The following is a 72,089-nucleotide window of genomic DNA, read 5'->3' as shown; positions in this document are numbered from 1 at the left end:
AGTAAAGGACCTGTTCAATTACAAACAGGAACGAACCACTCCTTCCTAGGGTTCGAATCAAAACTAGGTTGGACTCATCCGAAGGATGGGCTTATAATCAAGCATATGTTATCCTCCTCAAGCTTGTTAAAAATAAAGAGGTACTTGCCAGAAATGGTGGGGAAAAAGAGAGAAGAATGAGCCTATTTGTTATCCTTTGTCTCAGAAGAAACCTTATTACCACTCTTGAACACGACATTTTTCATTCACCTGGGTTGGGAAATCCTTTACCTCACAGTTGATCAAACCACATTGAAAGTCTTCAGCCGGGTTCTGGGGATTAACTTTGAGTCGTTTATCACCAAGCCATCTATTGTGTCGTTATGTGTTCAAGAGGTCTGCAAGCAAAACTTTCATCTGCAAAATACTTGTCATCCATTTGACCATCCCTGAGTCAGTCCTTACAGCAACATTTCTTCAACTTGAACAATGATTTCGTGTTGTGGGCTTGCCTGCAACGGGTCGCTTTCTATCGACATCAGCCATTATCTAGAGAGATGACTTAGAAATCGTCAGTACCTTGAAGTCTGCATGCATCAATGGCAGGTTTCTCGCCTTTGACGTCAGTTTACATCATTGACTTTCGATCGAAGGATTCCGTGAAATGTTCGACATCAACTCATTCATTCACATCTCATGGATTGTGCTGGGTACTTTGAGAACCATTGACATTACTGGTGGTCTCTCTCACACTTGTTAACAGTTTTCATCATCGACTGGTAATCAAGTGGTTTCTACCATGTTCGACATCAACTCATTTATTCGCATGGCTAGAATCGTACCAATTCGGGAAGTAGAGATGAAGACCCTGGATCTAGTTTCCACCATCCAGGCTGCGAGGAGTTTTGTATTCATTATCTAAGTAGACTAATCATAAACAGAAAGCTGCGCCCATACTGTGTCTACAAAAGTCTACGATTATGATGTACTGCAAGATCATTCCTGTATCAGAGTAGTTAGTCTGTTAGTTAAAGTTTTGATCTGAGTATGGGAATGCCTACCTCAGCGATGATATAATCTTATACATGTATTTTGTGTTGAAAATTGCAGGTTCTGACCAGGCTCTCCACGAGATAATCCTTGAAATGGTAAAGCGCTTCACCCTTCCTAGATAATATAAAACCCTAATCTAATACAGGCTTTGCACTTTAGGGGGCAATCTGTTACACTAAAAAATGTCACCATGACTATTCACAGTTAGCGTGGCTCTATCAACAGTCATGCTATCCTCCTAGGCAAGTCTTATGCCTCTGCTCTCCATGTCAAACTCCAAAAAGAGAGAAAGTCTTTATAAATGTATTTATCTCTGGGTACGCAAGTTCTCTCAACCTTACCTGCGGATACGCACCTAATGTTCACAAAAGCTGCGTACTTGTACGCTCTGTATGTAAAGGGGTAGGTGCGTACCCCTGTAAAGGTCAAAATGCGCAAGTTTCATCTTTAAAACGTTACTTGTGGTCATTTCTAGAGCATTCTAGAAGGTTGTTCGACGTGTATTGAGCGCCTCCAGATGGTTCATGTACCCCTACCAAAGAGGAACTTACCCCATCAATAAGGGAGCTATCCCATCCAAAGAGGGGATTATCCCATTGATGGTGGACCTGATTAACTTCCTCTTGAGCACTATAAATACAGGCATTGGACCAGAAGGAGGAGAGGTTGGAAGCTAAACATTTCTAAGGGTAGATGCTGCTGGAATTAGGACTCCCATTTAGAAGCTTGTGAGGAGAGATTTCCATCTTTGCTTTTTCTATTTGGAAGTGGGTGAGCTTTGTCAAAGTAAAGGAGAACTCTTGATGGACCCTGGGAGGGACTTGCACAACACCAAGGCTCAGGTTGTAATTGTTCCTTTTGTTTCCTATTAATGCAAATGAGTCCATTCTTCTCAATAACTTGTTATTTATGAGTTGTTTCATGTACTCCTTGGTCTATGTGTTAAATATGTTTTATTTTATGAGATTATCAAGTGCTATTTAATCGTTTGATTGTTAGTGAATGCAGGTTTCGAAGTGAAGGAGGAGCTCATCCGGATCAGCGAGGCTGGACTGCTACAACAGCGTTGGACTACAGGTAGGATCTAAACACTTGATTTCTTATATAGTAAATGCATGTTTAGAGAAGGATTTCTCTTATTTGTCTTGTTTGTCACTAGAGAGTCTTAGGCTCCTAGGGAGGTTGGTTGTGTCCGCACTATCGACTCTTTCCGCCTGACACATCATCTAGCAAAAATCCACATACTGCACCATCCAAACCTAAATCTCCATGTGTCATCTACAAAGGGGACCACTATCATCGAGATTGTCCTTGCATCCCATGGATCTTAAGGGATTGGTCTCCCCGCTTGCAAAATCCGGTGTCGTCAACCTTTGACGATCATGTTGAGAGTACACCATCAACTAGTGAAAATGAAGTCACTGGACAAAAAGGAAAATATAAATTTCCCTGCAGACTGTGTGAAGGCGATCATGCCCTCCACCGTTGTCCCTTCCTGGATGAAGCTAAAAGAGTCTTGGATAATCGTCCTGCATCACCACAGCGACTCCCTCTTGGATACAAGAAACTCTTGCCGAATCCATTGCTAGTTGAAAATCTAATTAACCCGCCTTTTTTGTCAGTCGAAGCACCTATCATTGAAGATAAACCCTCCGAGTCCACATTAGACCAAAGTCAATAGGTCGAGACGGCAGTCAACCCCATCTTGGCTTCAGAAGACTTACCTTCAGATGATACAGTCACCAAAGAGAATGAGGATGACACCGTTCAAATTCTTTTCATAAAAACGGACTCCGATGAACATGGGGGAAATCTGCCCATTCCTTTATTGCAGGAAGGAAGTTCATCAGAGTTGTATTCGACCGTTTATTCGGTCCCACCTCCAAGCAACCTAGTCGTTTCCTTTGATTGGAACCTACTAGGTAGACCCCGTTTATCGTCTAATGTACCATTCCGAATCATAGTGCAAACTTACAAAATGGTCATGGTCAGTACCATCATAGATGAAGGGGCTTCTGTGAGTATCCTTTCCTTGACTGCTTGGAAAGCACTTGGTTTGCCATCGCTTTTGCCTGAGATGTGAAATCTGATATGCTTCGATAAAGGAACCAGTCGACCGTTAGGGATCCTTCAAAGTTTACCTATAACTTTAAGAAGAAAAACCATTTATCTGAACGTAATGGTAGTCCAAGGACCTTTAGATTACAATATACTACTTGGCGTGACTACATTTATAGCATGGGAGATATTGTTTCCTCACTCTTTCGAGTAATGTGTTTTCCGCATGACGGCAGAGTGGTCCAACTCGTAGACCAACTTTCATTCCCCAGTTCACACATAGCTAATAGTCAAATGCCATCCCTAACAAGTCTTTTTGCGCAAGGAATGTCTCATCAATCTCCAGTCCATCCACTTGATGAACGCAAGTGATTTGGTGGTTGTGATTGAAACCCATGGGGCATGCACCCTGGTCTGCTTCGGCAGGAAAACTTCAGGTATAGGGTAGGTTTCCGCAGAGGATATATGACTGGTCTGACACACCCATCCATTTAGGAAAATGGGATTAGACCGGAATAAGATACCTCTGTTAGAAGGTAGGCCTTTCTCGATAGAACAAATTTTTTGTCTGCAAGTTGAAGGGTAACCTAGAAAAAATAGGCCTTTCCCTATGAAACAAATGTTTTCTCTGCAAATTGAGGGGTAACCTGGGAAACTCTACTTCGCTATACCTGGGGGCATGCAAACCTTTTTGCATGAAAGTGAAAAGCGACCATTTATTTTCCTAGTTTATAGATTCTTAACCCTTTAAACTCGTAGGATTGGTCGTTCCTAGCTTACATAATAAAAGGAGTCGGAGCAAAATTTCGAATGGTGCAAGCTCCCTAAAAAATGAACCTATCAATGAGACATCCTTATTATACGACTGGCACGAGCAGTTTTACGCGAAGTTCAAGCTCGTTAAAAAATAAACCTAGAAATGAGCATATGTTCCACCAGAGTTTAAGCTCATTAAAAAATGAACCCACCTCCGGTAAATAACCATTGAGATCGAATTATTATCAGCTCTTGAGCCTTGGTCGTGTTCTTACCATCACCTCCACTCTTTTTTAGCCGATCATATGCCTCCATTTGATTGTTTACCCCTTTTGAGGAACAACTATGATGAGTGATCCTATTAGCCACCTTCTTTACACTGCCATGATTGAAAAGTTCCAAACATTACCTGGAACTAGCTGCTATCTGAAAACATCACTCGTTCCTCAAAAAACGAGTCTCCTTTAAGCTCTTTTAATCTAACTCATAAAATACGAAAAGATTGCCGAGCAATTGGCCTCTCTAACTCATTAAAGTGATTGGAAGTGCCATCCCTCCTCTAGAATTTAATCTTTTTGGACTTGAGGGATTATTACACAAAAAGATCGAGCGTTTTTCTTGTTCGGCTCGTTAAAACTATCAAAAAGTCATCCCTTTCGCATTGTTTTATACTTTTTTGGACTTAAGGGATTATATTACGAAAAAGGAATATTGGAGTCTCCTTTCCGTCTCTTTTTAGACTCTCTAAAATTGAAAAGAACTGAGTTATCCTTGTCGTTAAACTCATTAAAACAATAGCGACAAACTTGTCCATTCAAACAAGAGCGAGTTTCACTGTCGCTAGGCTCGTTAAAACATAGCGACGGGTTTGCCCGAAGGGAAAATTATAGAACAAGCATATGTTATCCTCCTCAAGCTTGACAAAAATAAAGAGGTACTGGTCAGAAATGACTGGGGAAAATTGGGAAGAAAACTTGAAGAAATCTTATTGGTAGCAGGTCACTCTTGAACATGACACTTTCACTCCATCACCATGATTGAGTCAGGTTGGGTTATTCCGTTCACCGGTCACATCACCATTGGTCCACCATACCATCCACTTTTGGGGTTAATGCTACCAATCCATTTCAGTGTCGCCAATATGTTCAAGAGAAGTCGCTCAGAGAATTCACCTACCCAGCTTGTGTCTCATCCACTGCAATACCTTCATGCTTCATTCTTTCATGACCGCCACCCTGAACCTTGTATCATCAGATCGTTTTCACCTCTACAAAATGATTTGCTTCGTTCCGTGTTGTAGATGTGGGATCCATTAATGCCCTCCTATGATGGGTCACTTCTTGTCGACATCAGCTCATTATCCAAGAAGCTGACCTAGGAACAACCCTTTCAGTACTTTGAAGCTTGCATGCCTCAATGGCAAGTTTCTCACTTCCAGCGACAAGTTTACATTAATGGCCTTTGACCGAAAGATTTTGCGTGGTGTTTGACATCAACTCATGTATTCACACCACGTGAATTGTACTACAGTACCTTGAGGGTCATCATCATCATCGGTGATTCCTCTCGCACCTGTTAACAGCTTACATCATTGGCTGGTAATCAGGCGATGTCCTTCCATGTTCGACATCAGAACATCTTTTCACATGGATCGACTTGTACTTCGGGCAAAGATTGAATGAGTTTCGAAGACCCCGGATCTATTTTCATCCATCTGGGCTACGATATATTCAGGAAAATGAAGACATCAAATGTACATCATTGCTGCACAGATAATCATCCAAACTAAGGGATGATGGCTCTACCAGGATCATCAGTCTGCACACAGACGATTGTCTGTCCTATGTACATGAAAATGAATTTATCAAAGATGAGCATGGAAATGCCCGCCTCAACTAGATCATGAAAAATATTATGAAGATAATATATTGTATTCTATCTTATTACAGGTCACCTTCAAGTTCGAAAAACCTCAGATCCTCATTATAAAGCATTTCACCCGACATCAAAAAGGATTAACGACCTCATACTTTAGGGGGCAACTGTTATAGACATATTTGGGCACTGCAACCCTAATCATACATTTCCATAAACCAAGGGATTCTAAGTCCCTAAAAGTGTTGTTTCATATCCTAAAGGAGCAAGGTCAGCTGATTACATCATCTCCCAGAAGTTCTCCATGAAAAACTACTCAGAACTGGTCAAAGCAGGTCCATACAGACTACCCAGTGCTAAAGGTGTGATGCATCTCACCTACCACATGCAAAAAGTGCGATGCATACTAGAAAGCCCTTCTATAGGGTGCGATGAGTGAGAGTAGACAAATGGCACAAGTAGTTTGCTAGGTGGAAACCCAGAGAATCTTCTAGAAACTGCTCATTTGACACTTGCCTCTCTGAGTTCGCCCAGGGATGAGTAAGACATCTAAAATCTCCATGTGGAACTAAGAACTATCAGTGAAATGACACTAATCAAAATCCCAGAAGCTGAATCACTCTCCTGTAAGCATCTATATATGGATCCCTCATCCAAGAGATCCAGAGGCTGGAATTTTGTAATTTGCAAGGAAGTGTTGTTGGTTTCTCTTTGAAGACATTGTTGGGTGATCTTGCTTTGTATGAGGTGAAGAGGGCTTTCATGCTGGGAGGATGGTGCTGGGTCAGACCAAGTGGTTGTAATTCTCTCTTCTACTACTTTTATCAATAAAGCTATTTGAGTTTTCCTCCATATTCTTGTATATCTCTGAATATTGTGTTGTTATATGCATTTGTATGGTCAATATATATCTGATCCTATGTTGTTTACAGTGATAGATCTCTATGATTTGATGGTATTATGCTGCTTTGACTCTACAGGTTCTCTTTGAAGCGGGACAAGTAAGGAAGGAGTGGCGAGATTCTGTCAAAGGGGAAAGGAAACAAGCAAGGAGCCCAGCGAAAGACTGAGGTTGGTACTCTCTGCTTCTTTCTCATCTATCTCTCGTAAAGGAAAACACAAGTAACTTTAGTTTGCTTATTTCTAATATAGCTACCCGTCTTAGTGGGACTAGCAGTTCTAAATAGACACTAGTATTCCCGATAACACCCATGATGAATCTTTAGCGGGTAAGTTCTTCCACTTGATGAGATAATCCGAAATTGATTGATTTCGTAGTTGTCGAGTTCTTATTTCTGTGATTGGTTTAGGTTCCAATATGATTTTTCCTTCCTCATCAAGTTCTGGCAATATTGTTTGGACTGGGAGTTTTTCACCTATAACCTTCTTTAAGCATGAAACATGGAAAATTGGGTGCACTTGGGAAGCTGCAGGAAGCTCCAATTTGTATGCCATAGTACCAAGATTTTGCAACACCTTGTATAGACCATAATACTTTGGTGATAATTTATTATCCTTCTCAGCTTGCTTGAGGAACATTTGTTTATATGGTTGTAGTCATAGGAATATCCAGTCCCCTACATCAAAACTTCTTTCGCTGCAATGTTGATCTGCCTATTGTTTCATTCTATTCTGCGCCAAAGTGAGGTTATCCTTTAAGATTTGGAGAAATTGTTGTTGATTCTCGACCTGATCTTCCACTACTTGAACCTTAGAAGTTTCTCTTAAATATGATGTGATGGATGGTGGATGATATCCATTAAGTGCCATAAATGGGGTCATTTTTTTGCAGTATGGAAGGAAGTGTTATACCAACATTCAACTAGAGGCATCCATTTGACTCATTGTGTCTGTTTATCAAATACAAAGCAATGAAGTTATCCTTCCAAAAAATTTCTTACTATCTCAATTTTCCCATCAGATTGAGGATGATAAGATGAGCTATGAGCTAGCTCAGTACCAAGACAACAAAATAATTATGTCCAAAAATTTCCAGTAAAAATGGGATCTCTATCGCTTACAATAATCTTTGGGTTTCCATGTAGCTTTTGAATTGTTTCCATAAATGCAGTAGGAACTGTATTGGCTTTAAATGGATGCGATAATGAACAAAATTGTGCATACTTTGTAAGTATATCAATTACCACCATGATGACACTCTTTCCTTCGGACTTGGGTAAGCCTGTGATAAAATCCATAGAAACGTCCTACCAACGTTAGCTTGGAATGGATAAAGGTTGTAATAGACATGGGGTCTTAATTGTTTCAACTTTATTTTGTTGGAAAACCAAACAATCTGCCACAAAATTTTGAATATCCGATTTAAGACCATCCCAAAAAAATTCCTTCTTAAACCTGTGGTAAGTTTTTAAAAATACTGAGTGCCCTCCTAAGGGAGAGGTGTGCAATTCCATAAGAATCTTTTGTTTAGGTTGGGAATTCTTACATAAGTATAAGTGATATTTGTACCAATATAACGAATCATTTTTCCAGCTAAATGTATCATACGTACTAGGATCTTGCTATAACTTTTGAATGAGTTCCCATACTTCTTCATCATTCTTCCATTCATCCCTTGCTTTGTTTAACCAATCTGGTTGGATAATAGAATGGGGCAAAGAAATGCTTCCACATCCTCATCCTTTCTTGAGACTACATCTGCCACAACATTTTGCCTCCCTTTTTTGTAGATGATTTCAAAGTCATAACCCAACATCTTTGTGACCTATTTTTGTTGCTCTTCTGAAGATAATATTTGTTCTAAAAAGTATTTAAGACTATCATGATCTGTTTTTACCTTGAAGTGTCTTCCCGTTAGGTAGGGTCTCCATTTCTTAAGTGCATGTAATATTGCCAACATTTCCTTCTCATAAATATCTTTGTGTAAATACTTTCCTTTGATTGGATGACTTTTGAAAGAAATGGGACTTTCTTCTTGCATTCAAACAACACCAATTCCATTTCCTATTGTATCACATTCCACAATAAAGGTTTTTGTGAAGTCTGGCATAGCTAAGACTGGTGCTTGGCACATTACCTATTTAAGATGTTCAAAGGCCTTCATTGCTTCTAGAGTCCATGAAAATGCATCTTTCTTCAATAATGTTGTTAGAGGTGTTGTTATTCACCCATATTTCTTAACAAACTTGCGATAATACCTTGTCAACCTAAGAAATCCTCGCAGATGCTTTATGAATGTAGGCATTTTCCATTCCTTAATGACTTTAATTTTGCTAGGGTCTACCTTCACACATTCATGAGATACAATATGACCCAGATATTTCACCTCTTATACTCCAAAGAAATATTTGGAGCTTTTTTCATATAATTGTTTCTCCTCCAATAGTTTAAGCACCTTCCCAACATGTTGAACATGATCCTTCCAAGACTTGTTGTAGGTTATTATATCATCAAAAAATACTAACACAAATTTTCTAAGGAAGGGTTTGAAAATGGAATTCATCAAACCTGGAAATGTAGAAGGTGCATTGGTAAGGCAAAAAGGCATGACCAAAAATTCATAATGACCCTCATGAGTTCTAAATGCCATTTTTAGAATGTCTTTAGTCTTCACTCTAATTTTATGATACCCTGAACGAAGATCCAACTTGGTGAAGTAAATTGATCCATGCAATTCATCCAATAATTCATCAATGACATGAATGGGAAATTTATCTTTAATAGTGAGCTTGTTGAGATCCCTATAATCTGAACACATGTGCCATGACCCATCCTTCTTGTGTGCCAATACTACTGGAGTAGAGAAAGAACTCTGACTAGGTTGAATTATACCAACCTTTAGCATTTCTGCAACCATACATTCAATTTCACTCTTTTGGGCATAGGGATATCTATAAGGCCTGATGTTTGGAGGAACAATTCTTGTAATAAAATGAATAGCATGATGATGATCAAGAATAGGTGGGAGGCCTTTGGGAGTCTCAAATAACTTGGAATGATTGTCCAATACTTTTTGGAGATATGGAGAAATAGAGGATTTCGATGCGGGAAACTCTATCGAACATAATTGTGCAATTACACCTCATTTTTCTTTATTTAGAAGCTTTATCATTCCGTTAGAGATTATTATCTTTCCCAGTTTCACTGTGATACCCCTTAATTCAACTTCCTTTCGTTCCGAAGAAAATTTCATGAAAATTTCTTGAAAATTAAAAGCTATTGTACCCAAGGATTGTAGCCATTCAACTCCTAGTACAACATGAGCACCAACCATTGGAATGGAAAGAATTGGGCTATTCAATACATATTCTCCCATGGATAGCTCGATATTATGGCACTTTCCAGAGTTATTTATGGTTCCTCCACTTACAACCATCACTTGAAACTCTAGTGCTGGGTATAGGAAGCAATTCAATTCCTTGGCTATCTTAAAATGAATAAAATTATGGGTACTGCCTGAATCAAACAACACTATTACTCTTGATACGTCCTTCTATCTTGGTAGTTTGAGGATTTGTAATTCCGTCCAATGCATTACAAGATATGGCTAGATTCATTTCTTCCTTCTCTAGGGTTTTTTCCTGGTGTATATCCTCTTCTTTTGACGTTTCTTGTTCCTTTTCTTCCTCCTCTTCACAATCTATGTAAAATAATTTCTTCTCAGCATACTTATGACCTTTAGTGTAATTTCTATCACAACTGTAACAAAGCCCTTTTTATCTTTTTCTTCCAATTGTTTTGTTGTCAACCTTGTAGGTTGTGGAAGGCTAGGGGCAACAACACTTCAATCTTTATAGTTGTGAGTGGTAGGCTTCCTTGTTGCCATAATTTTGCTTTCCATTTTTCTTTCCAACCTGAGTGCCTTCTCCAATGAATCAGATTCCCAAAGGAAAACCTCTTTTTGGATGTTATCCTTTAAAGTTCCTATGAACACATCAATCCCATGCTCCTCTGGAATATCTTTTACCCTTATATTCAATTTTTGGAATTCCTCAATGTGCTCCATCATTGAACCCTTTTGTTTGAGATTTATCAATTGGCTAAAAATAGTGTTGCTTTTTGTATCATCATAATTGTTGGCCGGATAAATCGATCTTGCGGACAAGACCGATCTCCCTAGTATCAGAAGATAGTCTAGCAACAAACAGACAAACAAATCTATCTTTCTCTAGACATATGCGATTTATAAACAAATACTATAGAGGTGTTAAGACCCTACCTTAGATCCAATGCTTGTTTGTAGTAGCCATCCTTCAATCGTTTGAAAGAGTTACCCTTGAGAACTTGTACTCACAAACAAGCAAACATAAAATAGCACCTGCATAGCAAATATCATAAATCATGTCTATTATGGTGATCAAGGAATCCATAAAATAAACCATGAACCAACAACGTATTGAGAAAAAAAAACTTATTTTTATTAACTTTGAAGTAGAAGAACCTTACAACCTTTTCAGCCTTGATGTTGAACAAGCTCTTCCTGGGGTTCAAAACAGGAATTTCCTTTACTTTGACAAGCCTTGCACTCTTCCAAATGAGATCATAGAGGTATGTAATCTATCCTCATAAAAACTCAACTAAGAAGACTAAGTTCCAATAGCATTTCACCTAAAAAATATTCAGCTTCTAACCTCCCAAGTAACCAGCCCAATGCTTCATTTTATAGTGCAGGGGAGGAGGTTACAGGTCCACCTATGAAGGGATAGAATCCTCCTTCAAAGGGATAAGCTCCTCACATCAAGGGGTTAGCTCCTTAAGGTATGGGATGCATGAACCTTAAGAGAGCGAACTTGCCACCTCAAGATTCCTTCCAGAAGCTTCTAGAAATGACTGAAAGTGAGTTTTTAGAATGTACTCGTACCTTTTTAACTTTTACAGGGGTCCACACCCATAACACAGAGACAGAGCAGTCAGGTGCGTAGGAGACATGACCTTTAGGTGCGGGACCGCGGGTAATGCAAAGAGAAAGTGCGGAACCAAAGATTTAGAGACTTTTGAGGGCTTTCTCTTATTTTCAAGGTTTGATATGAGGAACTGAGGCTTAAGACTTGCAAAGGAGGAAAGTATGAGAGGTAATGGACTCACACAGATAATAGATGAAGATAGAGTCTGTCATTTATGAAGAGTGAAGTACTTTATCATTTCAAGGATCATCCTGTGGACACCCCAGTCGGAACCTGTAAAAAAATTCAATGCAAAATATATATATGTAGACATATCATCACTGAGGTAGGCATTCCCATACTCAGATCAAAACTGACTAGAAAACTAACTAAACTGTTCTGATACAAGAATGATTTTGTAATACATCAATAGTATAGACATGTGTAGACACAGTATTGGTGCAGCCATCTGTTTATGAATATTCCACTGTATAATGAATAACAAAATTCCTCGCAGCCTGGATGGTAGAAACTAGATCCAGGGTCTTGATTTCTACTTCCCAAGCTAGTACGATTCTATCCATGTGAATGAATGTGTCGAAGTCGAACATGGTAGAAACCACTTGATTACCAGTCAATGATGTGAACTGTTAACAAGTGTGAGAGAAACCACTAGTAAAGTCAATGGCTCTCAAAGTAGTCAGTACAATCCATGAAATGTGAATAAATGAGTCGAAGTCGAACATGTCATAGAATCCTTTGATCGAAGGTCAATGATGCAACTTATCGTCGAAGGCGAGAAATCTGCCATTAGGGCATGCAGATTTCAAGGTACTGACAATTTCTAGTTCAAATTCCTAGATAATGACCTGATGTCGATAGAAAGCGATCTGTCATAGGCAAGCCTACAACACGAAATCATAGATCAAGTTTTGAAGAAATATATCTGCAAGGACTGACTCAGGGATGGTCAAAATGGATGACAAATATTTTGTAGATGAATGGTTTGTTTGAATTGATCTCTTGAACACATAACGACACTGCAAATGGCTTGGTGACAATTGACCCAAAGTTAATACCTAGAAACCAGCTGAAGACTTTCAATATGGTTTGATTAATTTTTAGGCAAAGGATTTCCCAACCCAGGTGAACAAAAAGTGTCATGTTCAAGAGTGGTTAACGGCTTTTCCAAAAAACAAAGTGTAACAAATAGGTTCATTTTTCTCTCTTTCCCCCCACCATTTCTGGCAAGTACCTCTTTATTTTTGACAAGCTTGAGGAGGATAACATTTTCTTGTTTATAAGCTCATCCTTCAGATGAGTCCAACTTAGTTTAAAATTCGAACCCTAAGAAGGAGTGGTTCGTTCCTGTTTAAAATTGAACAGGTCCTTTACTGTTAAATTTTAACGAGTCCAGTATAGAAAAACTCCGTGTTTTTCAATTTTAGGGAGTTAGAAGAAAAACTTAAGAAAACTCCATAAGGGTCCTTTTTTGTAAATTTGTGTCCCTCGAGCCTAAAAAAGTATAAAATAATACTCGAGAGAACTGCTTGACCATTACGATCAAGGATTACTTTTCATAATTAGTGGCCCCGATCCGAAAAAGTAAAAATGTGATCGAAGACACATCGTTTTATAACAAGTATTGAATTTGAAACAACAAAAGTCGAGTGATCATTTCATGTTTATACGATCAGAAATGAGTTGTAAGTGGACCGTTCTTTTAATTCTGTTTAACAAGTTAAAAAAAGGAAAAACTCAGCAATATTTTCATATTTTACGAGTCAGAAAAGAGCTTAAAGAGGACTCCAATGTTTTGATTTTTTGTAAATTTTGAAAGAGTTCGAAAAAATGATAAAAGTATGCTCTTTGTTGAAAAATGATCAATTTTCCCAAAAATTCCAATATTCTGCACAAAAACTCAGAACATTACTCATACATGTTTAAGATAAATAAAAATGTATTCAAAAATTTACCTTTTTAAAGTGAATAATAAATAAATTAAAAATTCGTTTATTCGAAAAAAACTTATAAAAAGGGTTTTTCTAACTTCATTTTTACCATTTGAGTTCAGAGTGAGAAGTGAGAGCCTTTGGGTAAGAAAGTTCCTGTGAAGATTCTGGAAAATATGTCCGTTGGAATCGAAAACCGTTAGCTCCAAGGAATCCACATCCTCCTTATCTTGCATTTCATCCATTTACATTTCATTTTTAGGCTTTAGATTTGATTTTTAGAGGAGAAGTTGGTTTAGAAAATCGCTCGCGGGGGTCCGCAGGTGCATCATGCGGCCCCTACGGACACCAACTTTTTATACAAAGAAAAAAGTCGTGGGTCCACACCTATTGCTTACAACGTGTGTGGACCTACACACTGTTTCTAAGCAGTGGGTGCGGACCTCACGAAATGTATTTTAAAAACTTAAATTTCTCCATTTTTTGCCCAAAATTTTTCGAACTAAATTGTTCTAATATGTCTTTTTTTCATTATAGGACACTCAAAATGCTTATTTGGCGAGAACGCAAGCATGAGGATGTGGATCTTGCCGCAATAAATCATCCGCCCACAATACAGGCATTGAGAGCATGCAGACTGTTTAAGTTCTAGGCCATACCGGGCGTGAGGGCCCAAGTACATCTCTTGCAATGGCTGGTAGATAGATGGAACATACAGGACCAGTGTTTCGTGATTGGTGGCCACTGGCTCGAAATCGAGCTAGAGGACATATATTTTTTGACTAGTTTTCCCAAGACAGGCAAATAATTATCACTTTTCGGGACTAGGCCAGGTGGCCAGTCTGTTGCTAGTCTTCGATTGGAGTTTTGTAATGATCAAACAAAGGACAAATGGATTGATATTAAAACTAACGACCATCTTGAACTTAAGGTTATTGCATTCATTGTTACCAGGCTATGCGGGAGTGCAACATTGCATGTGGCTACTGGATCCCAAATGCAGATGGCTGTAGACTGTTATCGAGGCACCATATTCAATTGGTGTGAGGTTGTGTTGGCAAATGTGAGAGGCCAACTAACCAGAGCAAAGAATGGATAGTTGAAAGACTTTGGATATGGTTTTATCGTTGTCAGCTTTTCTCTAGAGAGGATCCCCATATTAGCCCCGTAGCATATTCTTGTTGCTACTGATCTTCCTCAAGAGCCTAGGATAATGCATTGGATTGCTTTGATGGCTCGTCACCCTGATGAGGGCTCAGAGGTTGTTCGATTTCCACCTGAGTATTTTCATTGGTTGAACAACCAACTTTTTGTGATTCAGGATTTTCCATATGCCGGGATGGATTATCGTGGTGACCCAGACATGACTCTTCCACCAAGAGAGCAATGGGATGATTCAGGTAAAAATCATTTTCGACACTTTCTAAGTTTTAATTAATTTTTTTATTTTAAATTATCCAAAACTGACAATCAAAAGTTTTAAACGCAGATGTGGGTCCACGACGACTAGTGCTCTCCAGCCTTATGAGAGGAGACACCCAGCTGCGGCAGTACCGACCCCACAGGACCAATCAGCAGAGATCCTAACTAACTTGGAGCATCATCTAGAGCACTTGATAGTAGATATTCTAGAGGCGGGCATAGATGATATTCCACTTAGGTTACAGAGATATGTGATTTGGGTCCCAGGACCTTTTAGGAGGTTCCTATGTAGGGTGGCCCGAGCAATGGTTTCTTATTGTGATCATCACCAAGGATAGGATGATCGATTTTGTAGACTCACATGACATTTTTGTCCTTTTTGTATTATCATTTTTGCCGATCATAAAGTGTTTTTCAACCTATGATCGAAGATTATGTATATTTTGACACACTTCTTTTATGCTATGATATATCATTATTACCGGCTATCTCGTGTAACGTGTTATTGAAAGTTTTTAAATTTACTGTTTTGATTATTGCAAGTGTCTATTTATCATACGAGAAGAAACTGCATCTACTAATGTATTTAAATGTCTTGGAATATGCTGATATTCAATATAATCAAATTCATGTTCCAAGAGACGAACTCTCAAAAATAATCTTAATAACACTGGATTTCTAATGGCATAAACCTTGTTAAGCTGTAATACAACAAGCTCAAAATCCAACCTAGCAATCAAACTCCGAATCCCAAATGAGATGGATCCAAATAATAACTCGATCACTGCACTATACTCTACAATGTTATTCGTTGTTTGATTGAGGCTTACCCCATGCATAGATACTAACTCATCAGAGGGTGAATAGATAACCCAAGCTGCCGAAGAAATGTTCCGTGTATTACGACAAGCACCATCAGAAAAACCAATCTATGTTTGAAGAGACGTCGACATCTGCAATATCAAGAGTAAAATCAAGATAAGCAGGAATAATGATAAGAGCACTCTCTAAACTAGGCACACTTTTCTAATCTAAAACACACCAGCTGTAAAGAAACTAATCTAACAAAAATCTCCACCTAGAATTTAAGCATAATATCTTTTTAGATAAAGTCCATTTCTGGGTTTACCCAAAGAGACACCGTCAAAATCTATCAATTCATAAGCCCCTTTTGCTAGCTTTCGCTTAACAATATAAGGACCATACCACATAGGTACAAATTTTCTAGCCCCTAGCTTATCGTTTGCTTGATCATATAGTAAAACTAGGTCTCCTTCTAAAAAATTACGAGGTGTAACATTTCGGTCGTACTGAGATTTTATTCGTTTCGCATGAGTCTCGTTTGCTATTGCAGCAGTGCGTCGATTCTCATCTAGCTAAGCTAAGTACAAAAAACATTTCTCCTCTTCAGAAGTAACAGGGAGTAATTCTATGGCTAATTGTAATGACGGAATTTCACATTCAATAGGTAGTACTGCTTCCAAACCATAGACCAGTTGAAAAGGAGTGAAACCCGTTGATGTTTTTACTGAGGTTTGATATGCCCAAAGTGCTGAAAATAGCATGGTATGCCAATTCGACTTATGAATACCAATGATTCGTTGGATCACGGTGACTAAAACTTTATTGATAGCTTCAACCAGACCATTAGCTTGCCGGTAATATGGAGTAGAACTATCATGGCACAAGCCAAGTTGATCTGTCAGTTCAGTCATCATGATATTTTGAAAGTGACTTCCATGACCAGTAATAATAGCCTGAGGAAAACCGAATCTAGCAATTATATGATTGAATACGAAAGTTGCAGCAATTTTATTGTCTACCAAAAATGTAGGCATTGCCTCGGCCCACTTAGTAAAATAATCTACTGCTAGTATAATATACGCATGCCTCCCGGCCAAGTGAGGGTTACATGGAATAAATTCAATACCCCACTTTGAGAAAGGATCGACAGCAATTATAGGGTGGAGCAAGAATTTTACAATAAAAAATTTGACAATTGTGGCATTTCCGGATTGCATAGATACAATATTTAAATAAGGGTTGCCAGAAATACCCAGCGCACAATATCTTTTGGGCTGTGGCATACCCAGACATATGACCACCACATGCTCCAGAGTGACAGTCATTCAGAACCTTTTCAGCTTCTTCATGAGTTAGACAACATTAGAAAATAGAATCCACCCCACGACGATAGAGTGTATCACCAATAATATTGTATTGTTGGGATTGGAAATGTATTTTCTGTCGCTGAGATCGTGAGATTTCAGGCTGAAAAGATTGGGTTTAGAGATAAACAATAATATCTCCATATTGAGGGTCAAGATTACTGATAAGAAACAAGGATTCATCTGTAATGGGCTACTCCGCCATAGTTTCCGTATCAGTATGTGGGAAATCACACATCAGTTCAGCAAAAGCTAAATATTTTTTACCTTGGATTTTTCAAATTCCAAGTCAAATTCCTGCAGGATAACTATCCATTTGGAATACTTGCCCCCTAGCAATTGTTTGGTCAAGATATACATCATAGGGTTACAGTCAGAAATTATCGTGGTTTTGCATAATAAGATGTACTGACAAAATCTTTGGATAGCTTGAATAGCTACCAAGGCCAATTTCTCCACATGCGAATATTTAAGCTCAGTTGGATGTAGAGTGTGACTAAGATAGTAAATCACATGTTCATTGTTGAATTCATCTTCCTGAACTAAAACCATCCCAATGGTGGAATGAGAAGCAACGATTTACAAAAAGTAATCCTGGTTGTAGTTGGGAGGATGCAATAATGGTGCATGGGTTAACGCGTGTTTAAGTGTATCAAAAGATTTATCAGTGATCTCATCCCAAAAGAATGGAGTATTCTGTTTCAACAACGTGGTAAAACCTTCCGTTATCTCAGTGTAGTTAGGAATGAAACAACATAAAAGGTTTGCTTTCCCTTGCAAACTTTGGAGTTGGCGAAGAGTCGAAGGAGGAGGTAATTTGACGATAGCTTCAACCTTCGAGGGATCGACATGAATACCGGATTTTGAAACGACAAATCCCAGTAAGCGACCCATTTCTACGCAGAATACACATTTGTGTGGATTCAACCTAATTCGATAATGCCTACATCTCATAAATATAGCTCATAAATGAGTGAGATGATCAGCTCTACGTAATGAATGGGCAAGTAAATCATCGAGATAAGGCTGCACAATGTGCTTGATGTCATGAAATGCGTAAGACATAGCCCTTTGAAAAGTTGCTCCAGTGTTCTTCAATCCAAAGGGTAATTTGCAATAAGGAAATGTCACCCATGGACAAATGAAAGCTATTTTAGGTTGATCAGTAGGGATTATGTTGATTTGATTGTAACTGGAAAAACCATCCATAAAGGAGAACATTTCACTACCGGCACAGTCATCAATAATTTGATCGATATAGGGGGTTGGAAAATTGTCTTTAGGACAAGCTTGATTAATATCCCTATAGTCGATACATATTCTTATCGTTCCTTGTTTTTTATTAACAAGAACAATATTTGATACCCAATCTGTTAAAGGAATTGGATAAATGAAACCTACATGAAGTAATTTCTCAACTTTAGCTTTGATAGCAACAACTTTTCTTGGATGTATCTGATGCAAATGTTGTCGGATAGGTTTAGCATCCGGGCAGGTTTTAATTTCATGGACAACAATTGATGGATCGTTTCCTGGCATTTCTTCATATGACCAAGCAAACACATCACAGAATTCTTGAAATAGGGCGTTATAAGTTTGGATTTCATCGTCCATATAGGAAGCACCTATATGAATGTTTTCAATAGTTCCAGGCTTAACTGAAATGTCAATAGGAACCATTCGAGATATATTTCCCAAATTTAACTCAGAATCAACATGTTGCAATGGATTTTGTGGTTCTTTGACATAGTTAGTAGTAAAAATAGATGAAAAATCATTTTCAAAATGATCAAGCTCAGGTAAAAATGAAGATCAATGATGAAGATCTTCCCATGGTAACTCATCAACAGACAAAAGTTCATGAATCTGCTCATTAGTATGAATAGGAATAGAAAATGTTGTTGAAGCTGAGGTTGATATCGAAAGTGATTCCCCATGGACCACATTCATTGGATCAGTTTTGGTCGAACAAGAGTCAGAAAACGACTGTATATCCTAATATGCAATTTCAAAGGGACTCAAAGGCATCGCGCCATCAAATGAATCCACCTCATAATTGGAAGGTACAATCCAAGGATCATCAAAAGAAATAGTGCTCAATGAAATCATATGAATAGTTGCAATAGAAGGCGATACGTTAGGAGGAGGGAAGGAAAAAGTTCCTAGTAAACCAGAATCTTTAATCAAACCTACTCCAACATCCTTGTAAGGGATAATTGTTTTATCGACATGTTGAATACTATCTGAAGAGGCTAGGTCAGATGAGAAGTAAGTCAGCTGGTCTATCATAATGATCTTTCTGTTATGAGGAAACTTGATAAGCTAAAAGACCGATGAAACAATAGCAGTCATAACATAAGACCAACTGCGGCCCAGGAGAAGGTTGTAACCTAGAGGGGCATCAACCACTTCCACATCTAAATTTATGGTTTTGCCTTCAACCCCTATAGGTAAATCCTGCAAAATACCAAAAGGATGGAACCCTCGTCCATCAAAAGCCTTTAGAACCGTCAGAGACTGATTGAGTGTGGGAGAACCAAGCAATCTCCAACACTGGATTGACATAATACACGTAGAAGCTCCTTCGTCAATCACAGTCCGAAAGCAAGGTATATTTTTGACTAACATTGGAATCTGGAAAGCCATTTGATGAGGTAGGCAGGGTGTACTATTCTCTAAATCGAAGATTATTAGGTTCGAATCCTGAATATCAACAGCTCCTATAGCAGACAATAGTAATTTACGCTGTGCTGGGCACGATTGCAACACTTCCAAAGCCAACATTGCTGAAGGGGAAATAGCTAAATCTTCAACAATGTTATAATTCTGAGCGGCTCTCGCATGTGGATTGAAAGTTGATTTATGAAGTATACCTTTATCAGGCGGTTTGATTACTAAGTCAAGGTTGGGTTTCTCGATCTGTAGCAGATCAGAACCAGGAGGAGTTCTAGTTGATGTGTTTGAATTAGAAGATTCTGCTTCTTTACCACCAATAGGATTTTTACTACCACAATCTTGCGATCGCGTTGCAATCCTGACATGTGACATCATCATAATGGGTTCTTCTAAGGCATTTGAGGAAGAACCAATCATCTTACTATTTTGATTAGGAAAAGGATCCTTCAAGATAGTAGGCATTTGAGAACCTTTAATGATTTTCGTTACCTTTGATCAATGTGGGCAGTCTTTGGTAAAATGATCCTTGTCGCAAATGAAACAAGGATAGCGAGGTTTACATTTTTCGTTAGCAGATTCATTTTTATCTGTTTTCTCTTTTGATTTTTGATTGTTTTTCTTCTTCCCCTTCTTTTTACCACTGGATTTTGATTTGGCCGTAGATGATTCTACGATGTGGATGTCGGCAGAAATTTCAGCGGAAGAATCTCCTTTAGGGGAATCAGGTAAAGTTATTATAGGAGAATAATTCTTTGAAGATTTCTTCTTGCTTTTAGTACTAACTGAACCAATCATACCGTCAGTGGCATGAGACCTTGAAGGAGCTGCAACTATTTGACCGTGTTTTGGAAGATCGGGGATTTTTTTGTGTAAAGTACTTGACTATGTATAAACGAGGTCAAGGTACTGAGCCTGAGCAATGACTTGCTCTTCAGTGACAACTCCTACCTTAGCTACATCTTTAGTGATTTTAGGTAACAATGATTTAATGAACCATTTCGCTAAAATTTGATCCGGAATGAAAACTTTCACTAAACACCTTCTACATTGCCATTCATGAATATGATCAGAAATATATGTGGACGTGGATTGTTTTAGTGAAATTAACAGTACCGTGCCATTGTTGCATCTGACAAGCAAATGAAAATGAGTTAAGAAAGAAGTGGCTAACTGACTGAAATTATAAAAAGAGCCTTGTAGTAACTCAATGTACCAGTTGGCGGCAAGACCAATAAGAGTTCGTTGAAAAAGATGTAATCGAATTGAATCATCAATGATGTAATTAGATGCACACCAGAGGTGATAAGTCATAACATGATTTGACAGATCCTCTCCTGACTTACCCTCGAATTTTGGGATATCACTGGGCAACTTACTAGGCATTGGTGGCCAATACAGAAGATAGTAAATCGGATCATTTGTAAGGCATGACAAATCAGGTAAATCCAAAGTTACAATAAATGGTAACTGACGGTTAGTCGCGAAAACCTTGAGTAACAAGATCAGCCCCAAGAGGAGGATATCTAGGATAACCTGGAATTGGATTTGCATTAGGAATGTTATAACCTCTCGGGAAACCAAGATTAACCAGACCAAACTGGAGTTGTTGAGGCTATTGGTAAGTATAGCCAGGATACGATTGATACTGATAAACTGGGTTTTGTACAGTAGGACTGAATTGATATTGTGCCTAGTACGGTTGATAAGTGAGTTGCGGTTGACTTGTGACAACCGTACTTGGACCAACTTGTCCTGCAGGCATCTGGACTGAAGTGTGAACTGTAGTTCTTGACTATGGTACAGAGACTTGAGGAGTTTGTACTGATGCAGGGATAGTAGAAATCGGAGTTACAGATACTCTAGAAACAAGTGTGGTAGGTTGAACAGAAGTTGCATCAATTACAGTAGGAGTTTGAGGTGGAGTCTGAGGTGAGCTAGGCCTAGGCTACTGAACTAAACTAGGTGCATAGGTTTGAATAGTAGGTTGGACAGGTCGCTGGGTTGGACCAGAAACCAAAGGTTATCGAAGTTGACTTGATAACTGCACATTAAGTTGCATAGTCTATTGAGTTTGAGATGGATCCCACACCATATTGATTCCGGGGTATGGCACCATAAAAGGTTGTGCATATGGAGGACCATAACCTAGTTGAATGTAGGGCTGATAATTAAGCAGTGTATTTCCAGCTCCTTGTAAAAAAGATTTACTAGAAGGTGGTTGGAAACCTTGAGTTGGGTACTGACCTTGAGGTTGATAACCCTGAGGCACGTACTAAAACTGGGGATGACCTTGAGGTATGTATTGAAACTGGGGTTGACCTTGAGGTATGTATTGAAACTGGGGTTTACCTTGAGGTATGTACTGAGTCTGGGGTTGACCTTGAGGTATGTATTGAAAGTGGGGTTGACCTTGAGGTATGTACTGAGTCTGGGGTTGACCTTGAGGTATGTATTGAAATTGGGGTTGACCTTGAGGTATGTACTGACCTTGAGGTTTCCCCCTAGGTGGTAACTGACTACCTTGGCGTTGCCCCCCAGGCGGTAATTGACTACCTTGAGGTCACCCCCAGGTGGTAACTGACTACCTTGAGGTTGAGGATTTGGAATACTACCAGATATCATAAGGATTTCTTCTGCATTCAATGCGTGAGTTCCATTATTACCAGTTGATAACTGATGTTTAATTAGTTGAGGAGATGCTCCTGAAAAAGTAACATTGAGTGACTGGTACCCCGAAGGAACAGAAGGACTGCCATATAAAAATATTTCCGGTGTTTGGGGAAACATAGATGACTGTCTTGTCATAATCGATGGAGGATAATAACCTCTTGGTGTAGGATGAAAAGGAATTCGAGGTGGTGAAAAACTAAGACCCAAGTTTTCCAAAAAAATTGTCAATGATACGTACCAAGGGTCACTCCTAAAAGGACCGTAGAATATTGATTCACACTCCCTAAGATTTAAAGTTGGTTGGTTTTCGGGAAGAGTTACATCTTCATCTAGACTAACAAGTTCTTCAATAGAAATGAGGCCAGAAGGAAGATTTGAGTAATGATATTTTCTACTCTGGGTGAACCAGGACCACTAGAAGTTGGAGAAGCAAATCCTGAAGTTGGAGTAGCAGCAGGTTCAGTTTCAGGCTCAAAAATTTCAGATTCTTCAGCTAATTCACTGGAAGGAGAAATACTACCAGTAACTTTGGAAAATGAAATTGGGTCTTGAATATACTCTGTTGTTTGTATTTGATAATCAAGATGAATAATTAAAGATGACTCTTCGGCTTCTGCTGATCCAACTCTACTGTCACTAGGTGATACAAGAGCTGGTAGCCCTTCAAGCTGACTTGGTCTGTACTCAGGAGGTTTCCCCTAAAGTCTACAAGATTGTCTCGGCAGTTCAGCCATGATTAAATAAACAATTAATCACACGCAAACAAAAAGAATTTCAATAAAACCACCTAAAGTCTCTAAAGAAACAAACAATTGAATCACACACCTAAAAAATCTAAGAGTTCAAACCACACACAAATAGTAACTTCCCATACTAAAAACACTAGCTGGTGATGAAATCCAATGTCGTAGAATTTTAATACAGAAAGGGTTGTTGGAACAGTTACCCCGACAACCTACTTAATGAAACAGACTGGAACAAGTTTCTTCACAAAACCATCTCGAGTGAAGAGAACCCCCAGAGAGTCCAAGTGAGTCTAGTCGACGTCTGCTCCAGGTATAGTGAGACCCGTCCTTCACCGTCACCTTAGAAAATAATCTTAAGTTTATGGACACTAAGGTTACCAACAGCAACAAATACAACTGGGGGAACAGTCTACGATCCAATCTACATGTAAGGGAAGAGTAACAAAGCTCAATCCCCTTGAAGGCTCCTCAACATGATCAATCCAAGGTTTACCAACAAGTGATCCTAGGATCCTCGACAATGGTTAATGTAAGGTTTACCATTTATAATACGCACAAATCTTCTATCTTTCCCAATGAAACAGACTTGATTGTCTCAAAGGTTCGGACATGATATCGTGATTGACTCCTTTAAGAGAATCTTCCCAAAATGTATCAATTACAATTGGATTTATTTTCTACCGCAAGATGTAGCTAATTGTTTGTTTTAACTATCTTGGAGAGTTAATTACTCCCTAATCCAAGATACTAGCCTAAGCTATATTGGTGATAAGAGCCCTAGAAAAAGAAAAGATTGCTAGATCAATTTTAATTAAGCGTTTATTTTATGGGTTGTTCTTTAAGTCAATAGGTATGGAAATGAAACTTTGATGGTGTGAAGACTCGACTCCAAAAACACTAAAAAAAATGCACCTAAAATGATAAGCAATTCTTTTTTCTTTCAATGAAATTCTAGCTAAAAGAAAGAGTTCGAGAATGCAATTCTTTAAGAAACAATTCTTTCTTTCAACATGGAAATGGAAAGAATTTTTTTTTGTCTTTTTCAATAAGAATTCAAAACGAGACTACTAATTAATGCTCACAAAAAATCCTTTTCTCTTTTCAAAACTCGAAACTACAAAAAACAATTTGCTTCAAAAGAGATCTACAAGTTCTAGAAAACACTCAAAACTACAAAAACTAATCTTGAGATCTAAAAACTTTTAAAAACCTAAATTGAATAAAAAGCTTCAATTCTTTTTGAGGACGTTTTACTTAGTTGTTCAGTAAAATAAGGATTCATTTGTTCAAAATAAAAAATCAACCAAAAACATCCAGATATGTTTTCTTTTTTAAAAATGAAATTCAAAACTTATAACAAAGCTTGTTCAAAGATTTGCAAGGAGAAAACTAAATCTATTTCTCACAAAGGACAGATTTCACAACCAAGTCAGACTCATCAAGAAGACAAAAAGACACCAGGGTGATCTAAGGTTTCTCAAGCTTCTGATCTTTGAGTCACTACAGAGACCAAGTGAAAACCATTCCAGGCATGCAAAACTTCTAGAAAATCATCTAAAACAAAAATACCATTGGAACTCACTCACAAGAGGTTTTTGACAGGAAAAATGTAGATCTAGGTAGACATTAAAAACCCTAAATGAAACCTAAACTTAACTGGAAGAAAATATTTTAAGTTTTTCAAAAAAAAAATTACAGGGTCTGAAGGCTTCTAGAAGAACCAGGTGCGGTCCCGCTCTGTTGACTAAAGGAAAAGTGCAGATATGCCCGCACTGTTTGTAAAGAGAAAGTGCAGTCCCCTGAAAACTTCGAAAAAACAAAAAATAATCCAAATGCTAAAAACTACCCAAGCCAACATACATCAATCAAAAACTAGAAACAAAAAAAAATTTCTCAAATCAAAGACAAAGAAAAGCCAAAAATCAAATTTAGTTCCCCAGTGGAGTCGCCAATTTGTTAGCCAGATAAATCGATCTTGCGAACAAGACCGATCTCCCTAGTATTAGAAGATAGTCTAGCTGTCACACGGAATCTGTCAAGGGTGCGGACACGACTGACCTTCCTAGAAGTCTAAGACATTCTAATGACAAACAAGACAAAATGGAGTGATCTTTCTCTAAATACACCTTTTACAACATGAAAACTACAAGTGTTTAGGCTTACCTTATTCCAAAACGCTGTTGTTGAAGTCCGTTCTTGACGATCCGGATGAGCTCCTCCTTCAAGTCAATTCCTGCAACCACAAACAATCAAACAATTACCAAGCACTTGCATTTCATATAATAAAACATATATTCAACATGCAGACCAAGGAACACATGAAATAACTCATTAACACAAGCTATTGAGAAAAATAAACCAGTTTGTATTAATAACGAAACAAAGAAACTCTTACAACCTGGCCTTGGTGTTGTGCAAATTCCTCCCAGGGTCCATCAAGGGTTTTCCTCTACTTTGACAAAGCTCACCCTCTCCCAAGTAGAATCAAGTGAAGACAATCTCTCCTCACAAAGGCTCTAATGGAAGACCTAAATCCTGCAGCATTTACCCAAAGAAAATGTATAGCTCCAACCTCCTCTCCTTCTGGCTCAATGCCTTTATTTATAGTGCTGTAAAGAGGTTATTCAGGTCCACTATCAATGGGATCATCCCCCTCTATGGGTGGGATAGCTCCCTTATTGATGGGATAAGTTCCCTCTTAATAGAGATACATGAACCAACTGGAGGCGCATCCATTTCATCAAACCGACCTCTAGAATGTTCTAGAAGTAACCACAAGTAACTTTTTCAAGATAAAACTCGCGCATTTTGCCTTTTACAGAGGGACGCACCTGTCCTTTAACATACAGAGCGTCCATGGACGCAGATTTTGTGAACATGGTCAGCGTCCCCGCAGGTAAGGCTAGAGAGAACCTGCGACCCCAGAGATAAACATGATTTTTACAAGACTTTCTCTCTTCTTTGAGTTTGAGATGGATAACAGAGGCATGAGACTTGCCTAAGAGGGTAGCATGACTTGTTGATTGGAGCCATACTAACTGTAAGTAGTCAAGGTGACATTTTTTAGTGTAACAGATTGCCCCCTAAAGTGCGAAGCCTGGAATAGAATAGGGTTTTGTAATTCTAGGAAGGGTGAAGCGCTTTATCATTTCAAGGATTGCCTTGTGGATGGCCTGGTTGGAACCTGCAATTTTCAACACAAAATACATGGATAAGATTATATCATCACTGAGGTAGGCATTCCCATACTCAGATTCAAAACTTTAACTAATGGACTAACTATTCTGATACAGGAATGATCTTGCAGTACATCATTTTTATAGACTTTTGTAGACACAGTATGGACGCAGCCATCTGTTTATGATTAGTCTACATAGATAATGAATACAAAACTCCTCGCAGCCTGGATGGTAGAAACTAGATCCAGGGTCTTCACTTCTACTTCCCGAATTGGTACGATTCTAGCCATGTGATTAAATGATTCGATGTCGAACATGGTAGAAACCACTTGATTACCAGTCAATGATGTAAACTGTTAACAAGCGTGAGAGAAACCACCAGTAATGTCAATGGTTCTCAAAGTACCAAGCACAACCCGTGAAATGTGAATAGATGTTTTGATGTCGAACACTTCACGGAATCCTCTGATCGAAAGTCAATGATGTAAACTGACGTCAAAGGCGAGAAACCTGCCATTGATGCATGCAGACTTCAAGGTACTGTCGATTCCTAAGTCATCTTTCTAGATAATGTGTCGATGTCGATAGAAAGCGACCCGTTGCAGGCAAGCCTGCAACACGAAATCATTGTTCAAGTTGAAGAAATGTTGCTGTAAGGACTGACTCAGGGATGGTCAATGGATGACAAGTATTTTGCAGATGAAAGTTTTGCTTGCAGACCTCTTGAACACATAACGACACAACAGATGGTTTGGTGACGAATAACTCAAAGTTGATCCCTGAACCCGGTTAAAGATTTTCAAAGTGATTTAGTCAACTGTGAGGTAAAAGATTTCCCAACCCAGGTGAATGAAAAGTGTCGTGTTCAAGAGCGGTAATAAAGTTTCTTCTGAGGCAAAAGGTGACAAATAGGTTCATTCTTCTCTTTTTTCCCCCACCATTTCTGGCAAGTACCTCTTTATTTTTAACAAGCTTGAGGAGGATAACATATGCTTGATTATAAGCTCATCCTTCGGACGAGTCCAACCTAGTTTAAATGCGAACCCTAGGAAGGAGTGGTTCGTTCCTGTTTGTAATTGAACAGGTCCTTTACTGTAAAAGTTTAACGAGCCCAGTATAGGAGAAACTCGGCGTTTTTCAATTTTAGAGAGTCTGAAAAACTTAAGGAAACTCCACGTTGAACTTTTTCGTATATTTGTGTCCCTCAAGCCCGAAAAAGTATAAAATAATACCTGGGGGAACCGCTTGATCTTGCGACCAAGGAGTACTTTCATAATAGTATCGTTGACCTGAAAAGTAAAAAGCGATCAAAGACACGTCGTTTTATTTCCTTATCGAGTTTGAAACGACAAAAACCCGGCAATCTTTTCCTGATTTTACGGTCAGAAAAGAGCTAAAAGGGGACCGTCTTTTAATTCCGTTTTAACGAGTGAAAAAGAAACACTCGGCGATCTTTTCATGTTTTAGGAGTCAGAAAAGGGCTTAAAAGATGACTCTGAAATTTTGTTTGTGAAAAATTACAATTTCCCTTGAAATCCCTTCGTCCTGCACAAAAGCGACACATTACTCATACCTGTTTAAAATAGGCAAAAATACATTTGAAAACATCTTTTCATGGTAAAAAATGAACTAATTCATCCAAAAAACCTATAAAAAGACCTTTTACCATGTCATTTTTACCGTTTCACTGTTGAGGTTGAAAAAGGAGCTTTTGACAAGAAACTTCCCGTGGTTGCTGCGGAAAATCTGACCGTCGGAATCGAACGCCGCTTCACCGAGGTATTTTACACATCCCACTCTTCATTTTTATCCGTTTAGTTTTTTGTTTTTGGTCTCTGTTTCATTTTTTGGGGGGGTTTTGGGTTCAAAATGCGCCCCTCGGCGGACGCAGGTGCCCTTCGGGTGAGCCGCGTCCCCCGACTTTTTCTCACACGGGAAAAAGGTCTTGGGACGCAGTCCGCCTTCAGGCGAGCTGCGTCCGGACGCCCTGTGCTAAAAAGCCGGGGTGCGTCTTCCGCAAAGGGCGCATTTCAAAACCCTAACTCTCTCAAAAAACCACCAAATTTTCTCAAATTAATTTCTAATTGACTCTTTTGATGTGCAGGGCCCAAAACATGTTAGACTGGAGAGAGAGAGAGCACGTAGAAGACGATGAAGCTGCGATTAACCACCAACCCTCTCTGGATGCCTTAAGAACATGTGGATTGTACAAATATTGGACCATACCGGGCATGAGGGGCCAGGTAAGATTTTTGGAATGGCTAGTTGAGCGATGGAACGTTCAAGATCAATGCTTTTACATTGGAGGGCACCAGCTCGAGATAGAGCCCTCGGATGTATACTTTCTCACTGGCTTGCCAAACAGAGGTGAGCAACTCAACCTTGCGGGGACCAGGCCGGGTGGCCAATCCCTTGATGATCTCCGCGAGGAGTGGTGCAGACCAGGGACTCGCCATAAAAAGGGCGTGGAGATAAAGCACATCGCTCTGGCGGAACTTAGAGTTATTGCATTTACGGTCACTAGGATTTGTGGCGCGGCCGCCTTGCACATTGCTTCCGGATCCCAAATGCGGATGGCAGTTGACTGTTACCAAGGCACCATCTTCAACTGGTGCGAAGCTGTGTCGGCTCATATGAAGAGCCAACTAACCAAGGCAAAGAACGGACGACTAAAGACTTTTGGATATGGGCCTCTAGTCGTGAGCTTTGCCTTGGAGAGAGTTCCTATGCTGATCCCTCAGCAACTCACTGTTGATGACTTGGGTCCTCGGGAGCCAAAGCTTGTTCGATGGGTTGCGGTGATGGCCCGGCATCCTGACGAGGGTGCTGCAGTGGTTCGATTCTCTGACAGTTACTTCGACTGGCTAGAGGGCCAGCTTTTTGTGATACAAGACTTTCCATATGCCGGAATGGATTTCAGAGGTGATCCGGACATGGTTCTTCCACAGGGAGAACAATGGGATGACAGAGGTACTTTCATTTTCACAAGTTTTCTAATTATGTATTTTTTTATTTTTCATATATATCGTCTCAAAGTAACAGTAAAATTTTAAAAATGCAGATGTTGGACCACAGCGTCCAGCCAATCTCCGGCCTTACGACAGACGACATCCAGCTGCACCGGCACCGGCCTTACAGGATGCGACAGCAGAAGTACTAGCCGATTTGGAGCATGATCTAGAGCGTCTCACGGCAGATATACCTGAGACTACTATGGATGACATTCCAATGAGGCTTCAGCGCTTCGTGGTTGCAGTCCCTGGACCGTTTAGGAGATTTCTGCGCAAGATAGCCCGCGCAGTGGTGTCGTACAGAGAGCACCACCAGTGATTGACTAGTCACTTTTGTAGTCACATGTGACATTTTTGACTTTTTGCACTATCATTTTGCCGATCATAAGGTGTGTTAAACCTATGATCGAAGACGATGTATATATTTTTGGACACACTTCTATCTATATATCACTATTACCGGCTTATCTTGTTTAACATGTATGATGAAATGTCTTTTAAATTTACTTGCATGATTATTATAAATGTCTGTCCAACACTTGAGAAGCAATTGCATCTGCTAATGTATTCAAAGACCTTGGAATATGTTGATATTCAATGTAATCAAATTCACGTTCCAAGAGACGCACTCTCAAAAACAACCTTAATAACACAGGATTTCTAATGGCATAAACTCTATTAAGCTGTAATACAACAAGTTCAGAATCTAACCTCACTATCAAACGTCGAATTCCAAATGAAATAGATTCGGATAATAATTCAACCACTGCACTGTATTCTGCAATGTTATTCGTTGTTTGACCGAGGCTTACCCCATGCATAGAAACTAACTCGTCAGAGGGCGAATAGATAACCCAAGCTGCGGAAGAGATATTCCGTGTACTACGACAAGCACCATCAGCAAATCCAATGTATGTTTGGAGAGGCGTCGACATCTACAATATCAAGAGTAAAACCAAGATGAGCCAAAATAATGACGAAAAACCACACTTGCTAAGCTAAGCACACTGACTAAACTAACACACTTGCTAGCTAGAAAGGAAATCTAACCTATCTAAAAATTTCTCCATCCATCATTTTAAGCATAATACCTCTTTAGGTAAAGTCCATTTCTGGGTTTGCCCAAAGAGTCCCCATCAAAATCAACTAACTCATAAGCCCCTTTTGCTAGCTTTCGCTTTACAATGTAGGGCCCATGCCACATGGGAACGAATTTTCCAGCACCTAGCTTATCGTTTGCTTGATCATATAATAGTACTAGGTCTCCTTCCGAAAAACTTCGAGGGGTTACATTTTTATCGTACTGAGCTTTCATTCGTTTCGCGTGAGTCTCGATAGCTAAAGTAGCGTCACGTCGAGTCTCATCTAATTTAGCTAAGTATAACAACCGTTTCTCCTCTTCGGAAGTAGCTGGAAGTAATTCGACAGCCATTTGAAGTGATGGGATTTCGCACTCAATAGGTAACACAGCTTCTAAGCCATAAACTAGCTGAAAAGGGGTGAAACCTGTTGAATTTTTCACTGAAGTTCGATATGCCCATAGCGCCGAAAATAACATGTTATGCCAATTCGTTCGATGGATACCAATGATCCGTCGAATCATGACGACTAGAACTTTGTTGATTGACTCAACCAAACCGTTGGCTTGCGGATAATAAGGTGTAGAGCTATCGTGGCGCAAACCAAGCTGGCTTGTAAGTTCAGTCATCATGACATTTCGAAAATGGCTTCCATGGTCCGTAATGATTGCTTGTGGGACACCAAACCTAGTTATGATATGATTGAATACGAAAAGTGCAGCTGTCTTGCCGCTTGCGTCGAATGTAGGCATCGCCTCGGCCCACTTAGTAAAATAATCAACCGCAAGGATGATATACGCATGCCCCCCGGCCGAGTGAGGGTTACAAGTAATAAAGTCAATGCCCCATTTGGCGAATGGACCAGCGGCAATTATAGGGTGGAGAGGAGCAGGTGGAGCGCGCATCTTGCGATCAAACACTTGACAGTTGTGGCATTTTCTGACGGCAAGGATACAATCTTTAAACATAGACGGCCAGAAATAGCCAGCGCGCAACACCTTCTGAGCTGTGGCATACCCAGACATATGACCGCCACATGCTCCAGAGTGACAATCATTCAAAACTCTCTCAGCCTCATCGTGAGTTAAACAACGTCGAAAAACTAAGTCTGCCCCCAGGCGATAAAGTGTATCTCCAATAATTCTGTATTGCTGGGATTGAAACCGAATTTTTCGACGGTTTTCCTTGGAAGCTTCAGGCCGAAAGGTTTGGGTTTGGAGATAGATGATTATATCCCCATACCACGGATCTACAGTGCTAATAAGAAACAAAGATTCGTCCGCAATGGACTCCTCTGCCACAGTCTCTGTGTCAGCACTCGGGAAATCACACATCAATTCCGCGAAGACTAAAGATTTCTTAGACTTGGACTTCTCAAACTCCAAGTCGAACTCTTGCAGGATGACGATCCATTTAGAGTACTTGCCCCCTAGCAGTTGTTTTGTCAAGATATAAATCATAGGGTTGCAATCCGAAATAACAGTAGTTTTGCGGAGAAGAATGTAGTGACGAAAACGCTGGACAGCTTGAACGGCTGCCAGGGCCAATTTCTCCACATGCGAATATTTTAACTCAGTTGGATTTAAGGTTCTGCTAAGGTAATATATCACATGCTCTGCCTTGAATTCATCTTCTTGAACTAACACCATTCCAATGGTGGAATGCGAAGCTGCGAGGTATAAGAAGTAGTCCTGGTTGTAGTTGGGAGGATGCAATAACGGTGCATGGGTCAACGCGTGTTTCAGTGCATCAAAAGATTGTTGAGCAATCTCGTCCCAAAAGAATTGTACGTTCTGTTTCAACAACCGTGTAAAACCTTTAGTGACCTCGGCGTAGTTAGGGATGAATCGGCGTAAAAAGTTTGCTTTCCCTTGCAAACTTTGGAGTTGGCGCAAACTCGAAGGAGGAGGCAATTGGATGATAGCCTCGACTTTCGAGGGATCGACGCGAATGCCGGTTTTGGAAACAACAAATCCCAGCAATCGACCTGTTTCTATACAGAAAACACACTTGTGGGGATTCAACCGAATTCGATAATGCCTACACCTCATAAAGATTGCTCGTAGGTGGACAAGGTGATCAGCTCGTTGTAAAGAATGAGCAGGCAAATCATCGAGATAGGGTTGCACAATGTGCTTGATGTCATGAAATGCATAAGACATGGCCCGTTGAAAAGTAGCACCGGCATTCTTAAGGCCAAAAGGTAATTTGCAATAAGCAAATGTCCCCCATGGACAAATGAATGCCGTTTTTGGTTGATCGGCAGGTAGAATATTGATTTGATTATAACCTGAGAAACCATCCATGAAGGAAAACATCTCACTTCCGGCACAATCATCAATAATTTGATCGATATAAGGCGTAGGATAGTTGTCTTTTGGACAAGCTCGATTGATATCCCTATAATCGATACAGATTCTTATTGTTCCTTGTTTTTTATTGACGGGAACAATATTCGATACCCAATCCGTTAACGGGATCGGATAAATGAAACCTGCTTTCAACAGCTTTTCGACTTCGGCTTTGATTGCAGCTGCTTTTCGAGGGTGAATCTGACGCAACCGTTGCCGAATGGGTTTAGCATCCGGGTAGGTTTTGATTTCATGAACAACAATGGCAGGATCGATTCCTGGCATTTCTTCGTAGGACCAGGCAAACACGTCGCGGAATTCTTGGAATAGGGCCTTGTAAGTTTCAATTTCTTCGTCAGTACATGCGGCACCTATATGAATGTTCTCCTTGATTCCGGGCTTCACTGAAATATCAATGGGAATAGTACGAGAAATATTCCCTAAATTCAGCTCTGAATCAGAATGTTTCGTTGGATCCTGAGCGTCTTTGACATATTCAGCGGTAAAGATAGATGAAAAATCATTTTCAAAGGCATCATCCTTAGGTAAAAACGAAGATCTGTGATGGAGATCGTCCCATGGTAGATCATCTACACTTAGGATTTCGCGAAGTTGTTCGTCAGATGACACTTCTTCGGGAAACGTTATCCGTTCTAAGGGTGAGGTGAAAAGTGACTCTTCACTGACCACATTCATTTGGTCGGTTGAATGAAAGTCGGTAAAAGACATAAGAGCTTCATAAGCAATCTCATACGGACTCAACGGCATAACATCACCGAGTGAGTCTAGCTCAGAGTCAGAGGGAACATACCAAGGATCATCATAAATAATGTTTTCTGACGTGATCATATGAATTGTTGCGAACGAAGGGTCTGCATTGAGTGGAGGGAGAGGAAAAGTTCCCAGTAAACCGGAATCCTTAACTAAACCTACACCAATGTCCCTATAAGGGATTGTCGTTTTACCAACATGCTGGATAGTTTCTAAAGAGGTTGGGTCGGATGAAAAGTATGTCAGCTGATCAATAGTCACGATCTTACCGTTATGTGGAAACTTAATGACTCTGAAGACCGATGAAACGACCGCTGTCATAGCATATGACCAACTTCGACCCAAAAGAAGGTTGTAGTCTAGAGGGGCATCAACCACTTCCACATCCAGACTAACGGTTTTACCTTCGACCCCTATAGGCAATTCTTGTAGAATACCAAACGGACGGAACCCACGGCCATCAAAGGCCTTAAGGATGGTGGGGGATTGGTTCAACGAAGGAGAACCAAGCGATCTCCAACATTGAATCGACATAATACACGTAGAAGCTCCCTCATCAATCACAGTCCGATGAATAGGCCTGTTTTTGACTATCACTGGAATTTGGAAAGCCATTTGATGGGGGAGACGCGGTGTACTACTTTCTAGATCAAAGATCATTAGGTTCGGGTCCTGAACATCGACAGCTCCAATAGCCGACAAAAGCAATTTTCGTTGCGCTGGACATGATTGCAGCACTTCGAGTGCCGACATTGCTGAAGGTGAAACAGCTAAGTCTTCAACAATGTTGTAATTCTGGGCTGCTCTCGCATGTGGATTGAAAGCAGACCTTCGAAGTACACCCTTGGCGGGCGGCTTAATCACTAAGTCTGGGTTAGGTTTTTCGATCTGTAGTGGATCGGAACCAGGAGCTGAGGTTGATGGGTTAGAGTTAGAAGATTCTGCTTCTTTACCATCAACAGGAGCCTTACTACCATAATCTTGCGATCGAGTCGCAATCCTGACATGAGACATCATCAAAATGGGTTCTTCACTGGCATTCGAAGAAGAACCTATCATCTTATTTTCCTGCTCGGGGAATGGATTCTTTAACACAGCAGGAGTCGGAGAACCTTTAACTATTTTCACTACCTCGGCCCGATGAGGGCAGTCTCTCGTAAAATGATCTTCTTCACAAATGAGACAAGGATAACGAGGTTTGCGCTTTTCGTCATTAGTTTCCGACTTTTCCGTTTTCTCCTTTGGAGCCTTGTCTGCTTTAGCCTTCTTCTTTCCTTTCTTCTTTCCACCGTTTTTGGATTTGGCCGTAGATGACTCTACAGCGTGAATGTCGGCGGTAAGTTCAGGAGGAGAAGACTCTCCTGTCGGAGAATCAGGCAAAGTGATAATTGGAGTATTGGAGGTCTTGGAAGACTTCTTCTTACTCTTCGTAGTCACGATACCGATCATACCATCAGCGGCATGAGATCCCGAAGGAGCAGCAGCGATTTGGTTTGACTTTGGAAGATCCGGAATTTTCTCGTGTAACGTACCCGACTGAGTGTAAACTAAGTCAAGGTATTGTGCCTGAGCAATGACTTGCTCCTCAGTAACTACGCCGGCCTTAGCTACATCTTCAGTAATTCTTGGTAATAATGATTTTACAAACCATTCAGCTAAAATTTGGTCCGGGATAAAAACTTTCACTAATCTCCTTCGACGTCTCCACTCATGGATGTGATCAGAAATGTACGTGGATGTCGATTGTTTTAGCGAAGTTAATAATTCCGTACCATTATCGTATCTGACTGGTAACTGAAAATGAGTTAAGAATGAAGTAGCTAACTGGCTAAAGTTGTAAAAAGAAGCCCGTGGCAACTCAATGTACCACTTGGCTGCGAGACCAATGAGTGTACGCTGGAAAAGACGTAAGCGGATAGAATCATCTGAGATGGAATTTGATGCACACCAGAGGTGGTAAGTCATCACGTGATTAGACGGATCCTCTCCAGACTTACCTTCGAACTTGGGTATATCGCTGGGCAACTTATTTGGCATTGGCGGCCAGAACGGAAGATATTGAATTGGATCGTTCGTTAGGCGCGTCAAGTCGGGTAAATCTAAAGTCGCAATAAATGGTAACTGCCGGTTAGGATCTCTGAAACTCTGAGTCACAATACCAGCCCCAGGAGGAGGATATCCAGGATAACTAGGAACAGGATTCGCATTGGGGATATTATATCCTCCTGGAAAACCAGGATTAACCGGACCGTACTGGGGTTGTTGAGGTGGTTGATAATTGTACCCAGGATACGGTTGATACTGGTAAACCGGTTGTTGGGCAGCTTGACCAGGTTGATACTGTCCCTGGTACGGAGGTTGAACAAATTGAGGTTGAGTAGTAACAACCGTACTTGTACCAGGTTGACCTGCAGGCATCTGGACTGTGGTTTGAACCGTGGGTCCAGACAACGGTACAGATGTCTGAGGAACGGTTACAGGGACAGTAGAAACCGGAGCTGCCGATACTCCAGATGTAAGCATGGTAGATGAAGCGGTAGTTGCTGCAGCCGTGTGAGGTGGAGTACTCGGTGCAATTGGCGGCTGAGTAACTACAGAAGTTACAGGGGTCTGAACACTTGACTGGACAGGTTGCGGTTGCTGGGGTGGACCAGGAACTGCAGGTTGTCCTGCTTGAGGTACCGACTGTATACTTGGTTGCGACATCTGTTGACCCTGTGACGGATCCCATGTTAACATTCCAGGGTATTGACTCGTAACAGGTTGAGGATACTGAGATCCATAGCCGTATTGAGGATAGGGTTGATAACTGTAAGGTGTAGTCCCATATGATTGCCCTTGAGGTGGTTGATAACCTTGACCAGGGTATTGACCCGTAGGTTGATAACCTTGAGGTAAATACGAATACTGGGGTTGACCTTGACCTTGAGGTTGGTATCCTTGAGGTTGATACCCTTGGGGTTGATACCCTTGGGGTTGCCATCCTTGAGGTTGCCATCCTTGAGGTTGCCATCCTTGAGGTTGATACTGATACTGAGGTTGACTTTGGGGTACGTATTGAGGCTGGGGTTGATACCCTTGGGGTTGATACCCTTGAGGTTGCCCCCCAGTCACAAATGAAGTACCTTGAGGTTGCCCCCCAGGCATTAACGAAGGTTGCCCCCCAGGCGGTAATTGGCCACCTTGAGGTTGGTTAATGGGAGTTGAACCTGACATCATATAAACTTCACCTATACTCAATGGTACATTACCACTGTTTCCAACTAATAACCCATGATCAACAGGTTGAGGAGATGCTCCCGCAAAGGTACCAGAAAGTGACTGATACCCAGTAGGAACAGAAGGACCGCCATGTAAAAATGATTCAGGACTTTGTGAAAACACAGACGACTGACCAGACATATTTACAGGAGAATGAATTCCTCTAGGTGGAACCGGAGTACGAGGTGTAGAAAAACCTACTGAGTTGTCTAAAAAATTGGTTAATGCAAGGTACCAAGACTCACTTCTAGGAGGACTGTAAAAGATGGATTCACGCTCCCTTAGATCAAGGGTAATTAGATCTTCAGAATCAGAAACGCCTATTTCTTCCTCTGGAACAAGTTCTTCTATAGCAATTAATCCAACAGGAAGATTTTCGGTGATAATTCTTTCTATTCTTGGTGAATCAGGAACACTAGGAGTTGGAGTAACAGGTTCTGAAATTTCAGGTTCTTCGCCTGTTTCACTGGCAGATGAAAAACTACCAGCAAGCTCGGAAACTGTAACAGCTTCGGGATTGTAACCTGTTTCTAATCTTTGGTAATCTGGATGGACTACCAAAGAAGATTCTCCTTCTTCAGGTGAACCTACTCTACTGCCACTAGGAGGAGTTACAAGGACCTTTAAACCTTCTAAATAACTGGGGTCGTCTCGAGGAGGTGAACCCCTAAGTTCACGGGATCTTCTCAACAATTCGGCCACAGATACAACTTCAGGAGACTGGCCCGCAATACGACGGGACCTTCTCGGTAATTCCGCCACAATTAAAGATTTTAACTACAACACACGAAAACAAAGTAAAAAATTTCAAATCAAACCACCTAAAGTCTTCTAAAGAACCAATCAAATTTGAAGCACACGCCTAAATAATCTAGAGCGTCAAACCACACACAAACAGTAGTCTTCCGGACCAAAAGCGCTAGTTGGTGATTAGGCCCAACCTCGCAGGATTCAGTACAGAAATAGTGGGTGGAACAGTTACCCCGGCAACCTGCTTAATGAATAGACTGGACCAAGTTCCTCCACTTTAACCGTCTCGAAGTGAAGCGAACCCCCCAGAAAATCCAAGTGAGTATAACCGACGTCTGCTCCAGGTACAGTGGGACCTTCCCTCCACCGTCACCTTGGGTAGAATCCTAGATATTATGGCCACTAAGGTTACCAATCACAACAATTACACCTGGGGGAACAGTCTAAACTCCGACAGCACGCAAGGGCAGAGTAGCAAGCTCCAATCCCCTTACCGGCTCCTTGACAACAATCCAAGGTTTACCGATAAGTGACCCCTGGCTCCTCGACAATGGTTAATCCGAGGTTTACCGTTTGTAATACGTACTGCCTGGCGTCGTTCCCAACGAGGGAGGAATGATCCCCTCACTGGTTCGGACACGAGCTCGTGTTTCTCCTTTAAGAGGAGCTTTCCCAGAATGTAACTGAAACAATTGGATTTGTTCTACTCAAGATAGACTATCTGTTTGGTTTTGTAGTCTTGGAGAGTTAAGTACTCACCTACTCCAAGACCCTAGCCTAAGCTATGTTGGTGCTTCAGAGCCCTAGAAAAATAAAGATTACTAGATTGATTTTAATTTAAGCGTTACTTTTAAGGTTGTTTCTTAAGTCAAAAGGTGATGGAAGTGAAACTAGTGGTGTGTTGACTCGACTCGAAACCACTACAAAATGCACCTAAAATGATTTATCCACTACTTTACTTTTTCGATGAATTGCTTAACTAAAAAGTTGAGAGAATGCAATCCTTATAAAAGCAACTTCTTAATTGAAGACAATCAAAGAAACAATTCGTTTTTCTTTTCCAAGCATAAAAACATAACTTCTCTTTACATGCACGAAAAAACTCTTTTCTTCTTTTGAAAACAAAAAGCTACTTGAAACAAGACTTTTAAGAAGATGTTTTTGTATTTTTCTTTTAATAAAGCAAATAAATCTAATATAACCAAAAAATCAATCTTAACAACTCTTAAAATCTATGAAAATGCACTCATAAGCAAACTAAAGGCAAATTTACTCTAAGCAATCTTAACGAGGCCAAAACTAACAATGATTATTTCTAAGGTGTTTTACTTGATCACAATCAAATCAAGGACTAGCTTATTGCAGAACCAAAAACTAGTCAAAACAAAATTCTAATCTTTTTGTCCTTTTTGAAAATGGAAATCAATACTTTAAAAACAAGCAATTCGAAATTTGACCCAAAACAACTCAAATGACAAGTTGCTCAAACAAGGAGACTTTACGGCAGGCTCAACTTCTAAGAAGGTTGACTAACCAGAGATATCTAAGGCTGGACAACTTTCTAAGCTCAAAGTCACTACAAAGCCTTTCCAAAAATCAAACCCTAGGTCTAAACTTCGTTGAAAACCACTAAAACACTCAAAGCTCACAAAACGAGTTCAGGTGAGAATTCTTGACAGGGTACTAAAGGATCTGGGCAGAAAACACTAAGAAAAACAAAATCTAAAAGTAATTTAAGGCAAAAATGGAATTTTCTTAACTTTTACAGGAAGACGCAGGCCAGCCGTTGTCACAGGTGCGGCCCCGCACTGTGCAGTCGACAACAGCGCGTCCAAGGACGCACTGTGCAGCACACAGAGACTGCGTCTTTCTGGAAAAAGGAAGAAAAACTAAAGCCAACTAAAGCTACAGCTAAGCCACCCAAATACTAATTCTCACAGTCAAAAACCAGAAAATAAAAATGATTTTCTCAAAGCAAAGTTCATATAAAGGAAAAGACTCTCTCATTAATGGATTCCCCAGTGGAGTCGCCAATTTGTCACACGGAATCTGTCAAGGGTGCGGACACGACTGACCTTCCTAGAAGTCTAAGACATTCTAATGACAAACAAGACAAAATGGAGTGATCTTTCTCTAAATACACCTTTTACAACATGAAAACTACAAGTGTTTAGGCTTACCTTATTCCAAAACGCTGTTGTTGAAGTCCGTTCTTGACGATCCGGATGAGCTCCTCCTTCAAGTCAATTCCTGCAACCACAAACAATCAAACAATTACCAAGCACTTGCATTTCATATAATAAAACATATATTCAACATGCAGACCAAGGAACACATGAAATAACTCATTAACACAAGCTATTGAGAAAAATAAACCAGTTTGTATTAATAACGAAACAAAGAAACTCTTACAACCTGGCCTTGGTGTTGTGCAAGTTCCTCCCAGGGTCCATCAAGGGTTTTCCTCTACTTTGACAAAGCTCACCCTCTCCCAAGTAGAATCAAGTGAAGACAATCTCTCCTCACAAAGGCTCTAATGGAAGACCTAAATCCTGCAGCATTTACCCAAAGAAAATGTATAGCTCCAACCTCCTCTCCTTCTGGCTCAATGCCTTTATTTATAGTGCTGTAAAGAGGTTATTCAGGTCCACTATCAATGGGATCATCCCCCTCTATGGGTGGGATAGCTCCCTTATTGATGGGATAAGTTCCCCTTAATAGAGATACATGAACCAACTGGAGGCGCATCCATTTCATCAAACCGACCTCTAGAATGTTCTAGAAGTAACCACAAGTAACTTTTTCAAGATAAAACTCGCGCATTTTGCCTTTTACAGAGGGACGCACCTGTCCTTTAACATACAGAGCGTCCATGGACGCAGATTTTGTGAACATGGTCAGCGTCCCCGCAGGTAAGGCTAGAGAGAACCTGCGACCCCAGAGATAAACATGATTTTTACAAGACTTTCTCTCTTCTTTGAGTTTGAGATGGATAACAGAGGCATGAGACTTGCCTAAGAGGGTAGCATGACTTGTTGATTGGAGCCATACTAACTGTAAGTAGTCAAGGTGACATTTTTTTAGTGTAACACTAGCAAAAAACAAACAAACAAATCTATCTTTCTCTAGACATATGCGATTTATAAACAAATACTATAGAGGTGTTAAGACCCTACCTTAGATCCAACGCTTGTTCGTAGTAGCCATCCTTCAATCATTCGAAAGAGTTACCCTTGAGAACCTGCAATCACAAACAAGCAAACATCAAATAGCACCTGCATAGAAAATATCATAAATCATGTCTATTATGGTGATCAAGGAATCCATAAAATAAACCATGAACCAACAACTTATTGAGAAAAACAAACTTATTTGTATTAACTTTGAAGTAGAAGAACCTTACAACCTTTTCAGCCTTGATGTTGAACAAGCTCTTCCTGGGGTCCGAAATAGGAATTTCCTTTACTTTGACAAGCCTTGCACTCTTCCAAATGAGATCATAGAGGTATGTAATCTATCCTCATAAAAACTCAACTAATAAGACTAAGTTCCAACAACATTTCACCTCAAAAATATTCAGCTTCTTGTTATAGACATTTTTGTGCCTTACAGCATGAAGCATGAAATGTCCATAATCTAAGGGATCCAAAGTCCCTAAACATGTTGTTCCTACCCCTAGAGGAACAAGGTCAGCAAACCACAGCACTAAATATCAGTTCTCCACCTGAAAACACTCAAAAACAAGCAATTTCTGGATCATGTCAACTGCTCCACTGAGCATCTGTGTTGAATGTTAACTGCCCCTCTCTGTACCTGCGTTGAATGTCAAATCCAACAAAGGCTACCTGCGCTGAGCGAGATTGGACAAGTGGCACAGTCATTCCTCAAGGTGTCAATGCCCAGGAAGCTTCCAAAATGACACTTGGATCAGGGAATTCGCCTAGTGATGAGTAAGAGGTTCTTAAACTCCAAGTGGAAGCAAGGATCTCCAAGTGGACTCAAGAACTGAAGTATAACTGAAGTGGGAGAGGACACTAGTCAGCTCTCAAGCTGACTCATCCTTTCTCCAAAACTCCTATATATAGAGCTCTCTCATGAGCTCTAAGGAGGCGGGAATTTGGTGAATGTAAGGAAGTGCAGTTGGTTTGAGTTTAGAGCTATTGGGTGATTGCTTTGAAGGAGGTGAAGAGGAGATTTCTTTCTGCTGGGAGGTGTTGCTGGATTGGGCCTCTTATGGTTGTAACACTCCTTGAACTTTACTTCTTCCATTAATAAAGAATTTGAGGTTCTTCTATATGCATGTGTCTCAATGGTGTATTGTTATACTTGTCTATTTGATTTATTCTAATCCTTGAATCAATTATGAATGTATGCTTTTTGTAGTTTCCTTCTCTTGCACTTTCGCAGGATCTTTTTGTAGCTGAGCCAGTGAAAGAGCAAGGAGCTGGGAGCAAGCAGCAAGGAGAGAAGATTGGATCAATCATTAGCGAAAGACATCGGTTAGTGGATCCCTTTCTCCCCTGTTTTACTTTCATAAAGAAGAAATCTTAGATAGCTTTGCTTCGGTTGTTGCTGAGGTACTATCATCCTTAGAGTGGGATAGGGTCATTCCGTATTGGATACTTTTCCCTACAACAAATTGACGACTCCGCTGGGGAACGTATCTTGTTGGTTGTTTGTGTTTTTGCTATTCATTTCATAAACACAGGGAGTACCGAATCGAACTGCATTTGGATCTTTCAAATGCAAAGTAGAGGGCAGCTACTCTAGCTCAGTTTCTGGGCATGTTTATGATTTGAAGAGCTGATCCACAAGGACTCTGAACAGCTCTTAGTGATAGCTTTTCATCCTCCTAATTACCCTTTAATGTGTACTTGATTGATAGCTTCTGATTTGGCCAAAAACTGTGAATTTTTGAGCAATCTGTAACCCGGAAACCAAGAGAAACGAAAGTTTCGTTCTTCAGTGCAGGCACTGTGAAGGCAGTCTGCATTTCAGCGCAGTTCCCGAAGGGGCTACCTACGCTGAATGTCAAACTGACAGTGTACTACCTGCGTTGAACCAGTCTTGCCTTGTGCTACTGGGGTTCCCTGCTGTTTCTTGCCCTGTTTTCACCCTTGTTTTTGTAGCCTGTTACCAGTCAATGTACCTATCTGAAACCAACTTTCCTTGCCACTATTCCGCCTTGGTTGTATAAAGAAACTGTGTTTTTTCTTTGTGTATTTCTTACATCATTTACAGTTTCCCATAATGAAAAGCGAACTAGTCTTGCTGTGACCTCTTAGATCCAAAACTGTGATAAGTGTCGTAGTGATCTTAAGAGTTAGTTTGTTTGCTGTTCATAGCTGATTGAGCTTTTGCTTTCGTCATATGGTTTGAATTTATATATTTCTAGTGTCAAAACAAGTAAATCTTAAGGTGTCTTTTGATTTTGGACAAGCTTGTTTGCTTTCACTTGAAATTGAATTCAAAATTATACAACAGCTTTCTTTTTGCGATACATCAACATTAAGAAAGAGAAAAGAAATACCTGCATTTTGCATTTGCATTTTTGATAAGTTTGCATGTTGATCTAGGAGAAAGTGCATTAGTGTGTGCTTTATGATCTGTGTGAAAAGATGATGTCTTTATTTTCCCTCAGTAGTTAGGATTTTCAAAGTTAAAAGATTATAAAGCTTGCTTATCATCTTAAACTGCATTTAGGAATTTGTACCAATACATCTCGTGGTGATCCTGAAAGACAAACTTTAAAAAGATCAACTTAAAATATATTGAATGAACCTAACAACGCTTTGCAACATAACGCTCACAGTAGAGGTCTAGGTAGAGACGTGTTCCGGCGTCGTTAAACGTAGTGACTGTCGATCTCTACGAAGGTGGGTGATTCCTCCTAAGGGACGATAACACTAATACGGACTTGAGCTCCCACGTACCGTCGCGTATTTATTGGGAGACCCCTATAGGAATTTATCCTTTATCCTTAGGAAGTCGTGTCGGCTACCCTACTGATCACGATGCAGTGAACACAGCATTCACGAAGATCGACCACCCGTACCGTAAAACGTATTCTGTGGTTTCGCGAAAGGTTTGGCACACCCTCTGCCTAGATCTCCAGAGCAGTTTCTTTTGGCCTTTTTCAAACTCTATAACTGAAAAAGTCCAACCGAGCATTTGTCACTTCGGGCTCGTTAAAACATCGAAGGAGACTAGAGTCATCTTTAGCTTTTTCTCGACTCTTTAAAACTGAAAAAGCAGGTTGTGTCTAAAAGCGTCTAATAAAATTCATTCAATTCGGAAACATAATTCCCCTTTTGTATTTTAGTTGATCGAGTAATCCGCAACTATGGAAGAAAGTCAATTGAAAACCCGTCGTTCGCGGAGGCTTGCGAATCAACCGTCTTTGTCTCCGGAATCAAAAGTAGTACGGACAAAGCGAACTCGCTTGACCGGGTCAAAATCTCCCATCAAAGTTAGAACAACAGTTCCAACATCATCTGAGATCCCGGTCACTCCAAGTATTTCTGGAATCCCTGCCTCTATTGAAGAAGTTCAACAGCCACAGAGGGACAGTAACACTGATCCTAGTCTGAGAACAAGTACTTGTATTACTGAACCAGTTCCATCTGTAACCGGTCCAAAGAGTCTTGTTGCTCAAACAATTGTCGCTGTCGAAACAACCCCTTCTTCGGCACCAGAAATATTTTACGGACCTGACAGTCTTCCTCTTCCACCTGGTTTGATTGCAATAGAGGAAATCGTAGAGGACCCGCAAGCAAATACTCCAACTCATTTTGGAGTAGGTGTCACTCTTTTTCCTTCTGCATCAGAAGTTTGTCCATCACCAGTGGAGATTCCTATAGAATCGCTAGGCAGTTTATTGGATAGACTTAAAATGTCTGAGCAACCGTCGCCATCTAGGACTGTGTCAAATGACACAGCGATGGCAGAAGCCCCTGCTGTCACTCCAACGATGTTTGCTGGCGTACCAGCTGTCCCAATTAGCTCTCAACAGCTAGAAGGAGTCCACCCAGGGACTATTTCGACAGTGTGGTCTGTTCCAGTTTGTTCTTCCGGTATAATACCCGGTAATTCTTATGTTGAAACTAGACAAATTGATCCCTATGGAGGTCAATTTGGGCCATCCAGTCCTCAAAGGCAATCCATACCCTTGAGCTCTGGATTGCTACCATATGGGGGGCAATATGCCCTTTCATTACCCCCTCCGGGAGGATACCCATACGGCAGTTCTAAACAGTATTCAGGATTAGCTGAAGTTACGACAAGTAGTTGGGTACCTATGTTACCCCAACAGCCAAGAGTTGTGTATTCTATGCAACAATGTGTACCTATGTCTAGCATCCCGACGACGCCAGCTATTGTAACCGTGTCACAAGTTCAAACGATGCCTGTTGTATGTCAACCCCAGGTTGTAATGCAACAGCCCCTTGACCCTGCAACACAACCACAATCGCCAACTGTCGGGACGACACAGGTCCAAATGGGTGTGATTACCCCACATCTTGGTCCGTCGGTTAGTATAGCACAACAGAACATGGCTTCACAGCCATGGATGGTGCAGTACCAACAACCATAGTTCTAGTAGGTGTACCAAGGATCCGAGCAACAGATCTTTGCGAATAGTGGACAACCCTATATTCAAAACGGGTTAAATCAACCACTTTACAGTGGTCAAGTCCACCAGCCGTATCAGTCATACCAGCATCAATTACATTATGCTGGTATGCAAAGGCCTACTGCTCAAGCGATTCCGTCGTATCCTGGGTACGCCTCGCCAAACCTGAATCAACAGTTACCATTCGTGGCAACTTTAGAGTTACCAGATTTACATCGATTGACGAACGATCCAATCACCTATGCCCATTGGTGGCCAGCGATTCCTCACAAACTTCCATCGGACATTCCTAAATTCAATGGAAATCCTGGCGAAGACCCGTCGAATCATGTGATGACTTTTCATCTGTGGTGTTCGTCGAACACCTTGAACGATGATTCGATAAGGCTTCGCCTTTTCCAGAGGACATTGACTGGTCCGGTGGCTAAATGGTATATTGAATTACCTAGAGCCTCTTTCGACAATTTCAGTTCCCTAGCCACAACTTTCTTAACCCACTTTCAGTTACCTATAAGGTACGAAACTGGAACAGAGATCTTAACCAATTTCAAGCAGACAACGGCCACACATATATCCGATCATATACATGAGTGGCATCGTCGTCGCAGAATGGTGAAGACTTATGTTCCAGATCAGCTATTAGCTGAGTGGTTTATAAAGTCGCTTCTTCCTGCTATAACAGAAGATGTGGCCAAGGGAGGGGTCGTAACAGAGGAGCAAGTTATTGCTCGCGCCTAGTATTTAGACTTGGTATATACTCAGTCTGGCACGCTCTATGATAAGATACCTGACGCCCCCAGACCGGAATTTTCAATTCCTCCTCCTCCTGGATCAAATAGTGACTCTCATGCCGGCGATGGTGTGGTTGGCACTGCAAACACAAAGTTGACAAGGGATTCGAATAAGAAAGCCCGTAAGACTTCGAAACCAAAGGCAAATCAAGAAATTCTTGCTTCGGAAATAAATGCCATATCTGCAGATAAAGGCAAAAATTCCAATCAACCAAGAAGCAAGAAGAAGCAAAACAAAGGGAAGAAGAAGAAACAGGGTGAGTCATCCCCTCAAAAGGCTTCTTCAAACCCTCCTGGGCAAGGGAAACAAATTTATCCATGTCAAATATGTGATGAAGAGGATCATTTCACAGAGAATTGCCCATTCAAAGCTGAGTTAAAGAGGTTCTTTAAAAGTTCCCAAACCTCAGCTGTGTTAACTGATCCATTTCCCAACCCAGGTCAAAATATGGTTGATAGTGGAAATGCTTCCCCGTCGCAAGTGCTAATGTTATCGATCTTTAAGAAAAATGATGCTTTGATTTCGACAAGTAGTAAAGATTACGGGAATCCACAGGTGTCGAACGACAAAGGTAAAGATCAACCTAGTAGTTCGACAACAACTTCAGCAGAAGTTGTACCCCCCAGCACGCATGAGTTAACAATAAAACCGCCGAAGGGAGTAGTACACAAGTCGATGTTTAATCCTCGCGCCAGGGCGGCGCAGCATTATAACATAGTGGAAGATTTGGCCCAATCGCCATCCGCTATGTCGACTCTTGAGGTACTGCAAAATTGCCCATCCCAAAGGCAGGCATTGTTATCAGCAATTGGTGGAGTGGATCCTAAGGATTCCAATCTTGTATCCTTTGATCACAAAGGATATGATCCTCAGTTACCAGCTCAACTAGCTTTCCTTATTCAAGTGAAAGCACTCAACAAAACTGTTCACAGAACAATTATTGATGAGGGGGCATCAACATGTATCATGTTGATGAGTTGCTGGAAAACTCTCGGATCTCCAACCTTGTCACGATCTTCGACGACATTAAAAGCATTCGACGGAAGGACGTACACCCCGTACGGCATCCTAAATAACTTGAAGGTTGAATTAGGAGGAAAGACAGTGCAAATTGATGTTGAAGTCATTGATGGCAATCTTGACTATAACATCCTACTGGGAAGACCATGGATATATGCCATGGCAGCTGTAGTGTCGACTTATTTTAGGAAGATCGCATTCAGGAGGGATTACGATCGTCGACCAACAGAACTTCCTCCCTAATGGTTCACAAGTTACAGGAAGCATTCCCATGATCCATGGGAGCGACCATTCAATACAAGATATCGGAGTAGGCCTATTGAAAGATCCCACAATGATGGGAGCTTTTGCGTTGCCACCTCCTATCCATATAGGAAATATCCCATTTGTAGCAACATGCAACATGGTATCTTCCTCAAAGGTCGCAGAAGACAAAGTCGTCATGGATCATCAGATGGTTTTGCCACCAAGCCCTATAGAAATATTGTAGCAATCAATGTTTCGGGCATGGGAGGCGAACCCAAGTCAACGCTTGTCAAGCGTTTGGGTAGATAGGTCTGGAGAATATGGTACCCCATTAGATCCTTGGTCGAAAGTGCATGGGACTGACGAAGGAATCTTACAATCAATGTTGATTGAGGGGACACCATGGAATGATCACCACCATCATTCCCTTCTTCCGGAGTGTGAAGAAGATACTCAACACGACCTTTACCACCCTTCAGTTTTTGAATTCCTAACAAAAACTGTAAATACGGTGGATTCCGAGCGAAACCTATCCAATATTGAAGAGACTATAGACATAAATATCTTGACAAAACCTGATGTTGTAGAGAATATTCATGTCGGCAAAAGTTGTTCCCCTTCAGACCTGGAAATATATGGTGCTCTTTTTCGCGAATTTAGAGATGTCTTTGCGTGGTCATATGATGAAATGCCAGGCATTGACTCGAGTATTGTTGAACATGAAATTAAAATGTATCCTGATGTCAAACCAGTAAGACAATGGCTTCGACAGGTACACCCTAAGAAAGCCGCTGCCATTAAGGGAGAAGTTGAGAAACTTCTCCATGCTGGTTTCATCTACCCAGTTCCTCTAACCGATTGGGTATCGAATATTGTCCCTGTTATGAAAAAACAAGGGACGATAAGAGTGTGTGTCGACTATAGGGATGTAAACCAAGCTTGTCCAAAGGAAAACTACCCTACACCCTTCATCGACCAGATAATTAATGAATGCGCCGGATGTGAAATCTTTTCCTTTATGGATGGATTTTCCGGGTATAATCAAATAAATATCCGCCCACAGGACCAGTCTAAGACTGCATTTATTTGTCCGTGGGGCACATTCGCTTATCAAAAATTACCCTTTGGTTTAAAGAACGCAGGGGCGACGTTTAAGAGGGCAATGAATTATGCCTTCCATGACATCAAGAACATCGTTCAACCATATCTCGACGACCTTACGGCTCATTCGCGAAAGCGGACTGATCATCCACAGCATTTGAGAGCGATATTTCTACGTTGCCGACACTACAAGATAAGACTCAATCCGCACAAATGTGTGTTTTGTGTCGGTTCTGGTCGTTTACTTGGCTTTGTAGTCTCTAAGGATGGGATTCGTCTCAACCCCTGTAAGGTTCAGGCAATCATTAATTTGCCTCCACCTTCAAATATGCTTCAGATTCAGAAACTCCAAGGGAAAGCAAACTTTCTGAGGAGGTTCATTCCAAATTACGCAGAACTTGCTAAAGGTTACACTCGTCTTTTGAAAAAGGATGTACCTTTTGTCTGGGACCAGGTCGCGCAAGCTTCCTTTGATTCTCTGAAAGATTCTCTAGTAAGAGCGTCATTAATGTACGCCCCAGACTATCAGAGAGATTTTAACCTGTATCTAGCTGCAGCAGATACGACCATTGCGATGGTTTTGGTGCAAGAAGTCGATGGAATTGAACATCCCATTTATTATTTAAGTAAAAACTTAAACGATACAGAAAGTAAATATTCCTATGTTGAAAAACTAGCGCTTGCAGCTGTTCAAGTGATTCAAAGGTTTCGACATTATGTCCTCTTTCGGAAAACTACCATTTTATCAGATTGCAACCCCATGATGTATATACTGTCGCGACAGTTACTGGGGGGAAAATATTCAAAATGGATAGCGATCCTTCAAGAGTTTGATCTGGAATTTGTAAAATCCAAATCGAAGAAAGCTCTAGTTTTCGCGGAATTATTGTGCGATCTCCCATCGTTGTCCAACGATGAAACATCGAAAGAGTCATTCGTGGATGAAAATTTGTTTCTGATATCTACAAGCGATGAGTGGTATGGAGATATCATAGTTTATCTCCAAACCCAAAAGTTTAGGCCTAACACCTCACACTCTGAACAGAAACGTATACGATACCAATCTAAAGACTACATGATCGTCAGTGATACGCTTTACCGTCGGGGTATCGATACAGTTCTGAGGAGGTGCCTTACCCATGAGGAGGCTGAGAAAGCCCTGAATGATTGTCATTCAGGAGCGTGTGGGGGGCATCAATCTGGATATGCAACAGCACAAAGAATCTTACGAGCAAGATACTTCTGGCCAACCATGTTCAAAGATTGCATAATCGCAGTCAGAAGTTGCCATGCATGTCAGATTTTTGATAGCAATACCAGAAGACCACCCGCACCTTTACAGCCAATAGTTGCTGTTGGGCCTTTCGCCAAATGGGGCATCGATTTCATGCAATGTAACCCCACCTCTACCGGGGGGCATGGGTATATTATAGTCGCCGTTGACTATTTTACCAAATGGGCTGAGGCGATGCCTACATTGGATAACACTGGTGAAACAGCTGCCCTTTTCTTTTTCAATCATGTAGTCGCCAGGTTCGGCGTACCGCAGGCTATAGTTACAGATCATGGATCGCATTTTCGCAATCACATGATGGTTGAATTAGCTGCCAAGCTAGGGCTATCTCACGACAGCTCTACCCCATATTATCCACAAGCCAACGGACAAGTTGAGGCAATCAACAAGGTCCTGAAGCGTATGTTGCAGAGGATGATCGGGGTTCACAAAAGAAGGTGGCACCTAATCCTGTACTCAGCCTTGTGGGCTTACCGAACATCGGTAAAAAATGCCACTGGGTTCACACCGTTTCAACTGGTGTATGGCCTAGAGGCAGTCTTACCAATCCAGTGCGAAATTTCGTCTCTTAAACTCGCAATTGACCTCCTCCCCGGAACTTCAGAAGAAGAGGCTCGTTTCTTGGAATTAATCCAGTTGGATGAAACCCATCGTGACGCCGCTCTGGCTAACGAAGCCCATAAGAAACGAGTCAAGGCGCAGTTCGACAAGAGTGTCAAACCCTGTGTCTTCTCTGAAGGTGACTTGGTCTTGCTTTACGACCAAGAATCCGACAAGTTGGGAGCAGGAAAATTTAATTCTTTATGGATGGGTCCCTATATTTTTAAACGAGTGTTAGCAAAAGGAGCCTACGAGTTAATGGATTATGATGGAATACCACTGGCGCAACCCCACAACGGGTTGTACCTCAAGTGTTACTATGCCTAAATAGTAACCTGAGTGCTTTTGTTGTATTTTGTTTTCGCTAAAGTGTTTGTTTCGGTCGAGTAATCCACCTTTTTCGTTTGTTGCAGATGTCGAATTTTTCTGAGACATATGTGGGATATGCCGACGGAGCGAGTCGTAGTTCGCGGAATTTATCCTCCGCAGCCTGGGCCATTTTTGATCCAAGCGGCGAGTTAGTGAGTTTCAGAGGTGTGTGTATTGGGCAATCAACGAATAACATCGCTGAGTATAGCGCGTTGATAGAACTCCTCTCTGATACCATCGCCCATGGTATACGCCGACTAATCGTCAGGCTAGACTCACAACTTGTAATACTACAACTCAATGGTATATATTCGGTCCGCAATCCAGCTATTTATCGAATGTTTCTAAGGGTTAAGATTTTGGAAAGACAGTTTGATTCAATTCAATACCAGCATATTTCCAGGAACTTAAACACATTAACCGATTCATTAGCAAACTATGTATTAGATAGACATTTACGACATTTATAAAAAGAAATGCATCAGTGCTATGCAAGTGGATCACAAAATCAACCAGAATAAACCTCGAAAATCAAAATATATAAAGTTGTTTATAGTTTGTACATAATGTTCTGTAACCAAGACAAAAATTGGTCATATGACCTAAAAACTCAAAAGTGCTAGTGGGCACCCCAGCCTAATGTTGCTCATGATAGCACGTCACAGCCTGTGCAATCATGCGTAAGAGACAAGTCCATCATCTAGGTACGCCAGTAGTATGCCGTTGCAACTGTAAAGGTAACTCATCGATCCGTACATCCGGAATACCGAGATTAAGGCTCTCCACCTGCTCTTGCACAGCTGTAAGGGTCTCAGTGTCGTCAAGATCGTGAAGAATAACTCTCCTAGCAGGCTCCGCTGTCGGGACAGCAACTGGCGATCGCGGACGAACTGCTGGACGAACAGGACCAACATCTACATGCACCAAAGAGTTTGATTAAAAGTCTTGATAGAATAAATCACAGCAACATTATGAATAAAAACAGTAAACAATGATATGGTCAAAGATTTTACCAATAGCGCCCCACTGCTCGCCATCCAGTAACACCAAGTCCGGATCACCTCGGAAATCCATACCCACATATGGATACTCGGAGAAGACCATCTCCTGGCGCTCGAACCACCTAAAGAAGGCATCAGTAAAAGTAATCTGAGGTTGACCAGCGTGCCTAGACATGTGATCAACCCACCTCTGCATGCGTGGCTCGGTCGGAGAAGGCAAGTCGAGTATGATATACTGAGGCTGCATCAGTGGGATTTTCTCCAAGGCGAAGGCAGTCAGAATAGAACCAAATCCAAAGTTCTTCAGCTTCCCGTCCTTCACCTTGGTCAACTGACTTTTCATCTGAACAAGTACTGCATCACACCAGTTGAATACTTTCGGTTGGAGACACTCCAAGGCGTGCTGCACATAAGACCTGTTGGCAACATGTAGAGATGCGCTACCGGCCATCCTACCAATGGTATACAGAATGGACTTGAGAGCCCTATCAGTAATCTCACGGATAACAACCTTGCCATCTCTGCTCAGCTGGGAACCTTCCCTACAGTACTGACGAACATAGTCTCTCACGGAGTCATTCCCCCGGGCCGAACCTGACAAAGAAATGGGGGCACCCCGCCTTGACAACCCAGTCAAGAAGTAAATGTCTACTATGGTCAAGGGGATGATTTTTCCCCTAATCTGGAACACTTGGTTAATAGGATCCCAAGCATCAAGCATGTACTGCAACAAAGTGATCTATGCTCTCATGCTAGAGATACGGAAAAACTTCAGCAGGCCACAGTTCCGCAGCGCGTTCATCGTGACTGGGTCATGGAGAGCAACCATATCTTCTTCTTCATGTTCTCATTCTCGCCATGTAAGGGACATTTTCTCAAAGGTTCCTGCAAAACAACCAAGAGAATGAGTAAGATCCTGAATTTGATGAGTAACTGGCGAAAATTCATCAAAAAATATGCCAAAAACTCAGTTTTTGAGATCAACGCAGGCAGAGAGTCTCCTACCTGCGTTGAAGGTCAGGCTGCCTTAAGGCAGCTTGACATTCAATGCAGGTTTCGAATGAGGAACCTGCGCTGAAGCTAGGGCGCCTTGGCAAAACCCCTGAGGCTTAGAAGAATGGGAAAATAGGCACAAAACAGGAAAAGGAAACCATGAAAAGAAAGAGCTAGTGTTTAGCTCCTACCTGGTCCAGACGGCGCTGAGAATCGTCCATAGAATCTCCCGAAATCAGCTGGTGAAAATCAAGGGGAAAGAGGCACCTCCAGAGCTCCAACAAACAAAATGCAAATGAAATGGTAAAATGAGAGGTAAAAACTCTTTTTAATAACTTTTTACGTAGTTCAAAGCAAAATATTAGGGTTTTCATCTCATGTTTATGTATTTCTAGCTAAGTTTGTTGCAGCAATTGAAAATGCAGTACTATCTTTGAAAAGAGAAAAGCTAGTAATAGTAAAAAATCAAAATTTGGCCATAAAATCGAGCAGTTTTAGCACATAGTTCATGCTCGTTAAAAAATAAACGCAAGATCCGAGCAGTTTTAGCACATAGTTCATGCTCGTTAAAAAATAAACATAAGATTGTGAGCAGGCTTTCCCTTAGAGTTCAAGCTCATCAAGAAAAAATGAACCGGTAAATAACCATTGTGATCGTAAATTCATCAGCCATAAAAGCCTTGGTCGTGTTTGTGTACCGTCACCTCCACCGTCATTTGGCCGATCATTCACCTCCATATGATTGTTTACCCATTTTGAGGAATAGCTGCGAAGAGTGATTTCACCTAGCCACCCTTGTGACACTGCCGTGATTGGAAAATTCCAACCTGTACCTGGAATCTGCTGCTATCCCTGTTTATCACTCGTTCCTCAAAAGACGAGTCTTCTTTGAGCTCTTTTCATCTGACTCGTAAAATATGAAAAGTTTGCCGAGTTTTTGCCTTCCAGCTCGTTAAACGACTGGAAGAGCTATCCCTCCTCTAGATTTTAATCTTTTTGGACCTGAGGGATTATTGCACAAAAAGATCGAGCGCTTGTTTTGTTCGGCTCGTTAAAAGTACCGAAAACTCATCCCTTCTGTATTGTTTTATACTTTTTCGGACTTAAGGGATTAGATGACGAAAAAGGAATTTTGGAGTTAACTTTCTGTACCTTTTCAGACTCTCTAAAAATGAAAAGGACCGAGTTTTCCTTGTCATTAGACTCGTTAAAATGATTAAATAGCGACAAACTTGTCTTTAGACGAGAACGAGTTTCCCTATCGCTAGGCTCGTTAAAATATAGCGATGGGCTTGCCCAAAGGGCAGGTTATAGAACAAGCATATGTTATCCTCCTCAAGCTTGACAAAAATAAAGAGGTACTGGTTAGAAATGACTGGGGAAAAATTGGGAGAACCTCAAAGCTTTAATGGTAGTAAGTCGCTCTTGAACATGACACTTTTCCTCCGTACCACATCGGGTTGGGTTGTTTCATTCACCGGTCTCATCACCATGGTCTTCGCCAAACCATCCACATTTGGGGTAATGCTACCAATCCATCGCATCAGTGTCGTTATATGTTCAAGAGATGTCATTCAGAAAGAGTCAACCGTGTCCCATCCACTGCCATACATTATCCTTCATCCATCCATGATCGCCACCCTGAATCATATGTCACAAATTGTATTCACCTCCACTAAAATCATTAGCTCTGTTCCGTGTCACTGATGTGGGATTCATTAAGGCCCTCCTTTGACGGATCGCTTCTTGTCAACTTCAGCTCATTATCCAAGAAGTTGATCTAGGAACACCCCCCTCAGTACTTTGAAGCTTGCATGCCTCAATGGCAAGTTTCTCACTTCCGGCGACAGGTATACATCAATGACCTTCGACCAAAAGATTTTGCGTGGTGTTCGACGCCAAGTCCTTTATTCACACCACGTGAATTATACTACAGTACCTTGAGGATCATTATCATTATCGATGATTCCTCTCGCGCTTGTTAACGGTTTACATCATTGACCGGTAATCAAGCGATGTCTTTCCATGTTCGACTTCAGCGCAATTCTCACATGGATCGACTTGTACTTAGAGTGAAGATTGAACAAGTTTGAAGACCCCGGATCTAGTTTCATCCATCCGGGCTGCGATATATATTCAGGAAATATAAAGACATTTGTCATGTACATCATTGCAGCAGATGATCATCCTACTCAAAGGATGATAATTTCAGCATAGAATTATCAGTCTACCATCAGACAATCGTCTGTTCTATGTACCAAAATGAATTTATAAAGCTGAGCATGGGAATGCCCGCCGCAGATAGATCATGAAAGCAGAATGAAAAATAATGTATTGTATTGTATCTTATTACAGGTCACCTCTCAGCGATTGAATGAACTTCGGATCCTCCTGATAAAGCATTTCACCCCACAAACGACCTCATACTTTAGGGGGCAACTGTTATAGACATTTTTGTGCCTTACAGCATGAAGCATGAAATGTCCATAATCTAAGGGATCCAAAGCCCCTAAACATGTTGTTCCTACCCCTAGAGGAACAAGGTCAGTTGTTATGCTCTTGACCTGCAAAACGATACCCAAACATAGAATTTGCGAAGAAAAGATACCGAGAACACAGAATATGCGAGAAAATATACCCAGAGCACAGAATAGCAATGATTTTATTATCCAGAGAGAAATGTTCACAGGCCTCTTCGAGGGGGCAACCTCCAATAGAGCAGAGCTCGATTACAAAACAAGACACAATGCTCCTCGCAGGGAGACTCTATCCTTTATATATGACTCATACATGCAATACCACGAGCCAATATCGTGGATTTTATTAATACCATCTATCTAAGACTACCGCCCATTTACCATCTAACTAATACTACCACCCATTTGCAACTAACTGTGGTCCCGTCATTAATTGCGGGTTAACCACTTACAAATATTAATATGGGCTTTATTGACTCTTGACTATGACGTGATCCCATGACATAAATAAGGGGGTTAGGGTGGGACCCTAACATGCCCTCCCCCTTAAGACTAGCCTTGTCCTCAAGGCTGAAGCTGCGGAAACTGCTGAAGAATAGCGGCTGGTTCCCAAGTTGCATCTTCCGGCGAGGTGTCTTTCCATTTGACGAGGACTTCCTTAATCATGCGGCCACGCAGGTGCTTGTCTCGTGTGTCTAGAACCTGTTCCGGTTGAAGCCAGATTGATCCTTCTTCATCCAATTCAGGTAGACTGGTTTGAACTCGGCAATTGTTCCCAATCACTTTCTTGAGGCACGACACATGGAAAACGGGGTGGATTTTTGCTGTAGGTGGCAAAGCCAGCTTGTAAGCCACTTCTCCAATGCGCTGAAGTACTTGATATGGTCCGTAGAATTTTGGAGAGAGCTTTTGACATCCCTTGTCTTTGAGTGATGTTTGCTTATATGGTTGCAGCTTCAAAAAGACCTGATCCCCTTCTTGAAATTGGCGCTCTGAGCGATGTTGGTCAGCCTGTTGCTTCATACGGTTCTGAGCTTGATGAAGATTCTCGCGCAGGTGGGCAAGCATGGTTGCACGGTGTTGTAAGAGTTGATCCACTGCTTGTACTTTGGAGCACCCCTTGAGATAAGAGGTAGGGGACGGCGGAAGTTGTCCATAGACTGCTTCATAGGGAGTCATTTTGGTGGTGGCATGATAGTTGGTGTTATACCACCATTCCGCCAGAGGTAACCACTGTACCCAAAGGTGTTGTTTTTCTGAAGTGAAACACCTAAGGTAGGTTTCTAGACATTTGTTGACGGCTTCGGTTTGACCATCTGTTTGCGGATGATATGAAGTACTGAGTTTGAGTTGAGTGCCTTGTATTCTGAAGAGCTCTTGCCAAAAATTACTGGTGAAGATTGGGTCGTGGTCGGACACAATAGAAGTGGGCATGCCATGCAATTTGAAGATTTGATCCATGAAAGTTTGAGCAACCAAAGTAGGTGTGAATGGTTGGGTTAGAGCGCAGAAATGAGCATACTTCGATAATCGATCTACAACCACCATGATGACTGATTTGTTCCCAGACTTTGGAAGACCTGTAATGAAATCCATGGAGACCTCCATCCAAATTGACGCCAGAATGGGAAAAGGTTGTAATGTGCCTGGTGTGTTGACGGTTTCCCCCTTGTGGCGTTGACAGACGTCACATTCTGCTACAAAAGTAAGGATGTCCTGTTTCATGCCGGTCCAAAAAAATGATCTTCTGGTGCGAGCGTATGTCTTCTGAAAGCCCGAATGTCCTGCAATGGGAGAGGAATGCAATTCTGCCAAAATGCGACTTTTGAGGGTGGATGTTGGTGATATGACGACTCTATCCTTGTAGCGAAGAATATCATTCTGCCATGAGTATCCCTTGCTGGAATTAGGATCTGCCTGTAATTGAGAAATGAGTTGTGAGAGACCAGGATGTGAGAACCATTCCCCGCGAGCCTCTTCAATCCAGTCTGGAATGGGGAGGGATATTGCAAGAAGAGTACTTTCCTCCTCAAATTGGCGTGACAATGCATCTACTACCCTGTTGTCTTTCCCTTTCTTGTAAATGATCTCATAATCATAACCCAGCATTTTGGCTAACCATTTATTTTGTTGTGGGGAAGATAGGCGTTGCTCCAAAAAATATTTAAGACTGTGATGATCTGTGCGGATCTGGAAACGTCGCCCCAACAAGTAAGGTCGCCAGGTCTCAACTGCATGTAAGATAGCCATCATTTCCTTCTCATAGGTAGATTGGCCCAAGTTCTTCCCACTTAGTTGTTGGCTGGTGAAGGCCAATGGTCGCCCTTCCTGCATTAAGACAGCTCCAATACCTGTTCCCAAAGCATCAGATTCAATGACAAATGTTTTGGTGAAATCCGGTAGTGCCAAAACCAGAGTGGAACACATGGCGGTTTTGAGAGCGGTGAATGCCTGTTGTGCTTCTGTGTTCCAGAAGAAGGAATTTTTCTTTAGAAGTTGCGTTAGGGGCTTCGCTATGTGGCCATAGTTGCGGACAAATTTACGATAATAGCCTGTGAGACCCAAAAATCCTCTCAAGCTTTTCAAGGTCTTAGGTTGAGGCCATTCTTGCATTGCCTGGATCTTTTTGGGATCCACCTTGACACCTTCACGGCCCACAATGTGGCCTAAATACTCAACTTCTTCCATGCCAAACGCACACTTAGACATTTTGACAAATAGTTTATGCTTGTGGAGTACTTGCAAGATGATATCTACATGCTGAAGATGTGCCGCCCAAGTGCCACTATAGATGAGGATGTCATCGAAGAAGACCAGGACAAATTTTCTGAGATATGGTTTGAGGAGGTGATTCATAAGGCTCTGAAAAGTAGAGGGGGCATTACAGAGACCAAATGGCATGACCAAGAACTCATAATGGCCTTCATGAGTTCTGAAAGCTGTCTTGGGAATGTCGACTTCCTTCATGCGAATTTGGTGGTAGCCTGAGCGAAGGTCCAATTTAGTGAAGAATTGAGCCCCATTGAGTTCGTCCAGCAAATCGTCAACCACTGGGATGGGAAATTTATCTTTGACTGCTAACTTATTGAGGGCCCTGAAGTCTGGACACATCCGCCACTCCCCATCTTTCTTGAGGACCATGACGACTGGAGATGAGTAAGGGCTAATACTAGGACGAATGACACCTGCTTCCAACAATTCCTTGATGATTTTTTCTATTTCATTCTTTTGGGTGAACGGATGTCTGTATGGCCGCACATTTGGGGGTTGGGCCCCTAGAACCAATGTGATGCTATGATCATGTTCCCCTCGCGAGGGTGGAAGTTCATGAGGTTTGTTAAAGACCGCCCGATGTTTATTCAAAATCTGTTGCATCTCAGGATGAATTGGCGAAGACATGGTATCTACTACCTGGATGGCATTAAATTGAGCTACTACTCCATGATGGCCCTTTTTTAACAATTTTTCCATACGATGCAAGCTTATGATAGAGGGGGCTCCCGCTTGTAGCCCATGGAGGGTATGTGTGTAGTCGTTCTGCTTAAAACTCATATATAACTCCTGGAAATCCATTGTGATTGGCCCAAGAGTGCGGAGCCATTCTGCCCCTAGGACAATGTCGCAACCCCCCATGTGTATTGCAAACATGTGGGTTTTCAATTGATACTCCCCCATTTGAATTTTGACATTTTCACAGCGACCTTCACATTTCATTGTGCCCCCATCTGCAATCTGGACTTGGAAGTTAGAAACTGCTCAGACATAACAATGTGCTGCTTCAGCGATCTTTTGGTGGATGAAATTATGGGTACTTCCACTATCAATCAAGACTATTACTGGCCGATGTTTAAGAAAACCCCTGATTTTGAGAGTTTGAGGTGAAGAAATTCCTGCCAATGCATGTAGCGAAATCATTGGTTCATCAGATACCATCACCTGTTGGTTATCTTCTTCGGTTGCCTCTGGTTCCTCAAGTGGTGGATCTTCCTCGGTGGAGCTGTAGTCAGTGGCATCTATTTGAGAAAACTTGTGCTCTTTGCATTTATGACCCGGGGAATATTTTTCATCACAGTAGTAACATAGTCCTTGCTTCCTTCTTTCTGCCATTTCTGCAGGTGACACCTTTTGAATCTTAAGTGTTTGGGTCATATTGGGAGCCTGTGAGGGACGACCTTTAGCGGGAAAGTTGGGGCGGCTGGGTTGAGCTGTTAATGCTCGTTCCACCTTACGGGCTACCTGGCAAGCCTCGTTCCATGTGGGGGGGTGGTGGAGTAGAACCTGAGCTTTGATGGCTTCTTTAAGACCGCTGATAAAGCATTCCATGTAGAATTCATCTGTGAGACCCTTAGTGCGGAAGGCTAAGGCTTCAAAAGCGGTAATATATTCATCCACTGTACCCGTATGTCGGAGCTTAGTGAGACGCCCCAAAAAAGAGTCTTCCTGTTCAAAGCGATTTCGAAGAGCTTTGGTAAATTGGCCCCAATTATGAAACTGTCCATTGCAACGCTAATACCATTCCTTCCATTGCCATCGTTCACTGTCCAAGTACATGGTGCCCACCATAAGCTTAGTCCCCTCATCTATGATATGATTCAATTGAAAATACTGCTCCATTTGTGCTAGCCATGCGGACGTGTGAGAACCGTCAAATTTATGCATATCCAACTTGGGAGGTCTCTGATTGGGTGGTGGATGGGTGTGCCAGACGTGAGGAGAGTGGCTAGACTCCCCCTCATGGTATTCATGTCCCTTATACGCCTCCTCGTGGGCTGGCTCCTTGCCCTTGTCCTGTAGTAGGAGCTCTAATCCTTTAAGATGACTTTCGATCCTTTCCACCGTAGAATGGAGGGAGTGCACATGTTCTTCAATTTTTTCTATCCTTTCATTGGCCATCGCTTGAGCGCGAGTTTCTACCATACACCCGTCTGACGAAAATTTGGGACCGCCTAAAAATTTTTGCTAAGAATTGAATGGTACCACCTTGCTCAGCTCGTCGTCCTGATTCTGATGGGCTAGGTCACCAATAAGCGCCCTGGAAGATCTCAGACTTTTTTTTTTTTTTTTGAAAACTCCTAACGGAGTTTTACTCCTTCCTGATCAATACTGCAGTCTCCAAATCCTCAAAATGTCAATGCCGCCAAAAGTCCTGTGAAAATTATATCCAGGTACAGGAACCCTTCCCAACTACTCCGATCTGGCGAATCTAACAGATCTGAATGGTGGAACAATTGCTGCTGCTGATCTGGGATATCCGATCTGGTGGATCTGAGAGATCTGAATGGTGGAACAACTGTTGCTGCTGATCTGGAATAGATGATGTGTGATCCCCCGATAGAAAGGGCACTATGGTCTTGGGGAGTGTCAGGTGCTACAGATCGCAATATACATAAGGGTCTGACAGTAGTACTCGGCCCAATGTTTCAGGGCTCTAACTAAGGAGGATCGACCGTACCCTTAGCCGTACAACCCGACTACTCTATTGTACGGGCGAGTAATCTCTCCGAGTGCTGTTCTCGGTGTACTGTAACCACAAGACGGCCGAAGTTTTATCTATGGCGAGGTTTCAAGGGAGCTAGGGGGCTTCCTATATACCCAGAGGGTACGTGGAAGACAGTCCGTGCGCGGTTCTGTCTAATGTGCTACTACTCGAAGGGGTACCCACAGGGGTTACAAGGGAGTCCAACAGACGTGACCACCTCTTGTATTTCCTGCGTGCATGCCTCCCCAAATATGCAAGTTTATGCGCTGAATGACAGATCCCGTGGTTTAAAGACGCCAGAACACGTCTCTAGCCTAAAAAAATTTTGCTAAAATTTGGAGATCCCACCGAGCCCTGGAAAGTGCTCTGATACCACTTGTTATGCTCTTGACCTGCAAAACGATACCCAAACATAGAATTTGCGAAGAAAAGATACCGAGAACACAGAATATGCGAGAAAATATACCCAGAGCACAAAATAGCAATGATTTTATTATCCAGAGAGAAATGTTCACAGGCCTCTTCGAGGGGGCAACCTCCAATAGAGCAGAGCTCGATTACAAAACAAGACACAATGCTCCTCGCAGGGAGTCTCTATCCTTTATATATGACTCATACATGCAATACCACGAGCCAATATCGTGGATTTTATTAATACCATCTATCTAAGACTACCGCCCATTTACCATCTAACTAATACTACCGCCCATTTGCAACTAACTGTGGTCCCGTCATTAATTGCGGGTTAACCACTTACAAATATTAATATGGGCTTTATTGACTCTTGACTATGACGTGATCCCATGACATAAATAAGGGGGTTAGGGTGGGACCCTAACATCAGCAAACCACAGCACTAAATATCAGTTCTCCACCTGAAAACACTCAAAAACAAGCAATTTCTGGATCATGTCAACTGTTCCACTGAGCATCTGCACTGAATGTCAACTACCCCTCTCTGTACCTGCGTTGAATGTCAAATCCAACAAAGGCTACCTGCGCTGAGCGAGATTGGACAAGTGGCACAATCATTCCTCAAGGTGTCAATGCCCAGGAAGCTTCCAAAATGACACTTGGATCAGGGAATTCGCCTAGTGATGAGTAAGAGGTTCTTAAACTCCAAGTGGAAGCAAGGATCTCCAAGTGGACTCAAGAACTAAAGTATAACTGAAGTGGGAGAGGACACTAGTCAGCTCTCAAGCTGACTCATCCTTTCTCCAAAACTCCTATATATAGAGCTCTCTCATGAGGTCTAAGGAGGCGGGAATTTGGTGAATGTAAGGAAGTGATGTTGGTTTGAGTTTAGAGCTATTGGGTGATTGCTTTGAAGGAGGTGAAGAGGAGATTTCTTTCTGCTGGGAGGTGTTGCTGGATTGGGCCTCTTATGGTTGTAACACTCCTTGAACTTTACTTCTTCCATTAATAAAGCATTTGAGGTTCTTCTATATGCATGTGTCTCAATGGTGTATTGTTATACTTGTGTATTTGATTTATTCTAATCCTTGAATCAATTATGAATGTATGCTTTTTGTAGTTTCCTTCTCTTGCCCTTTCGCAGGATCTTTTTGTAGCTGAGCCAGTGAAAGAGCAAGGAGCTGGGAGCAAGCAGCAAGGAGAGAAGATTGGATCAATCATTAGCGAAAGACATCGGTTAGTGGATCCCTTTCTCCCCTGTTTTACTTTCATAAAGAAGAAATCTTAGATAGCTTTGCTTCGGTTGTTGCTGAGGTACTATCACCCTTAGAGTGGGATAGGGTCATTCCGTATTGGATACTTTTCCCTACAACACTTCTAACCTCCCAAGTAACCAGCCCAATGCTTCATTTTATAGTGCAAGGGAGGAGGTTACAGGTCCACCTATGAAGGGATAGAATCCTCCTTCAAAGGGATAAGCTCCTCACATCAAGGGGTTAGCTCCTTAAGGTATGGGATGCATGAACCTTAAGACAGCGAACTTGCCACCTCAAGATTCCTTCCAGAAGCTTCTAGAAATGAATGAAAGTGAGCTTTTAGAATGTACTCGTGCCTTTTTAACTTTTACATGGGTCCGCACCCATAACACAGAGACAGAGCAGTCAAGTGCGCAGGAGACATGACCATTAGGTGCGGGACCACAGGTAATGCAAAGAGAAAGTGTGGAACTAGAGTTTTAGAGACTTTTGAGGGCTTTCTCTTATTTTCAAGGTTTGATATGAGGAACTGAGGCTTAAGACTTGCAAAGGAGGAAATTATGAGAGGTAATGGACTCACACAGATTGCAGAATGTCAAGGTGAAAATTTTTAGTGCAACAATAATGTGCTATCATTTATTCCATAAAAATTGCCCAAGTGACAATTTGTTTATGAGAGAAAATCCACAGATACCATACAAACTAATTTGGTTCCAAATATAAAGTTTCAATGCGTACCTTTTGGTTGTTTTTCACATTATGGAGATCGAGATATTGTTCCATCTGTAGTATCCATGTTACGGGATCCTTGCCATAACAATTCCTCATATCGATCTTTAGAACATGGTGGGTATTAAATCCACCATTAGAGTCTATGAAATTATGATTAACATTTCTTTTGTTCTCCTCATGAGTTTCCTTTACTACCTGTTTCGGGAACAAGTACCCTAGGGCTTTGGGTTTGAACCCCAACAGAGCATAAGCAAAATACAACAAGAAACACTCATACAACTCATGCAAAATGCTTATATAAATAAACTACATAAGAGCGACCGTACCCGGATTTCCTTTGTTCGAGTAGGTCTCGCAGGGTTTAGACCCTATGGAACTCCCGATGTTCTTCAAACCTAAAAATCATTCAATTGGAACATACATAGCAATATAGAAGTAAAACATATTCACAAAATTTTACTTTATATCATATAAGCAAATGATTGATCATACATCAAAACAACATTCATATATGAATTACAACATAATTTGATGCATAAACAAAGTTAATTTCGTAAACAAGACAACATTTCTTTTATTGCAGTAAGCTATAAATAACATGGAGAGAATTCACCTGAGTCTTCTTCTTTCGGCTCCAAGAGGAACCATCCTCTGATTCGTCCTATCCCAGCCTTCAACAATCTTCTTCCATAACCAACACCGTGATATCTCAAGCAAGAGGGAGAATATCTATAATCAAGGAAACAAGGGTTGCCTGAAGCTTGGGGAAGTGAATGAGGCACAGGGATTCATCAGACTCTGTCAGGGATAATCTCAGTATAATAACTCTATCTCTTCTCCTCCTTTAGGCCTTCCCATAGAGGTCTATTTATACTTCTCCCAATTAGTTTTTTAGTTGGGAAATAGTTGGGAAACAGTTGGGCCACGGGAAATAGGAGGTAATCAACAGGTAAAACCTGTGAACTCTGCCCATAATCAAGTAAATTTAATTTTATAAGTGTTTTAACACATATACGTGGGTTGGGTATTGACTAACCCGCGTGTACACGCTTTTATCTCATGGCAAAGTAGCGTACAGGGAATAAAATATTGTTTTTAATATATTTAGACCAAGTATGGAAGGAGGGGTTGCCCTAGGCCATAAACCAAGCATCAAAAATATCAAGGGTGGTAAATGGTGCTATAACACTACACTTTCGCTATTACTAAGCATTGCTTGTAGAAAATTTGTCAAACTTGTCTTCATCTCTTCAATGTTTCCTTTAAGTTTTTCTTCTATACCATCTATGCCTTTCTTTAAACCATCCATCTTAGCTCTCATGCCATCCATGTTAGATGCCATGCTTTTCTTTAAACTATCCATCTTAGCTTCTGTTACTTTTTGTGAGAGTGAATTTTGTTGCACTTGGTCTCATAGTTTTGATATATCATGTTGCATTTCTTCCTCTTATTCATGAGTCATGCTAGATATTTCAGGTTGCTTACTAGGTGTTTTCATTATATTTCTTTGGGGCATCAATTAATGATAATAATTCTTCACTATGCCCTTTTAATTCCTTCAAAATAATTTTTCAAACCAATCTTATGCAAAATTTAGAAAAAAACTACACGCCTTTTTTCAGTTTGTAAGAGCTCAATATTGAATCGATTGTATCTCTATAATTGTGGATCTCCAACATCTAAAATTGCATCCTACGGTATCCCTCTTATTCCTCTTTCCAACCCTGCAAATCTAATCAATATTGGATTCTCCAATGAAGAGTTATGCCAAATCTCCCACGTGTAGGTTTTAACCCTGTACAGAAATTACCTGCATATGAATTCTTAAACAAAGAGAATAAACAATGCGAGAGCATAACACATAAAACACATATGCACAGAGATTTTCCCCTGGATCCCAAAACCGGGACTACCAGCTTGATTTTTCATTATGTTCCTTTCAATGTTACAATACATATTTATACATGCCGAAGCATCCAATACCATGGACCGAAATCCATCGCGTCCAATACCATGGACAGAAAACCATCGCGTCCAAAAATCATGTGCGAAAATCATGCACAAAACCATAGGTGGGTCTGCCCAACCTAACATAGGGTCCAAAACCAAAATTTTCTGGGGTGCTACCCTAGACCCCATAAAGTGGGGTTATGGGTGCCCTTCAAACCCCCTATTAACTATGTGGAAAGAATATAACACAACCCAACAATCTCCCACTTGTTGTTTTCTTTCCACAGGGGGCCACAGGAGAGCTTAGTCATTTTTTTTTTCTCAGCCCTGAGATGCCCATTGCTTCTCTACACCAAGAGAACTTCTCAGAGCTCACAAATTTTGTCAATGCATCTGCAGTATTCTTCAAAGTGTCCACCTTTACCAGCAACACCTTCTTGTCTTCTATCATATCCCTCACAAAGTGATACCGAACATCAATGTGCTTTGTCTTTGAATGATAAGCAGGGTTCTTTGCCAAGAAAATTGCACTTTGGCTGTCACAGTCTATTCTTATAGCTCCCTGTACTAACCCTTGCTTAAACACAATCTCTGCAACCAAACTGCTTCCTTGCTTGCATGAGTGGCTGCCATGTATTCTGCCTCTGTAGTAGTGCCACTACAGATTGTTTCTTACCCATCCAACTGACTGCACCTCCAAATAGGTTAAACATATACCCACTTGTAGATCTTCTCTGATCCAGATCTCCAGCCCAGTCTACATCAACAAATCCATGAATATCCAACACTCTGTCCAATCCTAGTCTTCCTTGGTAGCACAAACCATAATCACTAGTGCCACGCAAATACCTGAAAACCCGCTTCACTGCTGTCCAGTGCTCCTTCCCAGGTTTTGACATAAACCTGCTCAATACTCCCACTGCATGTGCAATGTCTAGTCTAGTACATACATCAGGCTACCCACTACACTTGCATATGGAACACGGGACATGTCCTCTTCCTCTTCTTGTGTCTTAGGACACTATTCAGTAGATAACCTCACACCTACAGGAATAGGAACCTTCACCGGCTTACTATCCTGCATATTAAACCTCTGCAGCATTGTCTCGACATACTTCCTCTAGTTTAACCAGAGCTTCCTCTTTATCCGATCTCTTTTAATTTCCATGCCCAAAATATAGTTTGCAGCACCAAGATCTTTCATGTCGAATTTGGAGGACAATTGGGTCTTCAAATCCTGGATAATTTCTTTGTCATTTCCAACCAGCAACATATCATCCACATACAAGACCAGATAAATAACACGGTCACCAATTAATTTAAAATACACACAATGATCTGCTTTGCTTCTGGTGAAGCCAAGTCCCCGTATAAATGTATCAAATTTCTGATACCACATCCTTGGTGACTGTTTTAACCCATACAAAGACTTCTTTAACTTGCATACCAATTCTTTCTTACCCTTCACCACAAAGCCTTCATGTTTCTTCATGTAGATTTCCTCTTCCAAATCCCCGTGAAGAAACGTTGTCTTCACATCCATCTGTTCTACCTCAAAATAAAAAGCAACAGCAACAGATAAAAGTAATCTAATAGAAGTTACCTTGGCAACAGGAGAAAAAATATCACCAAAATCAATTCCCGGCACCTGGGAATAACCTTTTGCTACCAACCAAGCTTTGTATTTCTCCACCTTTCCTTCTGCATTTGTCTTCTTCTTGAACACCCATTTGCTACCAATGGGTTTCCTTCCAGCCGGCAACTCCACCAGATCCCAAGCTTCATTTCTGTGCAAAGATGCCATTTCATCAACCATGGCCTCTTTCCAGAGTTTTCCATCCTGTGAATCCACTACTTCCTTCACAGTTCTGGGATCATCATCAGTAACAGAAAAAGAAAAATTTGAATAGAAAGCAGATGGACTATACCTTTTTGGTTGCCTTCTTTCTTGAACTGATCTTCTCACAGTCAGAGTTTGTGGCTCTTCATCTTTTGATTCCTCCTCTGCTACAGAGTCTGATTCTTCCTCCTTTAGTTCAAACTCTATCTTCATAGGTTCCTTTGGTTGGACTTCATGTTTAATAACATCTTTCACCTCTCTGAACACCACATCTCGACTGTACACAACCTTCCGTGTTACTGGGTTCCAAAGCTTATAACCCTTTAAACCATCTTATACCAATAAAGATGCACTTTTCAGATTTAATATCCAACTTGGTTCGTTTCTCCTTTGGAACATGTACATATGCATCACATCCAAAGACCCTCAGATGTGAAAGAGAGGGTTTCTTACCAGTCCATACTTCTTGTGGAGTCTTATCCTCCAACACTGATGAAGGTGACATGTTGACCAGGTAACATGCAGTATCCATCGCGTCTGCCCAGAATTCCTGTCCTAACCCGACACCATTGAGCATGCTTCTTGCCCTTTCCATCAACGTCTTGTTCATTCTTTCTGCGACTCCATTTTTCTGAGGTGTATATGGAGTAGTCTTCTGCCGTGCTATACCACACTTCTTACAGAATTCTTCAAATTCCTTGCTACAAAACACTCCACCATTATCTGTCCTCATCACTTTTATCTTCTTCTCTGTCTGATTTTCCACCAAAGCCTTAAATTCTTTAAACCTATCAAAGACTTCATATTTCTTCTTAAGGAAATATATCCATGTATTCCTTGAGAAGTCATTTATAAATGATACATAGTACACATACTTACCCAGTGATGGAACCTTCACAGGTCCAAACACATCACTATGCACAAGCTCTAATTTCTGTTTCGTCCTCTTACCACCAGAGGGGAAACTCACCCGATTCTGCTTCCCATATACACAATTTTCATAGAAATCAAAATCCATAGAGCTATTATTCATACCTTCTACCATACCTTTACCATGAAGTATTTGAAGGCCCTTCTCTCGAGTATGTCCAAGCCTTTGATGCCACAACATGGTCTTCTCTCCAGAGACCACTAGATTTTCTACTCCATTTTCAGGAACCATAGAACTATTGCACCCATCAACAACAGTGCTACCTTGCAGCTTGTACAGAGTTCCAATCTTAACTCCTCGCATCAATATCAGTGCTCCTTGAACCATCTTGCAGGTATCTTTCTTGAACACTGTCTTTACACCTGCATCATCCAACTTGCTTACAAAAATTAGATTTCTGGCTAATGCAAGAATATGCAGAACACCCGGAAGTGTTCTAACCCTTCCACCTTGCAACTTTAACTTTACTTTTTCGCGACCAATGATTCTAGCCTTCCTATCATCTCCTAAGAAGACATCACCACCATTGTATTTCTCATACTCGTAGAACCACTCTCTATGGGGAGTGAAGTGAAAGGATGCACCTGAGTCAATCAACCATGCCTCATGATCTACATGTGTACTTGAAGAAGCTAAGTACACATCCCCACCTTCATCTGAGGTGGTTTTCGCCTCTGTAGAAGGAGCATCATCAGATCCCTTTCCTTTATCAGGAGCTTTAGATTTACAATCCCTTCTGAAGTGCCCTTCCTTTCCGCATTTCCAGCACACCACCTTTGTAGGTTTTCTTGGAGATTTAGATCTCCCTCTAGATTTAGATCTCCCACTCGATGACTTATTTTTGTTTCTATTCAGGGACCGTCCTCATATAGACAAGGAATCACCATTTTGGCTCTCCATATTTTTTCGTCTCATCTCCTCCGTCAGCAAGGCTGAGACTATTTCATCAAACTGCAAAGCAGTTGCATTGCTACCTATTGCAATAACCAGACTATCCCATGAATCTGGTAGAGAACACAACAAACTGATGCACTTATCTTCATCTGAAATTTTAATCTCAACATATGATAACTAACTTACCACAGTATTAAACGCTTTCAGATGCTTTGTCACTGAGTCTCCGTCTTTCATCCTCAGGTTACACAGCTTTTTCCGCAGGAATAGTTTATTCACCAGAGACTTAGATTGGTACAAAGTCCCTAACTTGTCCCACAAAGCCCTCGCCATAGCTTCCCCTGATACATTCAGCAATACTGAATCTAAGACACACAATCGTATTGTGCTCTTTGCCTTCCAATCCAACTTCTTCCATTCTTCATCGGTCACTCATGTTGGTTTAGTACCCAGATCTACCACAATCCACTGATCTTTATCCACCAACAGATCCTCCATCTTGAGTTTCCACAACTCAAAACTTTGACCATTGAACTTCTGAATCTCTATCTTTCCACTGCTCGCCATCTTCTTTCACCACCAGAATCGATCTCGCAGATCTCCCATTGAACAGGGTCTACCACAGGCCCGAGCAAAAAATCCCTCAGCAACAAAGGCATCTCCTTGAAGCCAAAACAGCTCCAATACCAAATGTAAGTTTTAACCCTGTACAGAAATTACCTGCATACGAATTCTTAAACAAAGAAAATAAACAATGCAAGTGCATAACACATAAAACACATATGCACAGAGATTTTCCCCTGGATCCCAAAACTGGGACTACCAGCTTGATTTTTCATTATGTTCCTTTCAATGTTACAATACATATTTATACATGCCGAAGCATCCAATACCATGGACCGAAATCCATCGTGTCCAATACCATGGACAGAAAACCATCACGTCCAAAAATCATGTGCGAAAATCATGCACAGAACCATAGGCGGGTCCGCCCAACCTAACATAGGGTCCAAAACCAAAAATTTTCGGGGCGCTGCCCGGGACCCCATAAAGTGGGGTTACGGGTGCCCTTCAAACCCCCTATTAACTATGTGGAAAGAATATAACACAACCCAACACCACAATGACCTAATTATAGACTAGTTCAGTAGAGCGAACTTGTATGAAGTGCTATGTGTCATTGTTTCGACCTTAGGACCAGAAAAAGCTACACAAAATATTGCGGCCTATCCTCTTTCTGTAACTTCTTACAAAATTCCAATCTGATACTCAGAGAGAAAGTTATTATTATTTTCCCAAGGTCACCTATTTGGGATTTAATTTGGGATCCTGCAAAACCCTAACTTCCTTGGATCATATATCTGAAAATATAGCGACACAAGATCAGAAATTTGGATCCGAGGTGTAGATATATTTAGGCTCAAATGGGTTTTGTTCTCAGAATCTGAAACATCACAAAAACAAAGTTATAGCGAAAATTCCACGATGACCTATTTGGAGCAGCGAAACCATAGAATCCCAACCCCTGATACCAAATGTTATGCAACCATCTCACAAAATAGAAGAAAAGATAGATCAATGCCTTCAAAATAAACCTATTCGAGAGGGAAACATCACTTACATTACACAAATGAAAAATTATTAGATGATACAAATGAAAAAACTTCCTTTCTATATATAGGAGTCTAAGGGGTCACAATATAATCAAAGTCGACACAACAATAATAATATAAGGGTACAACAATAAGAATGAGGGCTACAATGACAATAGTAATGGGGAAATCACTAGTATTATAGGGACCTAACAAGCACTCGCATATGATAAAAAGATAAAAAACACTTCTTTTCTTGATTTGTTTATTTTAGTTGTTAATGATCATATTAATTTTAGTCACGATTGCGCACACTAGTAGAGTCTTCAGAATTGTATTTCATGATTATTGCTCTCAAGCTCTGTTCCTTAATGCAATTTAAATTTTTTCACTTATATTAAAGTTTTTCTTTTATTGAATATAATAAAGATTTTAATTTCCTATACTTAGAATAAAATTTCAATTCCCTGCAATTAGAATTAATATTGCAATTTTGTTCAGTAAAGTAGAATCTAAATTATTGTAAAGTAGAATATGATTTCAATTATGCTCATTAGAATAATCTTTTGAATTCAGTTTAATAGAGTAATTTTCAATTGTTGTCAAGTAGAACTTTCAATTGAATTCACCTTTAAGAATACTTTGCTTTGAAAGAACAATTTTGATGAAAAGAACATGTGCATGGGAATTATACAAGTTAATATAGTCACATCTAATTCCAATAGAAATTTTATTTCATTTTCATCTTCTAAAAATAAAAAATAGAACTAATAGAATATATTGTGTACATGCACTTCACAAGTACACGAACCTTGGTTGACAATTAATGAAGTAATTTAACCATAAATTAAATTACCCAACATTTTGGCGCCATTGTCAAGGAAGTATAAGTATATAGAACGATATCATATTAAAATCATTTAGAATGCATATATATAGAACAAGATTATAGGGGTAGATTTATAAGTATAGGTAGAGGGCGCAGTTCAATACCAACATCACCAAGCACCTCCACTTGACCTTGTAGTGCCACACCATCCACTAACACTCACATATGTTGGTCACTTTAATTGCTTATTGAATTAAACAACAAAGTGCTACATAAATTGTCGACCCAGGGAAGTCTTGTTATTTCAAAGGCAACTGCGTACTATATACACTCAATTCTAAAAGTAACAAAAGTTGTAGTACAAAGAAATCACGCCTTACTTTAACAAACTGAAGCTCCACTCTGCATTATAGCAATTACACTCTATTGCAGATAACTATCAAAGAATGCTTAATTTCACTCTAAGAGTCATATAATGGAAAAGAATCAATCTGCAAAGGAAAACAATGGCTGTGCTGTAACAGAGAGTCAGGACCCTATCCCCAGAGCAGGAATCTCCAGCACCTGCCTCTGATTAGCTAGCTTTCCAACTCACTCTGTAACTTAATCATTGGTGAAACACTCATGAATTAACTTTGAATAATACAATAATCAATTGAAAAAGAAACAGAGTTTCAACAAAGGTATTATAGACAATATTCAACAAACAGTACTTGTTAACAAGGCATGAATAAAAAACACACTTGACACACTACAGAAATATAATGGGTGAATCTTGTGATGAAGGTGGGCTCTTTCCTTCTCACAAGATTCCCCAAGAGACAAGATCTAGAAAAAGATGTTCAGAACAAAATTTTATTCATCCATCAATATGTCATATTACAAAAAGAATTCTAGTCATGTTCCTTCAGCTGAGCCTTTTTCCACCGTCTATCCCCCTCTAATGTAGATGTCTCCTCTTTATAAAGAGGAGACATCTATTACAAAAAGATTTACATTATAAATTCTATTTTAAACCATTATACAAAAATAGGGAAATCAATTTC

This window comes from Pinus tabuliformis, chromosome 2_1 (genome assembly GCF_031772625.1).
Source record: "Pinus tabuliformis cultivar Carrire ecotype Pingquan chromosome 2_1, CPIR1, whole genome shotgun sequence".
Lineage (NCBI taxonomy): Eukaryota > Viridiplantae > Streptophyta > Pinopsida > Pinales > Pinaceae > Pinus > Pinus tabuliformis.
Note: the sequence above shows the minus strand (reverse complement) of the source record.